The sequence below is a fragment of the Sarcophilus harrisii genome, chromosome 3 (genome assembly GCF_902635505.1).
Source record: "Sarcophilus harrisii chromosome 3, mSarHar1.11, whole genome shotgun sequence".
In the NCBI taxonomy this organism is placed as follows: domain Eukaryota; kingdom Metazoa; phylum Chordata; class Mammalia; order Dasyuromorphia; family Dasyuridae; genus Sarcophilus; species Sarcophilus harrisii.
In genome coordinates, this window is record NC_045428.1 from 70,051,473 (window position 1) to 70,123,561 (window position 72,089).

At 34.6% G+C, this 72,089-nt stretch overlaps 1 pseudogene; it reads left to right on the forward strand.

Moving 5' to 3' along the window:
* Window positions 1-19,826: 19,826 nt before the first annotated feature.
* LOC100931137 lies at window positions 19,827-45,344 on the forward strand (annotated as a pseudogene).
* The last annotated feature ends 26,745 nt before the right edge of the window (window positions 45,345-72,089 follow it).

A 72,089-nucleotide genomic window follows, 5' to 3' on the forward strand; every position in this document is an offset into this window, starting at 1 on the left:
TAGTACATATGTACATAGTACATTTAGTACATACAATATACATATGTTTTTAATTGTATAATATCTATATAAATAATATAAAATCTACATTATTTGTATCTAGGTATCTGTCCATTTATATGTATGTATGTATTATACTTCGAGTCAGTGTAGCTTAAGTGGAAATCATCCAAAAGGATCAAACTAAGTCAAATTGTTCTTGTAAGAAAAGTCAGTGATTGATTGGGTAAGAATCAAAAGTAGACTTCTAATATGTTTGAGTATTTAGGGGAAGATGAAATTGATTGTATATTCCATAAGTAAATTATAGACTCCCCAAACTGAAAGCAGGCTAGTACTTTGGTCATTTCTAGTATAACCCTTTTTCAAAAAAAGGAAACTGAGATCCATTGTGATAGAGTGATTTGCTCAAGGTCACATAGCTAACAATAGGCAGAACTGGGATTGGAATTTACGTCTCAAACTATAATCCCAGTACTCTCTTTATTATAGTTACTTGATTTTTGAAATCAGTCTTCAAGGCTATCTTGCTGTTATTATCATTTAGTTGTTTTTAGTCCTGTCTCATTTTTTTTTTTCTTGGCAGACACCTGGAATGGTTGGAATTTCCTTTTCAAGCTCATTTTACAGATAAGGAAACTGAGGTAAACAGAGTTAAATGACTTGCCTAGCACCACACACATACCAAGTGTCTAAAGCCACTTTTGAATTCATGAAAATGAGTCTTCCTTACATCAGGCTTTGCTTTATTCTCTGTCCCAGCCTCCCCAAGGTTATTTTACTAAGGAGAGAATTGGAACCTATGTGTCTGAAGTGCCTAAGTGTAAATTACTCTGAGAACAAAGGTGCAATATAAATCTAAGATAATATTTCTATCATTAGCAGTTGAGAGAGAATAGCTCTTGTAATTTATTAATAAAAGCTATGTGTTAAAAAACCTTCAATATTATCCTAGTGTTGAATGGGAAGTGCAGTTTGTGAAATATTTCATGACTGCCAATTCATAGGTGCTAGAGCTGGAAAAAGAACCCATTAGACTTTTTAAGACCATACCTTACCCAGCATAGATGATGTGATTAAAATAAGACCTGTTCACCTGATTATGTAGTAAGTGAAGTATGAAATTCTACTCGAGCACATCATTTGCTGAAGTTGGCAGTTTTACAGTTTCCTTTTTTTTCCCCTTCTAATATTGGCATATGACCTATTTTAGACTTTACCAGAAAAAGAAAAGAGAACCAAAGATCTTAACAGGTCTGATGAACCGCTGATGTATCTTGTTTCTTGTAATACTCTGAAGTTTGAGTGTCAAGGAAAAAAAAAGGTTCCAGGGGAAAGATGGTCCAATCGTGAGGTCCATATCCTGTCATTGATTGCTATGCAACACTCTCATTGACTTCAATGGGAGTTCCGCCCTTGGATCAATGTCAGGATATGGGCCTTTACATTTAGACATGAAAGTGTTTTAATAGTGGTCGGCAAACTAGTGATGAGTTAGGAATAAAGAAAGAAATAACAGGCTATATACTTCAGAGCAATAAGCTGCCCTTGACCATTAGTGAAGTTAGGATTAATTCTATAGGTATTTCTCTATTCAGATCCTGGGCAGCAAGTGCTCTTATGGTCCAATGAATCATGGCCATCTATTCAGAAGCTAGTTTTAGCATCATGAAAAGTTAAAACTCCTGAAGGACTAATTCCCTTGAGTCAACTCACTTTTGGCCCAATTACAACTTTGGTACCTATTTCCACCTTGCAGATATCTTATTTGTGAAATTGTCAAGTAGTTATCTAAATCAGGGCTTCTTAACCTTTTTTGTGTCCTAGACCTTTTTGTTAACAGTCTAATAGAATCTACGACCCCCTTCTCAGAATAATGTCTTTAAATGTGTAAAATAAAATAGGATTGTAAAGGAAAGCAGTTATATTGAAATAGTTATTAAAATAATTTTTAAAAATAAAATAAATTCACAGAACCAGAGCTAAGAAATTCTGTAAAGGGTGACAAAATAATTCTTTGCTGAGTAGTATTGGGAAATGTCAACAAGAGAAAAAAATCAATTATTCCTATTTTTACTTTAATAATAATTTTTGTCAAGGTTTCTACTAGCTGACTAATAAGAACTTGTTCATCTCCAGTATACCTGCACTGTTATGTACTTACTAGAAATATAAGGACAAAAATGGAACTGTCTGCCCTCAAAAAGCTTATTATGTTCTATTGAGGAAAGATAACACATATTCAGAAGTGTATACAAATGATTTACAAAATACATGCAAGGAGATGCTAAGAGCTGAGAAGATTAGGAAAGACCTCATAAGAAGGTCCTTAAATTATACTTAGACTTATGCAATAGGTTTTGGTCATATTATATATATATATATATATACACATATATATGTATATCACACTAGTTACATGATCCTGGGCAAGTTACTTAACTCTATTTGCCTCAGCTTTCTTATCTGTAAAATGAGCTGGAGAAGAAAATGGCAAAGCACTCAGTATCTCTGCCAAGTAAACCCCAAAAGGGGTCACAGAGAGTCAGAAGCAACTGAAAAAACTGAACAACAATTACAATAACATACCTGAAGAAGACCACAAGAGGCCAGATAATCAACGTTTTCATTTATTGAACATTAAAATTATATAAGAGACATTATGATGTAGTAGATAAAGAATTGGCCTTAAAGTCAGAAAGAACTGGGTTTAGATTTGACCTCTAAAAGTACTATTAATACAGTACTGGCTATGTCCTGGAGAAATTACTTTGTCTCTCAGTCTTCCAGGCTACTCTCTAAGAATGCAACTTTCAAATAACAGAAGGATTTATTTTATTATAAAGGAAGTTCCATAAAGGGGGATCTCTATCCAGATAAAATTACAGGCTCAGTCTGAATAATGTTCTATTTTGATCCTAAATTTAAAGACCTTCAAAGAAAGTATCTCCTGTGATAGTTCATTCCAGTGTTATAAGGAAAGCTTCTCCAAAATTGTAACTCTTATCTGGAAGTTTGAGCCCATTTTACCTTCTCTCTTGAATGGGTGTAGAGAGTATGTGGTAAAATTTTAAAGACTATTTTCTTCTGTTAGACAGTGAACTCTATGAGGGCAGCAGCTGTTTTTAGCCTTTCTTTGAATCCCCATAGAAAGTACTTAAGAAATGCTTATTGACTGGATGCTAAAGAACATTGTTTTGCTTGTTGTCAGGCTAAGAATAAAAATTATTTCCTTTAGTGCTTTAAAAAAAAATCTGCCTAACTCATTTCAATAATCCTTGTTTCTGTGCGTCTACTGTTTATGCTTAATGGAGGATTTTACTGAACCTTGAACAAACAAGTTGACTATTTCTATGATCAACATTCACCAAGTATCCAGCCATAAGAAAAATCCAACCCTTAGTCCTGTATTAAAAATCCAACTTTCACCAAATCACTTGTTTGTCAGACTTCAATGTTTTCATGTGTAAAACATGAAGTTTACTGGATACACAGGGCTGACTGATTTATTGCATATGTTAAGGTGTAGTATGCAGACCCATTTCTCCTTTTTGACCTTGACCACAGGATTTTCCCAGTGCAAATCTGAGGGAGGAATGAAAGTTCAGGGATAGTCATTTCTGTTGAGTCCACATATTTTGCCTCTTAGTGCTCCCATTCACAGAGAATTCTACAAATTGGGTATTATCCCATCTCCATGAGTCTGCTTTGCAATCTCGCTTATATTTTAGTGTGTCAGCAGTAGAGTTATTTCTAGTGTGGATAACTACAGTTAATAATAAATTTAATGAATAAAAAAATCTTTTATAGGAAAAAGTGATATATATGTTTAATTAGCTGTTTTAGAGGGTGAAAGACTGGCACTTATCTTTCCACCTTTCTTTTTACCTTCACACTAAACATTTCAAAATCTTATTGTCAGTATTATTAGAGATTGGGTGCCAGGAATAGAAAAGAAATTCAGATAGGAAAGGAGGAGGAAGAGAGTAGGTGCTAAGAAAGAAGTCAAGAAGGGAATATCTCTTTATTGATGCAATATCTAATGAACTCATAAATATGACAACAATACCCAAATGTGGATCTCTAGAGGATAGAAAAAATATTAAATATCATTTGAGACATAAAATTTGTTTTTTTTTTTCCAAGTGTTTTCTCCCACATGTACTACTCAAAATATTTTACTTGCCTTAAGAAAACCCAAACAAACAATATAAGATTTTTTTTTTTCTTGCAAGGTTACCTTCATAATTCTTTGCTGAGAGATTAGAAAGGTGAATACTGATTTAAGCCCTATCTTTACACAGCCTCCTCTACCAGCTACCACCCACTGACCTCTAATCAAAATAAAAAAGTAGAAAGCAGTATTATATATAAAATGCATGGTGAATGCTGTAATTGTGATGGAATTGTTCCTCTGTACCCATACCTAGTGCCAGATTGCAACTAGAGGGAGGAATGAAGCAGAGTTGCAACAGAGCAAGGGAAGTCACACTATTGTCTTTCTTTTCCAATTCTATGAGTAATCCTTTATCTTAAAAAAAAAATGTGGAATGAATTAAATTTACTAACTTTCCTCACAAGTCCTTATGCTTGTCTATCATTTTGTTGTTGTTGTTGTTGGTGTTATTTGGTCATTTCAGTCATGTTTGACTGTGACTTATTTTGGGGTTTTCTTGGCAAAGATACTGGAGTGGTTTGTATTTCCTTCTTCAGTCCATTTTACAGATCAGGAAATGGAGTCAAACAAAGTTAAATGAATCACACAGCTAATAAATGTCTGACTCTGGATCTGAACTCATGAAGATGATGAACTTCTTGATTCCAATCCCAGGGCTCTATACATTGTACCATCCAATTAATTAATTAAACAGATCAATTCAATCAACAGGCATTTAAGGGCTTGCCACATATAGATAAGGAGCTTGGTGGTAGGGATACAAAGACAAAAGTACAGCAACATGCTTTGGGATTCTGTTCAGAAGGAATTACTAAACAAAAGTAGAATGATGATTAAAAAAAAAATTCTTTGAAAGGCTTAAAAAAAACACATTCAAATTGAATAGCACTTTTAAACACATCTTTCCTTCCAACATCTTACATTGCCAGGGCTACCATTTTAAAGTCATTCGCTATAGCTACATCATAGCTGTGAACTGAAAGCTTGTCAACTTAAAATCTGAAGAATTCTTGATCAAAGTATATGGAAAAAAAGCATATGGAGAAATTTCTTTTATCAAAAATATGCAGAATGAATTTTTTTAATAATCAGTGAGTATATACACATAAATATATGTGTGTGTATATTTAACGACCTTATTTCCAAGCCTACTTTTTTTTTTTACTTCAGTAGTAAAATATATGAAGTCAGTTTCTAGTGCCTTAGATGTTTCAACAGAGGATCTTAATGTGGGGGCCCATGAGTTTTAAAAAATATATAGATAGATAACTGAATTTCAATATAATAGGTTTTCTATATAATTCTATATATTTTTCTTTATGCATTTAAAAATATTTTCAGAAGATAATTGTAAATTTCATTACATTACCAAAGGAGTCCATGATGCCCAAAATGGTTAAGATCCTAGTAGGAGCTTAAAAGATACCTGAAATTGTTGGGCCTAAGTAAATATTTGGATTGGGTCCAAATAATCATTACCTGAAATTCCTGATCTGAGACTTTGACTACTAAAGTATAAAGGGGTATTTTTCTTTATTCTCTGTTATCTCCTGCTGGCCCATCATCCTTCCCCTTCTCCAGCTGGTTGGAGTGCCAAACTCTTTAGACTTGATATAAATTCTGACAAATGGCATATCATCCAGGAAAAGAGCCACTAAACTAGTGGCTCAAACCTAGCCACTAAATAAACCTAGCAAAGTGTCATAAATCAAGGAAAAGCAATATTGAAAAAAATATGTGCAAAAAAAAAAGAAGAAGAAGAATTTAATTGCTCATTTTGTGGCCAGAGGATTATCCATTTGGAAGGTTGCCCTCTTTGGATTTATATTTCCCAGTGCCCCTCTTGGAGATACCAAAGCTGAACACAAAAGGGCCTGCATAGGATTGTTTGGGTGTGGGGCCTGGGATGAGATGGGGTGGAGATTACTGTACCTAGGCACAAATGTTCTTCCTGTCCCAAGGCATAAATGTTCTTTTTGTCCCACAGCTGTGGCACCCTTGAGCCCTCCAACAGTTGATGAAGCAGCTGTGAGAGCTGCTCAGAGCCCTGGGAGTCAACAGCTGGAAAGATTGTAGGCTTCAGCTGTATACTTACACTTGACCTCAAGGGTGATTCCATGATGAATACTGGGAGAAAATTGTTTGTCTCCCTCCTTCTCTTGCTTTATTCTGAAACACACATTTTTGTAGGCTCTGGAATTTGAAGGGGAAAATCAGTGGGAAATATCTTGTTTTGTTTGAGCCACTTTCTATTGTGTCTCTAACTTGAATCTAAAGAAAGTATGTGGAACAAGAGCCAAATTGTAGTTATTCCTTAATGATAGTTCATTACATTATAACATTAAACATTAAAAAACATTCATTCATAATATTAAAAAATTAAATTTGAATTTCAAGTAATTTATCACTTCAGTGAAATATGTCAAATGGCATTCCAAATCAGAGATTTTTTATATATTCATGCTTATTAAAGAAATATAGTATGTTTATACATACACACACACATATTTCCTTTTAGATGTCTTCCCAAAAAACTTATTTTTACCCACATCAATAAAAAATAATATTTATATCATAACATGGGGCTTCTTAAACTTTTTTCATTTATGACCCCTTTTCACTGAGAAATTTTTACATGACCCCAAGTATATAGGTATATAAAATAGGCATTCAAATCAAACATTCACTGATAACAAATCATAATTTTGCAATCCCTACACTCTGTTATGAGACCCTTATGGGGTCACAAACCACAGTTTAAGAAGCTGGGCTTTAGGACATGATCTAGATTTTCTTTCTCTTTTCCCATCCCCTCATTTGATGGCTCTCTCAAAGGGAACCAGCATGAAATAGTGGAAAGAGCCCTGACTAAGAGTCCCAAGAGCTAATGTCAAATTCTGTAGGTAACACCTACAACCTTTGTAGTCTTTGAGAAGTTATTTAGCATTATTAGGCCTGAGTTTCCTTGTCTATTTAATGAAGGAGTTGGATTCTGAAGTCCCTTTTAACTTTAGATCTATAGACAATATTACCTAAACTAATCTATTTATTTAGCGCTATACCAATCAGACTCCCAAAAAACTATTTTAATGACCTAGAAAAAATAACAACAAAATTCATATGGAAAAACAAAAGGTCAAGAATTTCAAGGGAATTAATGAAATAAAAAATCAAATGAAGGTGGTTAGGGTACAGATCTAAAATTATATTATAGAGCAGCAGTTACCAAAACCATTTGGTACTGACTAAGGAATAGATTAGTTGATCAGTGGAATAGGTTAGGTCAAGGGACAAAACAGTCAACAACTATAGCAACCAGTCTTTGAAAACCCAAAGACCCCAGCTTTTTGGATAAGAACTTACTGTTTGACAAAATTTGGGAAAATTGGAAACTAATATAGAAACTAGGCATTGATCCACATTAAACCGACACCAAGATAAGGTCAAAATGGGTTAGACCCGGGTATAAAGAATGAAATTAAAAATTAGAGGAACACAGGATATTTACCTCAGACCTGTAAGAGGAAGGACTTTATGACCAAAGAAGAACAAGATCATTATGATTAAAAAATAGAAAAATTTCGATATACCAAACTGAAAGTTTTTGTACAAAACAAACTAATGCAGACAAGATTAGAAGGGAAGCAATAAATGGGAAAATTTTTTTACAGTCAAAGGTTCTGATAAAGGCCTATTTAAAATATATAGAGAATTAATCAATTTATAAAAATCAAGCCATTCTCCAATTGAAAATGGTCGGAATGAACAGACAATTTCGATGAAAAAAATTGAAACTATTTCTAGTCATAGAAAAGATGCTCCAAGTCATTATTAATCAGAGAAATGCAAATTAAGACAATCTAAGATACACTACACACCGTGATTGGCTAAGATGACAGGAAAAAATAATATGATTGTTGAGGGGATGCGGAAAAACGGGAACTGATACATTGTTGGTGGAGTTGTGAATGAACCAACCATTCTGAGAGCAGTTTGAACATGTCAAAAAAGTTATAAACTTGATACCTTTGATCCAAGTGTTTTACTGGCTTATATCCCAAAGAGACAAAAGAAGGGTAAGGGACCTGTATGTGCACGAATGTTTGTGGCAGCCCTTTTTTGGGTTAGAAACTGAAACTGAATAGATGTCCATCAGTTGAGAATGGCTGAATAAATTGTGGTAAATGAATATTTGGAATGTTATTGTTCTGTAAGAAATGACCAACAGGATGATTTCAGAAAGGCCTGGAGACTAAAAAACTGATGCTGAGTGAAACGAGCTGGACCAGGAGATCATTATATACTTCAACAATAAATTTATATGATGACCAGTTCTGATGGACCTGGCCATCCTCAGCAATGAGATCAACCAAATCATTTCCAATGGAGCAGTAATGAACTGAACAGCTATGCCCAGAGAAAGAATTTGGGAGATGACTAAAAACCATTACATTGAATTCTAATCCCTATATTTTTGCCATGATTTTTTTGATTTCCTTTATAAGCTAATTACAATATTTCGAGTCTGATTTTTTGTAAAAAATAATTTTTATGTTTATACATTATCTAATTTATATTTTAATATATTTAATATCATGGTCATCCTCCATCTGGGGGGGTGGGGGGTAAGAGGTGAAAAATTGGAACAAGAGGTTTGGCAATTGTTAATGCTGTAAAGTTATCCATACATATAACCTGTAAATAAAAGGCTATTAAATAAAAAAATAAAAAATAATTTTAGATCTATAATCCTATTATTTTAATTCAACCTGTGATTGCATAGGATTTCTTGAATACCTACTATATGCTCAGCATAGCTGAAGAACATAGGATTTGTCCCCAAAGAGAGACAAGCTGTACGTGCAGATATACAAAGGATAATGATACAAGATGGGATCTGATAAGTTCAAAAATCTGATAAGTTCAAGTAAAAGAACAGTAGATATTATTTGAAATGAGAGGATGATGACCCCAATAAGCCTGAACCATTTGTATATATCTCTCTTTTTTCTATCTCTGCAAACTCTTCTACTTTAATTCTCCTCCTTAATTTGCTTTACTGTTACTTAACCTTCCCCTACTCAAGAATACCTCCCTTATCTTTTCCCCCATCCTTCCCTTTCCTCTTTATCCCATTCCCATTGAAGTACATTCCTTATCACACTCCAATTAATCTAAACAGCCTTTTGTTCTCCCCTTGTCCTATACCATCCTCTACCCACATCCCTTTCCTATTAATCTACACATCTTATCCCACTGCCATAAATCTATACATCCTTCTGTACCCCACTTTATCCTATTTCTTTATAGATTTTGGAGGGTGCTATACCCTTCATGGTATATATGTAGTGTTCCCTATTTAACCCATTCCCTGAGTGAGAATATTTTCAGAACTATGAGCCTTCCTCCCTCCTCTAATGCCTATCAATTCTTTTGCACCTCATTTGTACAACACAATTACTCTTTTTACCTTTTTCTAGACAGTTTAGCTTTTAAGAATCAGAACATACTCAACTCTCCCCCAATCTTTCTTTTGAGATTCTCAATTACTGATGTCAATCTTGACCATATAATATAAGGAGCTTACATTCTAATGGGAGAAAACAACATATAAATGAATATTGAAAGAGGAGGTGGCGGGGGGAGGGGGGAATAAGGATGCCAAGATCAGGGCGTGGTAGAGAGATTGTTATGGAATTAAATCAAGATGAATGAAAATATGATTGACATGACCTCCTCTTAAAATGGAGGTTCTGGGAGGAACCAGCCAATTATCAGAGGGAGAGGTCACAAGAGTAATGTGAGAAGTAATCCAAGTCTATATGTAGAAAAATATTTAAAGCATCTCTTTTTGTGGTGGTGAAGAATTGGAAACTGCAGGGATGCCTATTAATTTGGGAATGACTGAACACATTTGGTAGTGTATGATTGTGATAGAATACTGTTTTTCTTATATTGATAACAATATGTATATAATATGTAAATATGATAAGCAGGATAGTTTCAGAAAAACATGGGAAGACATAAATTGATACAAAGTGAAGTGAGAAGAACCAGACCATTGTATATAGTCTGCAATATTATAAGATGATCAACCATGAATGACTTAATTATTCTGGTCGGTACAATGATCCAAGACAATTCTGATGGAATTATGATAAAAAATGCTATCTACTTCTAGAGAAGAACTGAGGAAGTCTGAATGCATATTGGAACACATTATTTTCACTTTGTTTTGTTGTTATTTGCAACATGAATAATGTGGAAATATATTCTTGAATTAGTTCCCTTTTTTAAAAAAATGAAAGATGTTGAAATCCAAGGGGAGAGTAAGCTTCAAAAGTAAAGAGGTTTCTATGATATGGTAAAGAATATCTATGGAGATGAATCAGTATCATAGCCTGGTGAGTAGGAGGACCAACCATAAGAAAGAGAGGGCCATCATTCCTTTCCCTCGCCTATCAAAATTTAGATGGCAAGAATAGCAATCCCTCCTTCAACATTATACAAACAATGGAGTTTATCTAGTACCAAGTAAGCAAAAAAAGATTTACTTAAAATGGGAAACTACTATATGGCATGAATTTCTTTCCTAAAGCAGGATCCTAGACAGCTTTACCCCAGTTACCCTTCACCTCATTTTAAGATGGAGTTACCTCTCTGCATTCCAGTGACCCCACCATGGGAAGTGGAATTCTTGGGTCTTGGGTATCCTTTCCCCACCCGAATTTGTCTTTAAAGGTTAATTGAGTTTACTTTTTCAATTGTTCCTCCCAGGCATGTTTTGTGAAGCTTGTGTTATTAGTGGGATAAAACAGAACAGCTTAAGGGAAGAATATAGATTGTGGAAAGCAGTATTTTACACTTTGTAGGTACTTCTTTAATATTTGTTTATTGCACTGATTTGAAATGAATTTGAATGGAATGACGCTTTGGGCTTGATCATATAAGCAAAAGGAATCACTGAAGGATTTTTTTTTTAAAAGATAAACACTAAACTTAATGTAATGGTGATAAATAGGATATTATCTTGTGCCTAGCATGATGCATTAAATATAGAAACCCAGTAAATATTTTTTTATGATACAAGTGACCAGAGAATATTATAGAATCTCATACTCTGCTGTTGATTCCAACCTATCACCTGAATAATAATCCCCTGCAACATTGCCCAGTAAGTGGCTTTTGATGGCAGATCTTTAGTTAAGGAGAATCCTTGTAACACCAGAGGTAGATTATTTCACTTCTAAATAGCTCCAAATGTTAAGAAGTATTTCCTTATATTTAGACTAAATATGTATCTTTGCAACTTAGAATTCTAATATATTAGAATTCTATAATTTAGTTTATAAAGTTGGGAAAACTCTTCCTTGACACCCTGAAACCAAAAGAAATCCCTGTTTCTATGAGTAGCACTTTATAGTTTTCTCATTGAACTTTGTTATTCTACATTATATTTATAGAACCTTATGGTATACATATATTATCCAACAAAATTATAAAGGCTTAATAAATGCTATTCATTCATTCGTTTAACCTGCACTAGATTGTAAATTCTAGGCTCAATGCAAAGAGCACTATATTTAGTCTTTCCTTTGCCACTTACTAGATTTTGGGCTTGAGCAAGTTAATTTATGTCTTGCCTCTTTCCTCCTGTCTCCATGCCTTTGCATGTCTGGAATGTACCCTCTTTTCACCTCTGTCTCCCAGAATCTTTATCTCTTTCCAGGTTCAGCTCAGGTACTACCTCTTACAAGATGTCTTTCTTGAGCCTTTCCAGTTGTGGGATCTCTCAATTTAAAATTATTTTACACATAGTTTATTTATACTTATCTGGGTACATATTGTATTGTTTCATTGGAACTATAATCCCCTTAGGGCAGAAAGTGTTGTGATTTTATTCTTTTCCAGAATCTAGCACAGTTCCTGGCACACCGTAGACACTGAAGAAATGTTTTTTTGAATTGGATTCAGTTGAATTTTTCTTTTCAGATCTAAAGTTTCTTCATCTATAAAGTTGGAAGTAGTTGAGATTTCTAAGTTCCATTCCATAGTTCTGAGATTATATGAGGACCCATTACCCACTCTATATAGTGCCATGACCATTCAAGTCCTCAATAAATAATTAATAAAATAAATATAATATATGTATAAGTGTATATGTATATACAAATAAATAAATAAATATAATAAACAGTAAAATAAATGAAAAAAGTGAAATGTAACTTTATAGAAAGCAAAATGAGTTGTAGTGTGTATTGTATTGTTTCAGATACTTCCTGAGTGTCTAATCATGATGAATGTTAGAATAATGTAAAATTATAGATTTATACTTTAGACACAGACATTTATTAGCTGTGTAACTTTGGGCAGGTTACTTCACTTTGTTTGGCTCAGTTTCCTCATCTGTAAAATGAGCTGGAGAAGAAAATAGCAAACTACTCCAGTATCTTTGGCAAAAAAATTCCAAATAGGATTGCAGAAAGTTAAATATGACTGAAAAATAATTGAACAGCAACAATGGATAGATTTAGAGCTAGAATTGTGACCTATTCTCTTCCCCCTTCTCATTTTGCAGAAAAGGTACCTGAGACTTATAAAGATTGAGTGACTTTTCTGAAGTCACACAACTAGTAGATATCTTAGGTAGAATTTGAACTCAGATATTATTCATTCCCATTCAATGTCATATTCACTGTACTCAGGTACATCTTGGCCTTTTAAAAAAATATACATTTATTTAATATTTTATTTTGCCCAATACATGTAAAAGTAATTTTGATTTTTTTTAACATATTAAATTCAAAATTCTCTCACTCCTAGAAAGCAACTAATTTATAATAGATTACACATGTATAGTCATGCAAAGCATATTTCCATGTTGGTCACATTAATAGACCCAAAAAAATAAAGAAAAAAGAAGAAATTTTTTTTTTTAAATTGTGCTTCAATTTGCATCCAGATTCCATCAATTCTTTCTCTGGAGATGCAAAGCATTTTTTAAGCCATAAGTCTTTTGGAATTGTTTTGGATCATTTTGTATTTCTGAAAAAGTTTTTAGGAGATACATGTGTCATCTTTCCATATAAGAATGTAAACAGTTTGATGTTATTGAATCCCTTATGATTTCTCTTTCGTGTTTACAAAGTAATATTTTCTATTCATGAAAAGACCAAAGCTGAATAGAAAATATTAAAGTCCTCTATTTCATTGACTATCCATTTTTTCCCTAAAGGATTCTTCTTCGTTTTAATGGGTAGATGATTCTTGATTGTAACCCTAGCTTCTTTGTCCTCTGGAATATTATGTTACAATCCCACTGATCCTTCAATGTAGAAGCTATTTAATCTTGCCTTATCCTGACTATGGCTCCATGATATTTGAATTGTTTCTTTCTGGCTGCTTGCAATATTTTCTCCTTAACTGGAGAGTTCTGGAATTTAACTATAATATTCCTAGAAGTTTTTATTTTGAGATGTCTCTTATAGGAAGTGATCAGTAGATTCTTTGCATTTCTATTTTGCCCGCTGGTTCTACACAATCAGGGCAATTTTCCTTGACAATTTCTTGAAAGATATCTATGCTCTTTTTTTGATCAAGGTTTTCAAATAGTCAAAAAATTCTTAAATTATCTCTAGACCTATTTTCCAGGTCAGTTGTTTTTCCAATGAGATATTTCCCATTGTCTTCCATTTTTCTTTTTTGTTTAGTTTTGTTTTATTTGTTTCTTGATATCTTGATATCTTCCACTTGCCCTGTTCCAATTTTTAAGGAATTATTTTCCTCACTGAACTTTTGTGTCTTCTTTTCCATTTGGATAATTGGATTTTTTGAGTCTTTATTATTTTATTTTATTTTTTAAAAACATTTTATTTTCAAAACATATGCATAGATAGTTTTCAATATTCATCCTTCCAAAATCTTGTGTTCTAATTTTTTCCCTGTCTTTCCCCCACTCCCTCTCATAGAAGGCAAGTAATCCAATATGTATTAAAACATGTGCAATACTTCTATACACATTTCCACAATTATCATGCTACACATACACACACAAAAAAAAATCAGATCAAAAAGGGAAAAAAAATGAGAAAGAAAGCAAAAATGTAAGCAAACAATAACAAAAAAGTGAAAATACTATGTTGTGATCCATATTCAGTCCCCACAGCCCTCTCTCTGGGTACAGATAACTTTCTTCATCACAAGATCATTAGAACTGGCTTGAATCATCTCACTGTTGAAAAGAACCATGTTCATTGAATTGATCATCATATAATCTTGTTGTTACTACTGTGTACAATGTTCTCTTCATTTCACTTACTTCACTTAGCATCAGTTCATATAAGTCTCTCCAGGCCTCTCATTATTTCTTACAGAACAATAATATTCCATAACATTCATATACCATAACTTATTCAACCATTTTCCAACTGAAAGGCATTTACTCAGTTTCCAGTTCCTTGCCACTACACAAAGGGGCTGCTACAATTTTTTTTTTTTTTTTTTTTATCTCTTTGTGGTACAGGCCCAATAGAGACACTGCTGGATCAAAGGGTATGCAGAGTTTGATAACCCTTTGGGCATAGATCTATATTGCTTTCCAGAATGGTTTGCATTCCATAATGTAATCTATCTTTGTTTACATATTCCTTCCTTCTCCACAGATCTAAGGGGTAGCTTATCCTTTGTTCTTCTAATTTGTTTATTGTATCACTCTTTAGTCTCAATCATAAAACCATTTTGACTTTATCTTGGTATAGGGTATTAGGCGTGGGTCAATGCCTAGTTTTTGCCACACTATTTTCCAATTTTCTCAATAATTTTTGTCAAATAATGAATTCTTCTACCAGAAGCTTTGGTCTTTGAGTTTATCAAACACTAGATTACTATAGTCAGTCAATTGTTCTTTTTAAGGAGTTCTTCTCTTCAGTAAATTCTTGTACATCTTTCTGGCAGGTGCTCTCAAACTTCCCCATAGTGCTAGTTATGTTTTTAAAGGAGTTTTCTTTAGTGGATTTTTGTGCATCTTTTTATCAATTGATCTATTCTGTTTTTAAAGTTATTCTTTTCATTATTTTTTGGTGCCTCCTTTACTAAGTACTGTTTATTCTTTTTTTCTTAATTTTACTTGCATTATTCTCATTTCTTTCTCCAATTTTTCCCTGATTTCTCTTATTTTACTTTTAAAATCTTTTGGAGCTTTTCTAGAAATCATTTTGGAGCCAGAAATCAATTTACATTTTTCTTTGTGGCTTTGGATATAGCAATCTTACTTTGTTGTGATTTGATTTTGTGTTTTGCTCTTTCTTGTTACCATAATAATGTTCATATTATTTGCTTATTTTTCCCCCAACTTAATTTTTTTTTACTTTTAACTCTATATTAAAGTCGGGGTTCTTACTTCTCAGATAAAGGGGACACTGTCCCAAACTTCAGGCCTTTCTTGCTGTTGCTCTCAGAGCTTTTTCTGTAAGTTTTCAGTTCTTTTAAGGTGGAGTGATTTAAGGAGACATGGTCACTATTCTCCTGGCCTGTGTGAGTTTGTGAGTAATCACAAGTACTCTTTTCAACCTGGAACAATGACCAGGATCCCTGCTTCTCTGTAGCTACAAACTCTGGTGTGTTAGTGCCTTTCTTCAGCCTAGGACTGTGACTCAAGACTGAGATGAGGATCCATGTATAACCAATTTGTCAGAGTTTGTGCTCCCATTGTCAGCAAAGGGACCTCTGTAATCTGCTTTTGACCCAGTTGTCTGATCCCTTTGCTATCTGTGGACTAAATGGTCCAGAAGTCACTATTGCCACTGCTGATTCAGTTGCCCCAAGATCTGCTGTTGGTTCATTGGAAATGGCCTGAATTGATATAACTTGCCTTGAACTAAACTATACTCTCACTCTGATGGAACAATCTTTCCTACCAATACTTCTAAGTTGTCTTGAACTGGAAAATTCTTTTACCCCTTGTTTTGGTGGGTCTTGCTTTTCCAGAATTCATTTTGAAGTGTTATTTAAAGTTATTTGGAAGAGAATTTGAAAGAGCTCGGGCAAGTCCCTGTCTTATCTCTGCCATCTTGGCTCTTTGCCTCTCAGTCTTAAAAATAAATAAATATATATATATATATATATATATATATATATATATATTTTTTTTTTCCCTAGATAGTTAACTCAGAACCATGTAGTGGCTATGACCCTGGGAGGAGATGGGCTCTGGAGATTTAGTATAGTCTCAATCATTCTATGATTGTTGTTTAGACTATTTTGCTATTATTGGGACAAATCCATATATGCTATAGATTGGAAAATAGGTCATGTGTATGTGCACGAATGTTTGTGGCAGCCCTTTTTGTAGTGGCTAGAAACTGGAAACTGAATGGATGTCCATCAGTTGGAGAATGGCTGAATAAATTGTGGTATATGAAAATTATGGAATATTACTGTTCTGTAAGAAATGACCAACAGGATGATTTCAGAAAGGCCTGAGAGACTTACACGAACTGATGCTGAGTGAAATGAGCAGGACCAGGAGATCATTATACTCTACAACAATACTAGATGATGACCAGTTCTGATGGATCAGGCCATCCTCAGCAACGAGATCAACCAAATCATTTCTAATGGAGCAGTAATGAACTGAACTAGCTATACCCAGAAAAAGAACTCTGGGAGATGACTAAAAACCATTACATTGAATTCCCAATCCCTACAGTTATGCACACCTGCATTTTTGATTTCCTTCACAAGCTAATTGTACAATAATTCAGAGTCTGATTCTTTTTGTACAGCAAAATAATGTTTTGGTCATGTATACTTATTGTGTATCTAAGTTATATTTTAATATATTTTAACATCTACTGGTCATCCTGACATTTAGGGAGGGGTGGGGGTAAGAGGTGAAAAAATTGGAACAAGAGGTTTGGCAATTGTTAATGCTGTAAAGTTACCTATGTATATATCCTGTAAATATAAGGCTATTAAATAAAAAAAAATTAAAAAAATAAATAAATAAATAAATAAAAATAAAAAAAAAAAAAAAAAAAAAAAAAAAAAGGAAAATAGGTCATGGTGTAGATGTTTCATGTGACTTCTTGAGCAGATTCATTAGGAGAATCCATGAGAGAGCCTCCACATTATCTGGCAAAAGAGGATTATCAGCAATGAGATCCAAGAGTCCATTTAACTTTTCTGAATTGCTAATTCTGGGTATAAGCAGACCATAGCAGACAATGAGATATTCTAACAGCTATATGGTGATATAAATGAATGTCAATCAGCCAACAAGTGTTACTGGGTGTGTACAATATAGAGAGGATTACATTGGGAATGTGGCTGGTTGGAAAGAGTGAATACAAAAGGATAACCCTCTCTCCTTATTGTGATTGTTGGCCCTTTGTGACCCCATTTGGGATTTTCTTGGCAAAGATGCTGGAGTGGCTTGCCATTTCCTTTCCTAGATCATTTTACAGATAAGAAAATTGAGTCAAATGGGTGTCTTGTCCAGGATTACATCTAGAAAGTTTCTGAGGCTGGATTTCTGTTTTCAGGCCTAGCACCCAATCCATTGTGCTGCCCCTTCCCCCTAGAGGGATTCTAATTGAGCAACTTCAAGTGTGGTCAGTGGAAGAAGTACTTTAAGAACCATGTTGTCTATAAGCAAAGTAACATGGATGTGGAATATCAGCACAAGATTCACTTCATCTCGATAGTGAATAGGTAGATTCTGGCTTCAAATCTATGGTAACCAGTGTAGTACAGTGGGAAACTCTTGAAATCTGAAAACATGGCTTTACACCCCATTTCTGATACCACTTTTGAGACTTTTACCTCCCTAGACCTCAGTTTACTCCTTTGAAGGATGTATCAGGTCCTTGTCAGTTCTATGGTCCTGTGAGCTCATACATCAGAAATATGGTGGTTCAATCTGGACAAGGGCATGCCAAATAGCATCCAAGAATCCAAATGAAACCAAGAGGTACAAAGGAAAGGGCTTTGGATTAGTTAACAGATCTTCACAAAGGACAGCTGTGGACAAAAATACCAAAAAAGGTTTGTCTTTGAAGCACTCTCCATATATTTGCTTCAACTGGGCACTCAGTGTTTCATTTTGAATGTTGGGTGGATCTAGAGATGAGAAGGGTTGAAAATAATTTTCTGTTCAAGGGGAAATTATCTGATAAAGGAGTGATAATGAAGGACAGGATGTAAAGAATACCTATCTTTGAATGATGAATATTTGAGTTTGGGTGCTGACTCTGCCACTTACTAAGTAACTTAGAAGAAGTCACAATCTGTCAGAGCCCAATTTTATCTGCACAATGGGTACTATATTTCTTCCGCTAAGGGTAGCTCTAATGATCAAAAACATAATATATTTGAAAGTATATTGTTATCACAAAGACATATGTGAATGCAAGTTAATGTTAAGGACTTGATGTATTACTTTGTGCAAGAGTATTTGCATTTTAAAAGAGAATCTAAGTGGCAATGATAATGTGTAAAGTCAAAAGGTAGAATTCAGGCTCTTTTTAATGTGCTATTCTTGGTGATGTGATATGGCACAAAAACCTCTGAAGAACTAGAGTTGAATTTTATAGGTAGGACAGCTGAGAGGCAGAGGCAGCAACAATGACTTAGTCAAGAGAAGTAGCATGAAGCATGTCATCAGAAAAGGAAGACTGGAAAAGGAGATAAGCAATGTACATGTCCAACCAGTATTCACACTGTTAGATCCAGAGGGAAGAACCCCAGAACTTGGAGCAAAGACAAGGACAAGAAACACATGGGATAAGAAAGCCTGGATGGTTTTATTCTATCTTATTCACAAGAATGAAATTACAATGCTATTGAAATAAAAGAAAGAAGAAGGCTTAAAGTTGCCTTCAAATTCTCTCACCAGTAAGAGACTGCCCATTCTACCCAACCAAGAACAGGGTAAACTTGATTTCCACTTAAAACCAACAGCTTCTCCGACCATCTGAGGATAAAAACAGGGTATACAATTTAAAGGTGAAAGGGACCTCATCAAATTCAAAGGTCCTCAGATCCATGAAACTGTTTTTTACAAATATTTTAACACTATTTCACTATAATTGGTTTCATTTGGAATTCCACGCAGTTTATTTATGCATTTTGAAAGAATATTCTGAGAAGGGTCTCTCACCAAGGAGGTTCACAACCCAGTACATAAGGAACCCTTAAATGAATCCAACCCCTAATTTTCTCAGCCGAGGAAGGTAAATCTCATGGTCACATAGCAGTGCCAGAATTTTACACATAGGTGTTCTGGATCTAAAATCAATGCTTATTACAATCGAACTTAACAAATGCATACGCCGTTGCAAAAGTGAAAAGGATTTAAATAACAACAAAAAAGTTAAAAGCAGAAAATGCTCAGACCTGGCCTCCCGGGGGATTTTCGGAGAGTCTGGGATAATAAAGGCAACACTTTAAATATGTCACCTCCCAGTGGTTATTGAATAGGTTGGTAATTCTGTTTGCTTAGAATTTTCCTGGTTCCTTTTGTCCCTTTGTCTGCGAGGAGCATAGGCTGTGTACTAACAAGCTCTACCTAAGACAAGAGACTATTCTTTGAGGTGTGAAATCTTCCTGGCAGCAAGTACTGTAACCACATAGCGAAGAAGATTAAATGATAATGTCTGTTAGGAGCGGCTGCACGGGAGGCGGATGGTGCGCTCCTGCCACCTTGTGGCCTTTCTCGGACTTGCGCCTGCAACTTCTCTTCAGGGTTCACCTTAAATCTCAACATCTGCCAGGTTCTGCCTTGGAGCAGCCTCTTATTTTGAGAATGAGGCGAAGGGATTTACCTTCCAGGAATGGCAGTTTCATTTTCAAATAAATTCTTAAGCTCAACTTTCACAGCAAATGGCACCGGAGTAACGAATGGATTAGAGACGCAGGGGGGAAGGATACAAACTTCTCAGGTTAGTAGATCGACCCCTGCTCTTTGGGAGATAATTCGACAAGCAAATCACTTAGCTTCTCTGAGCCTCAGTTTCCTTATCTGCGAAAAGCAGGGGGGAGCCGTTAACCTCTAAGTTTCCGTCTAATTCTGAATCAATGGTCTTCTATCTCTTGATGACAGTGGAAAAATAGCATTTTCCCCATTGATCTCATTAATTTCTTGTAGTTTCTTGAGTTGAGCAGTTGCAAAAATGACAACAGTAGTGACATTGTTTTCTCTTACTTTTTCCTAAACAATGATGTTTGTGAGGAGTGAATCTTTGGGTTGTAGGATTTTTTTTTTTTTTTGATGATTTGAACTACAATAGTTCATTCAGTATTCTTCCGTTTTATTAGAATATCCCATCCCCTGCCATCCCATGCCATCCCATCCCATGCCAAGTCATGCCATGCCATCCCATCCCATCCTCCCATCCCTTAACATATCATCACGGCATAACATACATAGCATTATATTATATAACCTTTCATTGTATTTTGATTTGTATTTATTATATTACATTATATCATATATTCATTTATTCTTCATATAATTTATATTTATTACATATTTATTTATCCTGCATCAGGAGATCCAGACTTTTTCATCAATGCTCCATAAGCCATAAATTTAGGTGGGAAAAAATGCAGCCCTTAAACCTCCCTACTCTTACTCAACTCATAACTAAGTGGTCAAATTGAGAATTGACCAAAGTTGAGAATTGTTAAATGAAGAAAAGCTCAAATTATAGATACTCCAGTTATCAGAAGTAATCTGCCTACATTTGAGATGCTTAGACCAACTTGTCTAATACTTATTTTATCTAGAACAATTCCACCGAATCAGTTTGTTTATAACCTAGTTCCAAGTAAATGTATATGTTAAGATGAATAAAATTCTTGATAAATTTAACCACAAAAAATGTCTTTTCAATGACTGTCTGATTGAGTAATAAGAAATCCAAAAAACAAGGATATAAACATTATCTAAAAGAACTCATCACTCACATGGAGTATGCTTTGTACAAGGTCCTAATGGAAATTTACTATAATTTCCTGTAGATGATGAGATCCTCCAAATGTACCAGTTTGTACATCATGTGGTACTGATTACATCAATCCCAAGAACATTATAGAATCAATTTAATGAACTCTATTGTAGCTGAAAAAAGTTTGTTCTCACAGTCTATACAGGAAAAACGAAATGGATAAATGATGCTAGGCTCTAGAATATAATTGGAGAGTCAACCCATTAAGTTACTATATCATATAGCTGGGACAGCCATAGCAGGTAAAGCATGATTTGGGCACAGAATTATATAGGAGGAAAAGAGATGGATTATGTCGAGGAAATAGCTTGTTTTTATTGATCTCAAGCTATTCCCCGGTGCAAAGATACAATTTTTAACACAAATATTAAGCAGAGCAGTGAGGCTTATGGTTGCAAATCTGGGGACACTGTAATCTCTGAAAATTTGAAGTTGTGCTTGATCCCAAAGACAAAACCACAGTCTATGATAGAAGCAAGCAGACTGCAGCATATTTCAGATAATAATGGCTTACAGGCAGGCTAATGTCTTAAAGGATAATCATTGAAGAAATACTAAAAGTAATTGTAATTGAAAGTTGGTTGATCACATGGTGAGAGATAACAGATGTATGGACTGTGTGTTTCAGTAGTTTCTACAAAATGTACAAAGGCCTAGATGAAGGTTTATAGCCTATTGTATGTGCCATCTGTGGAAGATCTATAGAAGAATATAAACAAAAATTCCAAAGAATTAGAAAGAGTTGTGCTGAAGTATTTGTGGCAATATTTAGACAGTGCTTAATACAATATAAGTACTCAATAAATGTTTGTGGAAAAAATGGATAAGTGAGTGGATAAGAATGAAAACATCACCTCTCTTCATACTGAAAAGGGCTCTGTATAATGGTGGGCAATATGGTAGCAAATAAGGAGCCAGCTTTGCATTCAAGAAGACCAACTTTCAAGGTCTGCCTTTGAAACATGCTGACTTTTGTCATGGTGGGCTATTAAATTATAGGCTAGTTCTTAATAAGGAATCAGCCTTGAATAGTGAAGAGAGCTGACTTCAAAATCAGTCAGTCAAAAAGCTTTGCTAAATGCCAGGAACTATGCTAAGTCAAGAAATTTGTTCACTTGTTTTTAGCTGTGTCCAATTCTTCATGACCCCATTTTGCAGTTTTGTTGGCAAGGACACTAGAACGATTTGCCATTTCTTTCTTCAGCTCATTTTACAAATGAGCAGCAGAGATAAACAGGGTTACATGACTTGCCCAGAGTCAAACAGCTAAAAAGTATCTGAGGGCAGGTTTGAATTCAGGAAGACACATTTCCCGATTCCAAGCCCAGGGTTTCCATCAACGAACTTGACCTAGCTGCCCTCAGGAAGACCTGGATTCAAATCCCATTTCTAATGCAAACTGGTAGAGAAAATTATTGGGAAAGTTAAATAACTTCTCAGGACACCTCCCCACCCCCTCCACCCCACCCCCCGCACCAACTCTCTGAGTTTCATTGCATTATCATATTGATCTGTGTTTTTTGAAGTTACTCATTAGGAGTTCTCTACTAATGAAATGGCATGTACAACCAGGGAGAAAAATTAAAATCTATCTATCTATCATCTATCTCACTATTATCTATTTAAACAAATATTTATAATCTATATATACAAAGATAACACAAATATATTGTAAATATACATATATGCATATGCAAACTCCATTATGAAGAACATTCTGTCTCCTGTAATTTGATCATTTATGAAATAATTGTCATATCATGATTTAATTATCATGTGAATTATTTGTTTCAAATTATTCATTCAGTCTTATTTCCATTTTCTAGCATGTTCCTGGATATTTCTTTCTACTTCTAAGGCAGCATCTCTTCCAGAAACGAATAATGTTTTTCAGTTTAGACTAGAAGTCTTCCACTTTCTGCCTAGAAACTTTCAGTATTGGGGCAGGGGTGTAAGTGTGATGAGGACATAACTACTACATCCTGAGACTGTCTGTGACATTTTTGGATAGCTCTCATTGTTCCATTAACAAATAATTATCAAGAGCGTGTTATGGGCCAGGCACTGTTTGCAAGAGAAACAGACACAAATAAATTGCTCCTTGGTTTCAAAAGCTTTCTTTCTATTAGGAAAAACAGCATACACAGGCATGTGTATATATAAGATATACATAGATGTACATATTTAAATACACCCATATATACATGTTATTTATTATACATACACACACAACAAAAGCTACTAAGAGAGAGGGGACAAGGTGCTCCTTTCTCCCAAGTAAATATTTCCAGTTCCTTCACCAGTCTTAAAATGACATGAATTCAAAATTATCCTCTGGATACTCCCTACCCTAATATGTCTCATAAACTTGTGAATTACATAATTGAACTAGATAATTTAAAATGTGGTCTGAGTTGCTGTCATTCTTTTATCCCTGGAAATTATGCTTCTCAATGCAGCACAAAATGTCATTAGATTTCTTGGATACCATATCACACTATTGACTTGTATTGGAGGAGGGAGAGGTAAGAAAAGAAATAAACATTTATATAATGCCTACTATGTGCTAGTCACTGTGCTAAATACTTTAAATATATCTCATTTGATCCTGGTGACAATACTATGAAATAGGTTCTATTAATATCCTCGTGTTGTAGTTGAGGAAACAGGTAGATATAATTCAAGTGACTTGCCCAGGATCCTGCTACTTAGTGTCTGAGATCGCAATTGAACTCAGGTCCATATTTGATTCACTGTGCCACCTAGCTGTAATTTACTTATAGAATTTAGTAGCCCACTGAAAACCTCAGATTTTTTTCAGATAAATTGTTGTATAATCATTCTGTCCCTCTCATGCATTTGTGAATTTGATTGTTTGATCCTATGTAAAACTTTAATATAATTTACAATTATTACAAAATTACATTTTGTCCTATTAGTTTCAGACAAATGTCAAAATTTTAGTATGCTGATTATTATCTGTGACAATTATCACGCCTACTTTTATACCATCTATAATTCAATAAGCATAACATTGTTTCCTTCATCCAAGTCATTTATAAAAATGTTAAACAGTTTGGATTACAAGTATATCCCTGGGACATTGTACTGGAGACCTCCTACCTAAATAACATTGAACCATAAACAGCTACATTTGATTCTGGCCATTCAATCAGTTTTGGATCTATATATCTAATTATACTAATGTTCTAGACCAAATAACTTTATCTTTTCCACAAGAATAGCACGAGGTAATGTATCAAAGCAGTCTTCTAAAATCTAGACAAATTATAAAACCTATCTCTCCTGATTTACCAATTTAACAATTCCATCTTAAAAAAAAAAAAAAAAACTCAATCTAACATGATCTGGTCTTGATGTCTTGCTGTCTCACTGAAATCCCTACTTCCTTTTCTAGACACTTATTAACCATTATCCTGGATTTGAACCTCCTATCATCCATTTTTGCTCTTTTCTTTCCTGTCTAAACATAATTCTCCTTGGCAGAGAAAAAACAGAAGTAAGATAAGAATTGAGTGGTTCTACGTGCACTCTACTTTTGGCTATTTTAAGCTCCTTCACTTGAGCAGCAGTTCTCTTTCTTCTTTGATCTTCCTTATTTCCTCAAAAGAGCTTTTTAAAAAAATCCCTTTTGTTTTCCTTAGCTTTGCTCACCAGACTCAGCTTATTCTTAATTTTGGCAATCCTGACAATATTCTTTTAGGATCATGTCATATTTTTGTATTCACCTTATTACCTGACTTTATTTTCCATGCATTTTCATGAAATCTAAAATGACTGGAAAAGTCTTTATGCATCCACATAAATATCTTCAGACAACTTCCTTTTCCCTCCTTGAAGTTTTTTTCCTTCTCTTCAGGGTTACTTACTATATAGAATTTTAGTTCATTTTTAGTTCAAAATATCCTTTTGCTGAACCATTTATAATTGACTCTTCCAAAATGCAGAACATGTTCAAGACTGTGCTTTTTTCTCTTCTCTCTAATAAGGGCTTTAAAGAATGGTCATGAAGAGTTTTCTCATTTCTATTTGTATCAGATCCAGAATAGAATTTCTCTTTGTTGGGCCTTCTATATTTTGAAGGACTTACCGTTGACTTAGAAGTTATTAGATGCTTTGTTGTGGCAGAGAAAGCTCAAGCCCATTTCCTTCATTTATTTATTTATTTTTGCAATGCAAGTTAAATGGCTTGCCTAGTCACACAGCTACTAAGTGTTTGAACTCAGGTCCTCCTGACTCCAAGGCCAATGCTCTATTCATTTTGCTATCTAGTTCCTTTCTAAACAAATGAAGGACCCATCACTGCCATATTGAACTATCTGTACTCTGTTTTTTTTTTAATAACTTTTTATTGACAGAACCCATGCCGGGGTAATTTTTTACAACATTATCCCTTGCACTCACTTCTGTTCAGATTTTTCCCCTCCCTCCCTCCACCCCCTCCCCCAGATGGCAAGCAGTCCTACACATGTTAAATAGGTTACAGTAGATCTTGGATACAATCTATGTGTGCAGAACTGAACAGTTCTCTTGTTGCTCAGGGAGAATTGGATTTAGAAGGTATAAATAACCCGGGAAGAAGAACAAAAATGCAAGCAGTTTACATTCATTTCCTAGTGTTCTTTCTTTGGGTGTAGCTGCTTCTGTCCAGCACTGATCAATTGAAACTATGTACTCTGTTTTTCAAACTCCTTATTTGTTTTGTTTCTTTCCAAGTGATCTCTGTGTAAAAAATTGTGTGTATTTCTTCCTGGTTTTATCTTTACTCAAACATTTTCCCATATGTTTCTCCCTTCTTGTTTTTCTCCTTTCACCTACTTTGTTTCTTTCAAATAAAGTAGACTCAATTGGAGCCATATACTGATTATATTTCCTTTTCCTGATCTCAATGAGGTCAAACTCACTTTGTATTAAAACTTCTGAATGTCAGCAATTGATGTATTATCTATTAACATAAAATCAAATTAGCTTTCTTTAGCTCCTCTGTTTCAATGTTGTCTTATGTAGCTACATTCAAAGGAGCTAATTTTTTTATTATAACTTTTTATTTACAAGATATATGCATAGGTAATTTTTCAGCATTGACAGTTACAAATCCCTTTGTTCCAACTTTTTCCTTCCTTCCCCCAACCCCTTCCCCCAGATGGCAGGTTGACCAATACATGTTAAATATGTTAAAGTATAAGTTAAATACAATATATGTATACATGTCCAAACAGTTATTTTGCTGTACAAAAAAAGTCAGATTTTGAAATAGTGTACAATTAGCCTGTGAAGGAAATCAAAAATGCAGGCAGACAAAAATAGAGGGATTGGGAATTATATGTAGTAGTTCATAGGCATCTCCCAGAGTTCTTTCCCTGGGTATAGCTGGTTTAATTCATTACTGCTCTATTGGAACTGATTTGGTTCATCTCATTGTTGAAGAGGGCCATGTCCATCAGAATTGATCATCATATAGTATTGTTGTTGAAGTATATAATGATCTTCTGGTCCTACTCATTTCACTCAGCATCAATTCATGTAAGTCTCTCCAGGCCTTTCTGAAATCATCCTGCTGGTTATTTCTTACAGAACAATAATATTCCATAATATTCATATACCAGAATTTATTCAGCCATTCTCCAACTGATGGGCATCCACTCAATTTCCAGTTTCTGGCCACTACAAAGAGGGCTGCCACAAACATTCTGGCACATACAGGTCCCTTTCCCTTCTTTAAAATCCAAATGAGCTAATTTTTAAAGTGTTTTGAAAACCTTAAAATTAGTGTATAAATGCTTGGAATTTATATTAGTATTTTATTTTATTGTCTTTTACTGGTAAAGATACTAGAAGGTGATCTGCTTACCACATAATCATAGAATTCAGAATTAGAAGGGCTAATGATGATCTAGTTCAATCCCATTTTGGTAGAGGGTGATATTAAGCAGGGTTATATTCAGATGACATAAATTTTTAATACCCCAACCTTACTAGGTGAATTATTCTTATTCAGTCATTTCAGTAATAGTTTACTCTTTGTGATCTCATTTGGGGTTTTCTTGGCAAAGGTACTGGAGTAGATTGCCATTTCCTTCTCCAGCTCATTTTACAGATGAGGAAACTGAGACAAACATAGTTAAATGACCAGGATCACCCAATGTTGGAAATTGGATTTGAACTCAAGAAGATAAGTCATCCTGATTCCAAGCCTATCATCTACTGCATCATCTAGCTCCTCCCTCCCTGGGGGAAATGTCTTTGGTTTATTTATTGGTTTTCCCCACTAATAAAGATAAACTAGTGGCATTGCATATTGCTAAGAAAGTGTCTGAAGCATTCAGCTTTAATTTCTTGCAGGGGATGAAGAATAAGAATTTGAAAAAGAACAGGAATCCGGTAGGCAAGATTTTGGCACCCTGAACGTGGGGCTGACAGGCCCCTCAGTGGATTTCATTGGAAAAGCTCCGATCCTGATTTCAGTAGAAAAGCCTCTAATCCTGATTTCAGTGGAAAAGCCTGTGACCCTGATCAAGTGGAAAAGTCTCCTCAACTCAGAAATTAGAGTGAGTACAACAAAGAAATTTTGTTAAAAGAGTTAAAGTAGAATTTCAGCTAAGATGAGACAGATGTTTAGAAAACAGCCTTCTGTTTCTGTACAAGGAAAATGTTTAGAAAGCATTGTCCAAGTTATAGAAAGCCAAGGTTTGATTATAATTATGGAGCAGATCACCGAACTTTTACAAACTGTTAAGAACATATGTCCTTGTTTCTCTCTGGAGAAAGAATTGGATCTAGATGAATGAAACTTAGTAGGAGAGGATCTTTGTCAATTCTGTAATAAAAATGGCCCTAACTCAATTTCTAAAGACATACTTAATACATATAATTTAATACAACTGGATATAAGAAGTTATTTAAGTGTTAAAATGAAAAAGAAGAAAGTGCCAACTAAACTAGGTGATAAGAAGGAAAATTCAGGAGTTAAGTACAATTCTGAGTGTGATACTTCACAGCAGGAGGAATTAGATCATTCTTCATCTCATGACCCGCCCCCCTCATGGGTGGAGGAAGAAGGGGAAGGGAGAGAGGCAGAAACACAGTCAGCTTCTCCTGTGAAGCAGAATATGACAAGATTAGAAGAGGCATTAATTAAAGCAAAAAATGAAGGAGAAGATATATTTGATTTTATAAATGCATATCCTATGATTAAAAAGCTTGACCCTTCAGGTCAGAAGGAGAGAAAATACACTCCTTTTAATCTGGAAAAAATTAAATATTTGAAAAAGGGTTGCACTCTTTATGGGGCTACATCATCTTATGTGAAGATGTTAGATAATTTGTCTTATGAAATCTTAACCCCAAATGATTGGAAATCCATAGCGAGAACATGCTTAGAACCGGGACAAAATTTGTTGTGGCTTTTGGAGTTTCATGAATTATGTAGGATTCAAGTCCAACACAATAGGCAAACAGGAGCTATTGGACAAATCACTTTTGACCAGCTAGCTGGTGAAGGTCAGTATGCAGAAAATTCAGAACAGATTTATTATTCCATAACAGTGTATGAGCAGATTTCTTTTTTTTTAATAACTTTTTATTGACAAAACCCATGCCAGGGTAATTTTTTTACGACATTATCCCTTGCACTCACTTCTGTTCCGATTTTTCCCTCTCACCTTCCACCTCCTCCCCTAAATGGCAAGCAGTCCTATATATGTTGAATATGTCATAGTAAATCCTAGATACAATGTATGTGTGCAGAACCAAACAGTTTTCTTGTTGCACAGGGAGAATTGGATTCAGAAGGTAAAAATAACCCGGGAAGAAAAACAAAAATGCAAACAGTTTACATTTATTTCCCAGTGTTTTTTTCTTTGGGTGTAGCTGCTTCTGTCCATCATTGATCAATTGAAACTGAATTAGGTCTCTTTGTCAAAGAAATCCACTTCCATTAGATTACATCTTTATACAGTATCATTGTTGACGTATATAATGATCTCCTGGTTCTGCTCATTTCACTTAGCATCAGTTCATATAAGTCTTTCTAAGCCTCTCTGTATTCATCCTGCTGGTCATTTCTTACAGAATAATAATATTCCATAACATTCATATACCACAATTTACCCAACCATTCTCCAATTGATGGGCATCCATTCATTTTCCAGTTTCTAGCCACTACAAACAGGGCTACCACAAACATTTTGGCACATACAGGTCCCTTTCCCTTCTTTAGTATCTCCTTGGAATATAAGCCCAGTAGTAGTACTGCTGGGTCAAAGGGTATGCACAGTTTGATAACTTTTGGGGCATAATTCCAGATTGCTCTCCAGAATGTTTGGATTCGTTCACAACTCCACCAACAATGTATCAGTGTCCCAGTTTTCCCGCATCCCCTCCAACAATCATCATTATTTTTTCCTGTCATCTTAGCCAATCTGACAGGTGTGTAGTGGTATCTCAGAGTTGTCTTAATTTGCATTTCTCTGATTAATAATGATTTGGAACACTCATATGAGTGGTAATAGTTTCAATTTCATCATCTGAAAATTGTCTGTTCATATCCTTTGACCATTTATCAATTGGAGAATGGCTTGGTTTCTTATAAATTAGAGTCAATTCTCTATATATTTTGGAAATGAGGCCTTTATCAGAACCTTTAACTGTGAAGATGTTTTCCCAGTTTGTTGCTTCCCTTCTAATCTTGTTTGCATTAGTTTTGTTTGTACAGAAGCTTTTTAATTTGATGTAATCAAAATTTTCTATTTTGTGATCAATAATGGTCTCTAGTTCGTCTTTGGTCACAAATTTCTTCCTCCTCCACAAGTCTGAGAGATAAACTATCCTATGTGCCTCCAATTTATTTATAATCTCGTTCTTTATATCTAAATCATGGACCCATTTTGATCTTATCTTGGTATACAGTGTTAAGTGTGGGTCCATGCCTAATTTCTGCCATACTAATTTCCAGTTATCCCAGCAGTTTTTGTCAAATAATGAATTCTTATCCCAAAAGTTAGGATCTTTGGGTTTGTCAAACACTAGATTGCTATAGTTGACTATTCTGTCTTGTGAACCTAACCTGTTCCACTGATCAACTAATCTATTTCTTAGCCAATACCAAATGGTTTTGGTGACTGCTGCTTTATAATATAGTTTTAGATCAGGTACAGCTAGGCCACCTTCATTTGATTTTTTTTTTCATTAATTCCCTTGAGATTCTCGACCTTTTATTATTCCATATGAATTTTGTTGTTATTTTTTCTAGATCATTAAAATATTTTCTTGGAAGTCTGATTGGTATAGCACTAAATAAATAGATTAGTTTAGGGAGTATTGTCATCTTTATTATATTCGCTCGGCCTATCCAAGAGCACTTAATATTTTTCCAATTATTTAAGTCTGACTTTATTTGTGTGGAAAGTTTTTTGTAATTTTGCTCATATAATTCCTGACTTTCCTTTGGTAGATAGATTCCCAAATATTTTATGCTGTCGACAGTTATTTTGAATGGAATTTCTCTTTGTATCTCTTGCTGTTGGATTTTGTTGGTGATGTATAAAAATGCTGAGGATTTATGGGGATTTATTTTGTATCCTGCAACTTTGCTAAAGTTATGAATTATTTCTAATAGCTTTTTAGTAGAATCTCTGGGGTTCTCTAAGTATACCATCATATCATCTGCAAAGAGTGATAGTTTGGTTTCCTCATTGCCTACTCTAATTCCTTTAATCTCTTTCTCGACTCTTATTGCCGAGGCTAGTGTTTCTAATACAATATTGAATAATAATGGTGATAGTGGGCAACCTTGCTTCACTCCAGATCTTACTGGGAAAGGTTCCAGTTTTTCCCCATTGCATATGATGCTTACTGATGGTTTTAAATATATGCTCCTGACTATTTTAAGGAAAAGTCCATTTATTCCTATACTCTCAAGTGTTTTTATTAGGAATGGATGTTGGATTTTATCAAATGCTTTTTCTGCATCTATTGAGATGATCATATGGTTTTTGTTAGTTTGGTTATTGATATAGTCAATTATGCTAATAGTTTTCCTAATATTGAACCAGCCCTGCATTCCTGGTATAAATCCTACTTGGTCATAGTGTATTATCCTGGGGATGATTTTCTGTAATCTTTTTGCTAATATTTTATTTAAGATTTTAGCATCAATATTCATTAGGGAGATTGGTCTATAATTTTCTTTCTCTGTTTTCAGCCTACCTGGTTTAGGTATCAGTACCATGTCTGTGTCGTAAAAGGAGTTTGGTAGGACTCCTTCAATCCCTATTTTTTCAAATAGTTTATATAGCATTGGAGTTAATTGTTCTTTAAATGTTTGGTAGAATTCACATGTAAATCCATCTGGTCCTGGGGATTTTTTCTTAGGGAGTTGGTTAATAGCTTGTTCTATTTCTTTTTCTAAGATGGGACTGTTTAGGATATTTACTTCTTCCTCTGTTAATCTGGGCAAGCTATATTTTTGAAGGTATTCTTCCATTTCATTTAAGTTGTCGAATTTATTGCCATAAAGTTGGGCAAAGTAATTCCTAATTATTGCTCTAATTTCCTATGAGCAGATTTCTAAGGCTGCAATAAAAGCTTGGAATTCTCTCCCTGGACAAAAAGATGGAAGTAAAGCTTTCACAAAAATAGAGCAAAGTCCGAATGAACCTTTTGCAGATTTTGTGGGACGTTTGCAAACAGCTGTAATCAGAACCATTGGAGACAATACCCTTACAGAAATAATGACGAGACATCTGGCTAAGGAAAATGCCAATGAGATTTGCAAAAGAATTATATGGGGACTAGACAAAGATGCTCCTTTAGAGGAGATCATAAGATGCTGTGCCACAGTGGGCACAAATGCTTATTATACCCAAACTATGATGAACATGGAAAGGTAGGGTCCCTCTTGGCAAGGGACTTCTAGAGAAATTTGTTGATGTTTTCAGCGTGGAAAAGTTGGACATTCGAGAGCTCAGTGCAGATATGGAGATAGAATGAGAAATCAGGGTGAGAGAAAACCCAAAACTCCATGTCCAAAATGCAATCAAGGCTTTCACTGGGCCTCTGAATGTAGATTGACGCAGAGAATTGAGACGCAGGGCCCAGCTCCTAAGTATCAATCAAAGGACACGTGGGGCATGATGGCAGCTGAGTTTACCCGAAGAGAGTCTTTAGAAATTCAGGACTCTGATGTCATTAATCAATAGAAAAACAATCAGGATTACAGTTGGAGAGAATACAGATTTTTCAACCCAACAGGGCAGTGTACAGTGCAAACAGCTCCAATGTAATTACCAGGTGATGAAGAGAAATCCCAAAAGTGGTAAACAGAAGGGAATTAGATAGATTAACTGCTTGGGGAAGAGGATTTGCTTGTATCTCCACAGGAGGAAAAGGAATCAGATGGGTGCCAACGAGCCGTATTTGCCTTGTCCATCAGAGAGAAACAGAAAAAGAGAAAAACCTCAAAACAAAGGAGAAGATTTAAGAAACATCTGACACTGAAGGAGCATGGCTGACAATGAGACTGTTAAAATAACTTTAAAATCGTCAGAATTCATTGGATTTCTAACATAAGATGAGACTGTTTCAAGTTCTTCAAAACAAAGGAGAAGATTTAAGAAACATCTGACAGAGCATGGCTGACAATGAGACTGTTAAAATAACTTTAAAATCATTGGATTTTCTAACACAAGATGAGATTGTTTCAAGTTCTTGAAAAACCAGCAAGAATCATTGGATTCCTTGAGATGAAAAATTGTTGATGAGACTCTTGCAGTACTTCAGAGCTTACAGGAATTATTGGATTCTTGGCACATTAACTAATGGACAATGGATTTCTTTGGGACTATTTTTAGGACTTTCGGAGATGTATAATTCTGTATGTTGATTCATGTTATGAAAAATTGTTTATTTCAAAACTTACAGGAATCATTGGATTCCTGGCACATGAACTAATGGACAATGTGTAAATGTGTAAATTCTCATGTTAATTCATGTTGCTTGTTACATCACTACTAGCCTGTGTCATATTGCTATGTGCTTATGTAACTATGTGTAATGCCTCCCATATTGGTGGATTTATGTACACCTTGTTTCATCCCTGTTTCAAGTGAGCCCCTTCAGAAACCCCCTAATCTGATTTGATTTTCTATTTCCTTTGGTATTTTCATCTCCCTTCCTGAGATGTTAGGAAAGGCGTGATCACCTTTTTGGAGTTCTCACCTCCTTAAGAAGTCAAGGAGGCTATGATCGCCTGCCTATGTTTTAAATCAAAAGAAAAGGGGAGATGTTGGAATCTTTACAAAGTATTAAGCCATTAGAATTGATAGAGACAATAATTATCTAATTTAGCATGGTTCAATATGATTGATTTGATCTTAGAAGGAGATATTTTGGGCCAGAACTTGAAACAAGGGACTAAGTACAATTGATAGAAACGATGTTTGTGTTCACACCTTTAGAGAGCTCATAAGTATCTAAATACTCAATGGAGTTCACACGTTTGGGAGATTTCAGGGCTTAGTATGGCTTAGTATGAGATATCCGAATTCACACCTCCCTTAGGTCCAGAGAGCACTCTGGGAGATAACCCAGAATCCCTCTCTCTCCAGAAGGAGGAGTTAACCTTTGAGAGATCATATATATATATATATATATATATATATATATATATATATATATATATACAGGAAGCTCTTAGAGCTTGAGAGAGTTACTTGGGAACATTCCCAGGAGTCAGAGAGGAGCACTCTGGGAGGAAGCCTACAAGCCCTATCTCCAAGGCAAGAGAAATTTCATTGCATCTTCTACCTTGGCTGGAGTTGGAAGGACAAACCTTTGGATTTGGAGACATTCGGAGGGAGCTCTTGGAACCAAGCAGAGAGATAAGCCTGAGCTAATTGGGCTATATTGAAGGACACAATAAAAGATCTGAACTTTTATCACCTGACTGTGTTTTGGAAAAAGAACACCAACAATTGTCATTCTCTTGGATGAAATTATTCATTGTGTCTATGATTTGCTGTTTCACCCATTCATTCTTTAGGATGAGATTATTTAGTTTCCAATTTCTTTTTGGTCTATTTTCCCCTGACCTTTTATTGAATGTAATATTTATTGCATCATGATCTTTAAAAAATTGCATTTACTATTTATGCCTTTCTGCATGTGAAGGGGGAAGTGGATTTATTTTCTCCCTCCTCACCAGAGTTTTGCTCTACCACCATCTCCCTCAGTTGGCCCTCTCTTTTTCAGACCTTCCCCTCTTTCTACTTTTGTCTTCTATTAGCCTTTCTCTTTTCTTTCTCATTTCCTTTCTTTTCCCTCTTACTTCCTATAGGGTGAGACAACATTCTGTACCAAATAAGTATGTTTGATATTACTTCTCTGAGCCAAATCTGATGAGATTAAGGCTCAAAGAGTGCTCCAGGATCACCCTTCTTTCCCTCAATGGTAATAGGTCTTTTTTGTCTTTTCACGTGATATAATTTACCCCATTTTACCTTCCTTTTTCTCTTCTTTCAGTACAATTCCTTTTCCACCCTTAGTTTATTTTTTGTACCATAACATTAAAGTCAACTTACACCCATACACTCTAAATATACCCTTGGCAAAGATATAGTTCTTATATGTTACATGTATCATCTTCCCATATAGGAATGTAAACATTAAGAAACATAGTTTTTCCCTTTCCTTTTTTACCTTCTCTTGCTTCTCTTGAGTTCTGTGTTTGAAGATCTAAGTTTCTGTTCAGGTCTGGTCTTTTCATCAAAAATAATTGAAAATCCATCAAAAATAATTGAAAATCCCCTATTTTGTTGAATGTTCATCTTTTCCCATGAAAGATAATGCTTAGTTTTGCTGGATAGTTGATTCTTGGCTGCAATTTAAGTTCTTTTGTTCTCCAGAATTTCATATCCCAGGCCCTGCGAGCCTTTTAAATGGAAGCTACTAAGCCCTTGGTAATCCTGATTATGGCTCTTCAATATTTGAATTATGTTTTCTGGATGTTTGCAGTATGTTCTTCTTGATCTGATAATTCTGGAATTTAGCTACAATATTCCTTGGGATTTGCATTTTGGGGTCTCTTTCAGGGGGCGATCAATAGATTCTTTCAATGGTTATTTTATCCTCTAGTTCTAGGATATCAGGGCAGTTTTTCTTGATGATTTCTTGAAAGATGTTGTCCAGAGTCTTTTTTTCATTGTGTTTTTAAGGTAATTCAATAATTCTTAGATTGTCTCTTCTGGATGTATTTTCCTGGTTAGTTGTTTTTCCAATGAGGTATTTTACATTTTCTTTTCTTTTTTCATTTATTTGGTTTTTGTTTGACTAAGTCTTGATGTCTCATTAAGTCATTCACACTTCCCATTTGCCCAACTCTAAATTTTCCACTCTATTGATTAGCTCCACGTGTGTGTGTGTTTCCAGTGCTCATCCCAGTACCTTGAATATAGTAGTCATTTAATAAATGCTTACTGAATATTGACTCTTATGAAAATAGATAGGAAGAAATATGCTCAGTGTTTTTCTCCAGCAAAGAAAGTTTCTACTGGAAAAAACAAGTTAGCAGTTTTGTCATCTCAGACTATGCGTGCTTTAGTAGAAAAAAGTGTTTTATTTGAATTTAAGAGGACCTGGATTCAAAAGCTAGTTCTGCTACCAATTAAACACTTAACTTTGCTAGATCTCAATTCCTTCAAATGAAAATTAGATTCAGTGAAAGCTTCCTAAACTGTGGATCATGACCCCATATGGGGTAGGATAACTGAATATTGGGGTCACAAAATTATGGTTTTTTTTAAACAATAAATGTTTGATTTGCATACTTATTTTAAGTACACATATCCTCAGGGTCACATTTAAGAAGCCCTAATTTGTTGACCATCCATCTAGACATTCATGAACTTATTCTCTTCTCTGTCCAAAGTCCTCAGAGTACTGCTTTGAAAGATTTTGTTGATGTTCATTCAGGATTGGCATTTAAGGATATTTTAAAAGAACTCAGTACTTAGCCCAATATATTATTAATAGAAATGTAATCTGACTCCCCCATGGCAAATTTATGTTTTATTTTTTAAAAATCATTATTATAATTATTGTTTTTCCTAGTTACATATAAAAACACATGTACATTCATTTCTATGTGTTTCCCTTTATGTCATGTTGGGAAAGAAAAAAATCAGAACAAAAGGGAAAAACCACCAGGAAAAAAAGTGAAAATAGTATATGTTGATCTACATTCAGTCTCTTCAGTTCTTTCTGGATTCAATGGTATTTTCCATACAAATTTTATTGGGATTGCCTTGGGTCATTGAATTGCTGAGAAGAAACAAGTCTATCAAAATTGATCATCACATAATCCTGCTGTTGTTGTGTACAATGTCTTCCTGATTCTGCTTGCCAAATTTATATATTTTAAATTCCAATTATTAGGTATATACATAGGTACTAAAGGACAGACCTTGTACCCTATAGCCTTATTAAAAATGTTTATAAATAAAGCTGAAGTTTTTTTCAGCATAGGGGATAATCTTTTTTATTAGCTTTTAGGAAAGCTGTTACTTTTACCATCTTTCCCACATTAAATCTCAGATTTTAAATCAATTTTTAGCTTTTATTTTCAAATATCATTCAAGTACATATTTTTATGTGCCCAAAGAATTTCTAAAATAATATTTTTTTCTTATCTACTTCATTATTACTGACCCCTAGATTCCTAAGTTTACTTTTCTTTCCATAGTTCCTGTTGATTTGATTATCCTATTTGGATATGATAAAAAATATTTAAAAAAAAAGAAAATGTATTCTAATTTTAGAAATATGCTGCAGCTGCCATGTTTATGATGCTAAATGACTTAAATTTTGCATAAATCTGCTAGTTACCTGTTCTGGAAGCTAACTGATCATTCTGTGTCAGGAGTATGCATTGTAAAATCAAAATGCTTCCATCATAAACCTTCAAAAAATGCAAATTCAAATTACTTTGGGGATCAGAAATACATCAAAGTATAGAGAGATTCAAATAAAAAAACAGCCAAGAAAGCCAATGAATTCAACTAAGAATAAGCAGGAGCACTTTAAATGCTCCACTTTAAATGACAAGTTTTCAAAAATTCCAACAAACTTTGAGTTTCCATGATCTACTGAATACATGGGGACTGCTAGATCTATAAGGAAGTATGACAATCATTTATGTTCCCATTGGTGCCAAAACCTATATTGAAATAATTTGTGAAAGTGAAATGTTAGTTACCTCCCAGAATTGTTGCTACATGCTATTGCAGAATCCTTCTATTGAAAGTTACTTATTTAGCACAGTAGTATACCTTGACAACCACAATTAAAATAAAACAAATAGGACAATGACTGATTTTTTTCCACTTCAATTAAATAACAATCATTTATATTCTAAGTTTTCTTGATTCTCTTTTTATACCTATGTCTAAGACATCATTGAGATGATGTCAAGCATTTTCTTTTGTAATATGTGTTTTTTCATTTTCTTAACTCATAAATAGAGTTCTGCGTGCATAGTTTTCCCCCTTTAATTAGAGTCTACCCTTAAATGAATTCCTGTCTGATTAAAATGTAGTGATTTTACTCCTTTGAGGATCTTAGTATTTTGGCCCCTTTGAGTTCTCTATAATTGCACATTGTCATGATTCTCAGAGTTGTTTCTGCAGTATAGAATCATGTTGAAAGACTTTCATTCCTTGCTTGTTTATTTACTAAAAACCAACATCTCAAGTCATAAAATTCAAAAGAACTCCCAGTTGGGATCTGAAATGGTTCAAACCATTTTGTGAGGTCACAGATATCTGGATATGTTATATTCTGACCCAATTAATTTGATTCACCAAATATCTAGCAGGCTCCTCCTAGAGGATATGTACTAACAATACAGAGAAAAACCAAATAGGTTTTTGCCCTTGAGGAACCTACATTCTACTTAAGGGAACAGAAAATATATAGATAATTAAATATAAAATTAACAAAAATGTTTTCAAATTGCAGAGTAAATTCAAGAGGGAAAGAATATAATAACTGAAAGGCTCAGAAAAGTCTTCCTAAACTTTAATCTATACCAGATTGATAATTCTATCTTTCTCGATCAGAAATTTTTGGGGGGGATTTAGAATTTCTAAAATTGCATTTATTTGGAGCAGGGTAATGTCCAAATCCTCTTTAACCTTTGAGTGACAGATGTGTGTGTGTGTGTGTGTGTGTGTGTGTGTGCATGCACGTGTGTGTGTGTGTGTGTGTGTGTGCCTTTGAAAGAGAGAGAACACCTCCATTACTCTTTTTTAGGACCCAGTAATGGTATTGACAGGGCAAATAGTTTACACAATTTAACAGTTTTTTGGTCTTAGTTCTATACTGTTTTTTAAAATGGTTGGTCTAATTTACAGTTCTACCAACAATAATTCAAGCATTTATTTTACTCAGTTCTCTCTAGCATGTGTCAAATTCATTTTTAGTCATGCTAGTCAATTTAATGGATATGAAATTATACTTCAGCATTGTTTAGTGGGGGTTTTTTATTTAATTTATTTTTTCTCAATTATATGTGGAATGTTTTTAAATTTTATTTTAAAAATTTTAAATTCCAAATTCTCTTCTTCCCTTTCTCCACTCTTTTGTCCTAGAGAAGACAAATAATTTAATGTAGATACCTCTGCAGTCATGTAAAATATTATAATATTAGCCATGTTTAAAAATAAAACACAGACTTCCCCCTCAAAAAAAAAAAAAACAAGAAAAATGAAGTTTAAAAATATGTTTCAATCTCGACTTAAATTTCATAGGTACCATTTTTTTCATTATGAGCTGTTTGGAATTGTCTTGCATCATTGATCAAAGCAGCAGTCATTTGCAGTTGATTATTTATAATATTGCTCTTAGTAGGTAAAATGTTCTCTTGGTTCTGCTCACTTCACTTTTCATCAGTTCGTATAAATTTTTCCCAGGTTTTTCTGAAAGTCTTGCTCATTATTTCATATAGCTCAACAGTATTCAGTATTCTATGTCCTACAGGTAACAACATGTACCACATTCATTCCCCATTGATGGGTATCCTCTCAATTCCTAATTATTTATCAACACAAAAAATCTGATAAATATCTTTGTTCATATAGATTTCTTTTCCTTTTTCTTTGATCTCTTTGGAATAGAAACCTAGTAGTAGAACTGCTAGGTCAAAATGTATGCACAGTTATAGAGCTCTTTGGATATAGCTCCAAACTGATCATCATAAGGGAATGGATATTTTTTTTTTTTTTGTATGTGGTAACTAAGAATTGTAAATTAAAGGGATGTCCATCAATTGCAGGATGACTAAAAAAAAAGTGTAGTATATCATTATAATAGAATATTATTGTGCTATAAGAAATGACAAGATAATTTCAGAAAAACCTGCAAGATTTACATGAACTGGTATATAGTGAAGTGAGCAGAACCAGGAGAAACTTATATATAGCAAGAGTAATGTTCAATGAAGAACTAGGAGTGACTTAGCTATTCTCAGCAATACAATTCTAAAGGACTAATAATGAAATATACTATTTGTCTTTCAGAGAAAGAACTGATATTTATTGCATACAGATTGAAACTTGCTATTTTTCACTGTTTTTTCCTTTTTATTCAAGTATTCTTGAATAAACTGATTAATATAGAAATGTTTTATATAATTACACATATAAAACCTATCCTCTCAGAGGCAGAGTAGGGAAAGGATGCAATTCTGAAATACAATGAATTCAACTCTTGTAATTTTCAAATCTCTCCCCCACAGCCCCATTTCTGCTTGAGAAAGAGATAAAATTATAAATTTAGCATAAATTTTAGTCTAGGAAGACTTGTTTGAGGCCCTTCAGTTATTGATATTCTCTTCCTCTTGAATTTACTTTGCAATTTAAAATTATTTTTATGAATTTTACATGAACTCATCAAAAGCTTTTTTTGTATTTATTGAGATAATCATATTTGTTTTTTAAATGGATATGGTCAATTAATATAGTTTCCCTAATTTTAGACCTTTCTTATATTCCTAGTATAATCCCTGCACCTATTTCCCCCTGGTCACAGCATATGATCATTTTGACTTATTTCTGTAATCTCCTTGCTAGTATTTTATTTAATATTTTTGCATCAATCTTCAGGCAAATTGATTTATAGCTTTCCCCCCTCTTTTTGTTCTTTCTGGGTTGGGTATCATCATAATATTTGTGTTATAAAAGGATTCCTTTTTAGTTTATTTTTCCAAATACCTGGCATAGTCTTGAAATTGTTTGATAGAATTCACTTGTAAATCCATAAGGTCCTGGAGATTTTTTTCTTAAGAAGCTCATTCATGGATTGCTTAATTTCTTTCTTTAAGATAAGATTATTTGAGTATTCTTTTTCTTCTTCTGTTAATCTCAGAAATTTATATTTTAAATATTTATCCATTTCACTTAAATTGCTAGATTAATTGGTAGATAATTAGGCAAAATTCTTCCTAATAATCGATTTAATTTCTTGTTCATTAAGGGTGAATTCATCCTTTTCATTTTTGATACTGGTTATTTGGTTTTCTTTTTTTTTGTTTGTTTGTTTGTTTTCTTTTTTTTAATTCAAATTAACCAATAGTTTATTTTATTTAAAAAAAATCCAGCTCCTAACATCATTTATTAGTTTAATGAATTTCTCACTTTCAATTTTATTAACCTCTCCTTTGATTTTTGGGATTTCTAATTTGGTATTTAATTGGGGATTTTTAATTGGTGGGTTTTTTTGTAAGTTTCATGCCCAACTCATTGATCTGTTCTTTCGCATTTTATTGATGTATTTGCAGATATAAATTTTCTCTGAAGTACTTCTTTGCTGTATCCCATAAATTTTGGCATGTTGTCTATTGTTATCTTTTTAATGAAGTTATTGTTTATATTTATATTTGTGTTTTTTTTATATCATGTATATATATTAATTTTTTTATTTATTCTCTGACCCACTCATCCTTTTGGATTAAATTATTTAGTTTCCAATTAATTTTTTAGTTCACGTATCCATAAACTATGGAACTATTATGTTTTGAATGTAATTTTATTGCATTATGGTCCCAAAAGGATGAATTTAATATTTCTGCTTTTTTGGAATTTGGTTGTGTGACTTTTGTGTTCTTGTACATGGTCAATTTTTGTGAAGGTGCCACATGCAGTTGGGAAAAAGGTATATTCATTTCTATTCCCATTCAATTTTACCCAGAGGTTTATCATACCTAACTTTTCTAAAATTCTTTTTATCTACTTAACTTATTTCTTGTTTATTTTATAGTTAGATTTACCTAGTTCTAAGAGGGGAAAGTTGATGTCCTCCACTATAATAATAGTTTTTTACTATTGTCTTCCATAACTCATTTGACTTTTTTTTTTTAGCAAAATATACTTTTCTTGCTTAACTATTTTAATCAGATCTATTTTTGCTTTTACTTTGTCCAAAAATCATGTCTGCTATTCCTGCTTTTTTTTAACCTCAGATGAAGCATAATAGATTCTGTATGAGGCCCTTGTTTTTATTCTGTGTACATCCCTCCAAGTGTGTTTCTTCCAAACAATATAGCGTTGAATTTTAGCTTTTAATCCATTCTGCTGCCCACTTCTGTTTTATGGGAAAGTATATCTTATTCACATTCACAATTATAATTTTTATTTATTTCTCCCCATTGTTTTTTCCCTGTTTATCTTTCTCTCTATCTCTTTTTACCCAATTCCTCCTCAAAAATGGGTTTTACTTCTGACAATTGTCTCACCTAATCTGCCCTCACATCTGCCAGCCCTTCTCTTATCCCATTACCCCTCTACTTTTCTATAAGGTAAGATACTTTTCTCTACCTAGTTGAGTGTATATGTTTCCTCTTTATAATGAGAATAAAGTCCAAAACACTGTTCACCATCCCTCCCATCTTTCTCTCCACTATAAAAATTCTTTTTTTTTTTGCACCTCTTTGATATGAGATAATTTTCATCAGTCTTCTTCCTTGTTCCATCTCCTATTTCATCCCCTTTTCTCAACTCAATTTATTTTTTAAAAAAATAATCATAGTTAACTCACATCTGTGCCATATGTCTATGTATACTCCTTTTAACTTCCTATTTAATGATAAAGTTTCTAGGAATTACAATTATTATATTCTCATAAATACAAACAATTGTGAGAATAATTTTGATATCCCTACTCAATTCAACCAGCATTTATTCATTTCAGTGATTTAGTATGTATCAGTCATTGTTTGTGAATCAAGCAGAATAGGATTAAGTTTGACTTACTTCTGATAATTAATACTGTTAGGATTAGAGTTATGATTAATCAGTCTGCTGTTTAATCATAACTCTAATCCACAGTATTAACCCATGTATTGATGATTATATTGTTTTTCATTGATATATACCATATATATGTAATATAGATTTATAATTTTATCATTGAGACCTGAGTTAGGACTAGAAATAGACAAGTGCTGCACTAACCCCTTCCTCACTCCCATGAATGCCCCCTTGTTCCTGAACTTCCGAAAACCAGAGTTCTCCCATTTTCTATCTTCTTTTGTGCTTGACATTTGTAACAAAAAATGAAAAGTCTCAAACTGATATTGCTTAGTCACTAACTAAACACTGGTGTTTGGAGAACATTTTCCTTGACCAAATATAGGGAGTTCCTTCTTCTAGTCAAATATAGAAATTCCTTCTTTTAGCAAAAACATGGAATTCTACCTAGTTCCCTTTACTAATCTATAACTTCCTGCATTTGGGTTTTCTTGTCTCTAAACTATCATGTTTGGAGACATGGGGAGGGGAGAGTAGCTATCAATTGGGAAACTCAAAGAAGGCTCAAGAAGATCAAAACTATCATAGACAAAAGAAATATTTGTGTGTAATTTTTTAAAAATTGCAAATGAAACTTTTCAAGATGTCTTAACATGACTAGCTTTGGTGGGAAGGATTTCATTTTTTAGTTTGGAATTCCCAGTAAATCAAGCAGTGAACAAGCATTTATTAATGGATAATTAAGAGTACATTTTTGGCAGGCTATGGACCAGCCTGTACACACTCTCTCCAGCCTTCTCCCTCTCCCTCTTCTGCACCTACTATCTCTGTGGTGTGCAGGAAGCTGTGACTGGGTGCTGTCATGTTAGTCAGTGGCCACAGGAACACATTTTGAGACCTATAGCCTGAGTCCCCATTCTCTGAGTCACTGCTGGGGGCAGATTTTCCTTCAGAAAATGTGGGTTTCTGCTTCTCTTGCTTACAAAGTCATCTTTCTGGCTATATTGTAAGTCTACACTGACAAATATAATAGACAAATTAACAAGAACTTCTAGGGTCAATCAAAATAACTGTAAGCCAAAGAAATGCTGAAAGGAATACAAAAATAGTTGTCTAGTAGAGCGAATGGGAAAACTATGCATAGAAGTCATACCACAGAGCAAAATAGCATGGATTTCTGAAATACCTTGCTTTGGTTATGGTATTTGTAATAAGAAATGCCCTATTGGCACTTTATCAATTGTCATTTTACTCAGTAACCCAAAATAGGAAACAACATATTCATATTGTGCCTTCAAACTTTACAAGGTATCCCTTGTCCAGAAGAAATTTTAGGATTATTTGTAACCAATATTATTGGAAAATCATCTGTCTTGAAACTTTTAGCAGGAAAGTAAATAGCAAATCTTAGAAAATATGATGACCCACTAGTTTGGCAAGAAATCTTGAGTTACTTTGGAGGATCCTAATTGCAAAACTATTTCACTAAGATTCTAGAAGATAACTAAAAGCAACTGTCAAACCTCAATATGTAGACCAGATTCCCAAATCTACAAAGACCACTGTGAGTTCTATTTTGAACCAGAAGGTAAAACAAAGACCCAAGATATTGTGTGTCAGCAGGTTAACTTAACTCATTTCAAAGAATGAAATGTTGATTGAATACCTTTCAAAAAGAGAGTTGCAAAGGTTGTCTCTGCTTTTGTTTGCATACAAAAAGCACATATTTTCATGTTTAATGAATCTTCTAGCTACCTAGATATCAAGCAGCAGCTAAAAAACTGCCATGACTATACTGTCACTCATAAATCCTAAAAGATATATTATTGTTGTGTAGCATAATCTAAGTGTTTTAAATTACCTCTCTGAATTCATCTGTTGTTTGCATGAAGAGCCAAGTGCTTATAATATTGTCACCATGCCTTTTAGCATAAGAGAAGGTATAAATATTTTCTTAGATGATTATGTTCCTACAGAAATTCAGAGATGCATCACTGGTTTTTAAAGTGGCTGAGATTGCAATTAAGGAAGAAGTGGAAAATATGTGTATGTATAAATATCCAGGAAAGAAGAAAAAGTTGGGTAAATTTGAGTTTGCAATCATTGATGGAGAATTTATGCATTCAGAAATCACATGGAAGCTAGTAGAAAATGATACTGGCAAAACTAGGTTCATCAGAATATTTGCTGACCACCTTAAACCTGATGAAGGAAGGGAGGTATCAATTCTAAAATATCAGCTACAAGCCACAGAAGACCAGTTCCAAAACAACAGGAATAGAATGCCAATTACTACATGAGAAGTTATGAGATGCTTATACTTAGCCCAAATTTGTCACTAATATAATGAAGCCTTTGAAGATTGAAAACATCATAGATCAAGAGTTGTAGACATTATCTGGTGGTGAATTACAAGATGTTGCTTTAGATCTTTGTCTGGGCAAACCTGCTGATGTCTATTTAATTGATGAACCATCTGCATATTTGGATTCTGAACATATTTAATGGTAGCCAGAATTGTCAGATGTTTCATTTTCTGTGCAAAAAAGACAGCTTTTGTTGTAGAACCCAACATTATCATGGCCACCTATCTAATAGATCAGGTCATCATTTTGTTTATGGCATTCCATCTAAGAATATACTTGCAAATGGTGCCCAAATCCTTTTGGTTGTTATGAATACATTTTTTAAAAATCTCAGCTTGAAATTACTTTCAGAAAAGATCCAAACAACTACAAGCCAAATGAACTTACTTCAATCAAAAATGTTGAACAAAAGAGTGGAAACAACTTTTTTTCCTGTATGATTAAGCTAAGAATATTGATAATACATTTATACAATTAAATATAATCATAATTTGTAATGTATATAACTTTAATCAAGCTTAAGAATGCCCACATCATCTGGAGTTTGAAATATGATCTACTTTATTTGACCTCAGAAACTTAATAGTGTTTTTTTATACTCATCCGACAAACCCATGTGATATTCTAAGATGAAAACATTTCAAGTTATTTGAATTTCCTCCGGATTTTCAAAACTTATGGGGAGATTTTCAACAGAAGTGTAATTTATTAATATACTAAATGCTGAACAGTGTTCTTTATATTTTAAAAATCTTTTAAGATCTTCTGTACTATATGGTTTACCCACATATGTCAAGATGTAGTCTGCTCTTATTTTCAAAAGCTAGTCAACAACTTTAGATGAGGATATGATAAATGAAACTCCATCAGAAGTTTATATATATTTGAGCATGTGTGGGTACACACACATACATGTGCATATGTATATATGTATATGTAAATACATTTCATGTATAGTAATTTTTTTGTTAATTAGGTATGATGTTCCTGACCAATCATTAAGGTTAAGTGGTTTAATGAGTTAAGAATCTTGATTTGAGGTGGGGTGGGATGGAGTGAGGAAAGAAACCTTCTCTACCAAGACAGGTTTTGAGCAGTCTGGAATTTATATAGTCTTGGAGAGTTACCTGAAACTCACATAGAAGATTAACTGGCCCATGATCACACAGTATTGGAGTCAAGATATGAACTTTGGTCTTCTCTCATCTGGTAACTCAGGGAAATTTTGGATTGCTCTTTCCCCTTTCATTTTCTTCCTTATCCTAAATCTTTCAAGTTGTATCTGTAAGATGTTAAATAATCTACACATAATCTACACTCTAAGCTCCTTCCTTCCACTTTTCAATTATTATAGAATCATATGTTTTTAGATAGAACTATTTGCTGACCATCAGAAGGTTCACTGGATAGTTGCTGGCTATTCATTATGCTTTTCTGACATTCACTTGCATTGCAATGCTAAATTTTGTAATGCTAGAGGAAGAATCCCATTATACAGAAAGGGCCAACTGAGCAGAGTTTGGTTTTGTTGATATTTTTTCTTCAAACTGGACACTCTGATGCACAAACAGGAAACTCCTATTCAAAATGAAAATATTCTGCACACTTCAATATGACATTCCACATCTGAACAGTAGGACATTTGGAATGAAATTGAAAAGGCAGTTTATATTGTTCATAGTGTTGTGTATGTGTCTGTACCCACTCAGAGCATAAATCAGAATGCCTCAGGGAGGATGGACTGTTTTGGTGCTGAAGTGCTCATAAAGGTTTACTCAGCTACTAGATCCAGGGAGAAAAGAAAGGTTTCAAGGGAAGTTCTCTTCCTTACAGGTGCAGCATAAAAATGACTTTGGAGCTCAAGGCCACAGGAATCTTGGAGGAAGTAAAGGAAATAAGATGCTCAGAATTTATAATGCACTCCCAAACGAAAAGAACATTAGCATCCCTAATTTTCTTGTCCTGGAAATATTTCTTATGATTGTTGTATAAATCTCATCTAAGTAATTCAACTGTGAAAAAAACTTGAAATGATTTTAGTCTGTCCCTTTAGGCACTGAATTAATTTTTCCTGCTTTCACAAAAAAATTCAAAAGTAATTCTTTCTTTAGTGAACCCTCATCTTTCTTTAATATTCTTTGACAAAGATACACTAGAAATAACCCAAATTAAGTATTTCACTGTTGGGGTTTTCTTATTTAGAGACCTGGTTGCATTTAGCTCTAAATTCTTCAAAGTAACATCACAACCTTAATTAGATTTAGATAGTACCTTAAGGACTACAAAGTTTTTATTTATTCTCATTCCCGTATTTTTACAACAACTCTATGAAGTAGGTGCTATTATTAAACCCATTTTACTAGATGAGGGAACTGAAGCAGACAGAGATTAAATGACTTATATGGGGTCATATATCTACTAAACATTCAAGACAGAATTTGAACTGTCTTCCTACTCTAATCCTGTACTCTCTTCACCACCACTTCTAGTTACCTTATCAAATCCCTTATTAGCCTGAATATTTTCCTTTGCTCCCTGAAGCTAGAAAGTTTTTCTAAAACTTCTTATAATAGAATTATTGTGAAGTAATGGGTAAAGACTGCTCAGGAAAAGCTGTATTTACACCTTGCTTCTGCAATATACCGACTGTGTATGACCTCTCAAAGCTCCAAAAACATCAATGTTGAACAATTTAAGGCTATAATTTATAGAGAATGTCCTGAGTGATATTGATAGAGCAAGATTTTTTCACTTGGAAGTTCCCTATACCAAAGAAATTATAGCTCTTGTTGTTCAGTCATTTTTAGACTTATTTGATGCTTCAAGACCCTCTTTGGAGTTTTCCTGGTAAAGATTTTGGAATGATTTTCAATTTCCTTCTCCAGCTCATTTTACAGATAAGGAAACTGAGGCATGACTTGCCCCATGTCACACAGCTATTCAGTGCCTGAGGACAGATTTGAATTTGGGAAGATGCTCCTTTTTGACTTAAGACCCTAAACACCTTTATTCCTTAAATTTGAATATGGTTTTACTATTAGAAAGAAGTACTTAACATGGACCACATAGAAAATTTCATACCTTATGCATTTTTAATCATAGAAGATATAAAATTAATCTATCTCAATATTTCTGAAAATGAGCCAAAGAATGACTGCTCTTGGAAAATAGGCAACATATTTCAGACATCCAGATAATATGCTAGAAATTTTGATTGAGCTGTGGTTTGTACAATCTTCCCAGTTTTTCTTATCAGTGATATACAAATTAATTAGTTAATAAAATGGTGAAAATTGGGAACTAAGCAAGAGACATTTAGTTAGCTTATTTGAAAAGTTACCTGAAAGAAACATGTCAAATTCAGCTTTTGAAAAATCCTTAAGTATGATTGTTTGTTTGTTTTGAGCCAAATTTGCAGTCTTAGTTATTTTTTCCTATACTTTTAAATGAATGTATCTGTTTCTCAAGGTGTAACTAAAGTCATCTATCTTTACCTTCAGGTGAAGGACCCCTGGAAGCTTCACTGGGCTGCCTTTTAATATACAGGTACACAGTCCTTTGTTGGACCCTTTGCAACAAAGTATGGTTTTGGTCTACCAGAGTTTGCCTCTATTGGTACAGCCTTTGCACTAGAGAATGTGGGAATATTGTGATGTGCGTTGGTGGAGGGGAGTACCCATGAAGATGAGATCATGGTTCTTTCAAAGTATCCAAGTAAATAAGTACTTATTAAGTACTCAGAAGTCTGTACAGTTCAAGACCAATAGGAAGGTACAGATCCCTGTTAAGAGCTCAGGATTTAAGCATAAGCAAAAACTTGAATTTAAAAATTTGATAAATCGGGGTTTTGAGAGTCGGTGACAGCAATTCTTTAGTATTTTTCTAAAAAATATATTTATGACTTTGTGGAAGAGCATCAGGATGGTTTCCTGAAAGAAGAAAAGTATTAAGACTTGAAAGGGAAAAACAGAGGGTAAGGAATCTTATATGACTTATATGATAAGAGTTTAAATATTTTTCTCAAGCTGGAAAATGAAGTCAGAAAATCAGAATAAACAGAAACCATTATGAAAATAAAAGTCAAGGTGATATACATCTGTTGAAATAAGAGGTTTAAAAATTAAAGTTTGAATACTAAATAAGAACATTTAAAGAATAACCTATTCATATCCTTTACACACACATACATACTTTTGTGTCTACAAACAATGCACATTTATACAAATACACACACACACATACATATACACACACAAATAGACTCATTATTTTCTGGGTAAATAATAACTATGTTACTCCATGTATGTATACTAACAACTATTACAATTAGTCATTCAGATTCCATTCTATATATAAAGGTGGTCATTTTCAGCTTTTTCTTTTATTGGTACTTTAACAATTCAGTCTACAGTGAGTATTTTCATTTTTTTTTCTTTCTCGTGGTTGTTTCCTTTTGTTCTTTCCTCTCCCAATCCAACTCATATGGAAATATGTAAAAAATGAATGTTCATAAAAAATTAAAAACAATTTAGTCTAAATACTATTTAAGCACTGATTATGCCCAATTCACAAGGGCTACAAAGACAAAAACAATATGATTTCTGCCTTCAAGGAGCATATTTTGTGCTGGAGTGATATGATTGTTGTGGTTCAATTATTCAGTTATGTCCTATACTTTGTGGCCCTATGGACCATAGCATGCCTTCTATTCGCCACTATCTCCCAAAGTCTGGCCAAGCCTTCATGACACTATCTATCCATCTCATCCTATGCTGCCCCCTTCTTTTTTGTTTTCACTCTTTTTCAACATCAGCAACTTTTCTTTTTTTTTTTTAATAGTATTTTATTTTTTAAAAACATGAAAAGATAGTTTTCAACATTCATCTTTTTTTTTTTTAATCAGGATCTTTTCTAACGATCCTTGTATTCTCATTATGCTGCCAAAGTATATTAAGCTGAAACTTCAGTATTTGTCCTTCTAATGAATAGTCTGAATTAATTTCTCTTAATATCAACTGTATAAATGTAAATAAACACAAAGTATATGAAAAGCATTACCTCATTTCAAAGAGGAAAGAGTGCTAGTAATGGGGGGTGGGAGTGGTAGATTCTGAAAGACATCTTGTAAAAGGTAGTGTCTGTCCTGTGCTCAGAAGGGAAGTAGAATATTGTATAAGGCAGAGCAGAGATAAAAATGAATTCTAGGCATAGGATGAAACTTATGCAAATACATAGAGATGAGAGATGGAATATTATATTTAGAGAACAATTAATAAGTTGTTTGACAAGAACAGAGTTCAAAAAAGAAAACAGTATAGTATGTGATTAAAAAAATAAGTGAGAGCCAAATCATATAGAGCTTCAAAAACCAGGCTGAAGATTTTGTACTTTATCCTAGAGATAATATGAGAACATTTAAAATTTTTCAGTATGAATTGACAGTCAAATTTGTTTTCAGAATAATAGTTTGGTTGTTATATGAAGGACAAAAGAAGCGAAAGGGGAAATTGAAGAAGAATCCAATTAGGAACCTTTACTGTAGTCCAGTCAATTGATGGAAGTGATCTTATTTGTTTCTCTCTCTGTATGGCTGATACTTTTGCTTAATATAACACACCATGTATTTTATAATTATAGTCATTTTGCCCTAACTGCTACATAGCTGTAATTGTATGTAGTTGAATTCCAATAATTTGGCATTTAATCAGAAGTGTATTATATAAATTTTTACAAGCATGCCCTATCTCTTCAGCTAGATTACAAGCTTCTCAAAAGCATAGTGTGTATTTGCTTCTCTGCCCCAAGTACAGTATCTTTCATGTAGTGAGTGTTCATTAAATTTCATCCATAAATTGATGATGAGTAGATGAATACCAATTTTAGAATGATTAAGGGAGATAATAAAGTTCCAACTGCTACAAATATTTGTCACCCTCTTGGCCTACTAGGGTACCTGAAATTCATATCAGCAGTCACAGTTATATCACAGTTATTTTTGAAATATCCAACTTGGATCAATGGGTAAATGAAGTTCATATCTTAGAATGGAATTTTTTCCTATACTATTCTACCTCAGTCAGATTGACTCTCAGATAATCACTTATGGTAGAGGAAGAATTAGAAAAAAATTGGGGTACCCTGTGTGGAAAGGGACATCTAATAATTTTGTCCAAACCCAGTTAGATAGCCCTATGTCCTACAAGAATCGCAGAGGAATTTAAATATAGAACAATTTGGTTTTTCATCTGAAGTGGGAGAGATAATACATAACAGTCCCCAGGTCCTTGATCACTTCAGTGAGTGTTTTACAAAGTCTGGGAAACATAGGCCTTTCTCCTGAGAGGATAAACTTAATTTTCTTTTCCTTTGCTTATTTAAAAAAATTGCTTTTTGTTGGAAGAAGGCTATCTTACACACTAAAACAGGATGTTTTTGTGTACTTAGAAAGAGGTAACCTCTATAACCATTGTGAAAAATCTGAATAACTCTGTATTTGGGTGGAAGTAGGAGGTTGATAAGTGTGATTCATACTTGCATATTTGAGACATTTTAAAATCTGTACCACTTGGATCTTTCTTCTGAGATTCTTTAGTACAAAGAAACTGACGGAAGCATTCCACAAGGACTATATGGGAGCCTCCCCAGGACGCTGGAAAACTATTTTGGATTGGGGGTATAGAAAACGAGTTTAAAATGCAAACCAATTAATTTGCTTTCAATAGTATTTTTTAAAATAATTTTATTTTTAAATTTAAATTTAAAATAATATTTTTTTTAAATAAAGAAGGAGGAATGGGAGGAGGGGTCAATGAGGGACTAGTTCTTAGAATGTCTTGATTTGTCCTTCCCCATGAGTTTAAACTAAGCATGTTAAATATGAGACTGTGATTTCAGAAAAGCATGAAAAGACATGAACTGATGCTGAGTGAAGTGAGCAAAACCAGGAGAACATTGTTCACAGCAACAGCAAGATTATGATGACCAATTATAATAGACTTACAGTGATCTAAGACAAATCTTATAGATTTGAAGTGGAAAATGCCATTTGCATCTAGAGAAAGAACTATGAAGACTGAATGCAGATAGAAGCCTACTATTTTCATCTTTCTTTTCTTGTTTGGTTTTTCTTTCTAGTGGTTTTCCCCTTTTGTTCTGATTTTCTTTTCATAATACGACTAGTATGGAAATCTGTTTAAAATGATTGTACATGTATGAGCTATATCAGATTGCTGTCTTGGGGAGGGAGTAGAAAAATTTGGAACTCAAAATCTTAGAAAAAACGAATATTGAAAACTATTTTTACATGTCACTGGAAAAATAAAACAGTAAGGAAAAAAAGAAAGAAATGTACCAAGCCTGATTCCAGCCCAACATTAAGAGGGGTGGTGAGCTTACTTCTCAGCATGAGTGACAGGAGCTGGTATTTGGTGGTCATGGAGAGTATTATAGTTTTCTGAGGATCTCAAAGACTGGGGACTGAGCAGAAGCTGAGCCAGTTCTGTATTATTCAAAGGGTGCAAGGAACATTACTTTTCTTTCTTCTTTCATACTCAAAAGTACATTTTCAGGGTAGTGGCTATAGAAAGCTGGCTATTTCCTCTCCACTGGTTTTTGGTGCTCCTTTTTTGATTTATCCTTGGGTTAAAGTGAAACTGGGATATCCTTAAAGACATCAGTATTTTTAGTAGCAACTACAGGAAGTAGGAGCAGCAAGCAGATGAGTCCAATGAGGAACCAGTGCAATCATCCTTCTTTTTTTCAGCCCAAAGTTAGAGTGACTTCCTAGTTGAAATAGAACACCAAACAAAGAACCAACTCAGCTCATCAGGAGTGCAACTCATCAATTTTTAATACAATACCCTAAAGCAAATATAGTGGAAACTCCATAAAGAGGGAAAAGGACTCTGTGGGCCAGGAGCTGCAAGGTACCTCTTGACCTCACATATTCCCCATGTGTATACTTAACTAATATTAATTTTTAAATGTGAGCTCACTATTCCCCACAAAACTTGTATGTTGTACAAGGGGAGAATATACCCTTTTCATGTTTAGGGTAATTTTTTTGTAACTAATGTTCTTGCTATACCATCTTGGTATAGTCTTTTGCATAAGCTAATTTATTTTAATTGGTTAATTGCTGCTTAAGAACAACTGGATGGGGGCTTGTGAGAAACAGTAAATAGAAATTGTAAGTCCTCAGAAACCTGAGAGGATGAGCCTGGAGAGAATACTACAAATGTAAGCTATTATTGTTGATTTTAAAAACCAAAAAGACTAATCATGGAAGATTTATTTGGGTGTTTGGTTGTATTAAAATTGTTTTTTGTTTTGGTCCCCCTAACCAACTCTTCCTTCTAGTAAGTATGATCAATAAATTTATAAGTACTTAGTATAAAATGGTTATAACAGGAAATAAAGTTGCAAAGGGTAACCTAGAAGTCACATACAAATTTCCCCAAAGATCAGAGGGGTATAATTTACAAGTTGTATTACATATTAATCAAAAATCATATGTTGGTAATATGTACTGATTTGGGGAAGTCATCTAATCTTTCTGTAAGGGCTTTTGGTTCTATAATATGTAAATCTCAAAAAAAAAAAATTCCAGACATCAGAAGGTGTTTTTTTTTTTTTTTTTTTTTGTCCTTTATACTTGATGAAGACCAATGATATCATGATTTTGAGGGTCAAAGTATAGTGTATTTGACTGTGACTCACCAGTCCAATATGAGCTTGGAAGCTCTACCATAGGTTAGGCATAAATAGTCCATTTGATTGCTGTCTTTATACCCAAAGCCATTATGACCTTTCCTGGCAAATACCCAAAGAATCAGGGGTAATCTTAGTTTCATAAATTAATTATCAATTCACTAGTTGCATTTCAAGATTTGTCATTGCCCTCTTACCATTAATGTTAAAAAATATTTTCTAATTAATGCTGATGAATTAATGCTCAATATTAGTGGATATAATATCCATAACATGTCCAAGTTTTGCCATCATTTAGGATAGATAGAATTGCATGATGGTTAGATTAACCTTAGAAATAAAGACATTAAAGACATTGAAGTATCTAAGTCATTTTTATCACCAAAGTCTAGCAAATCAGAACAGTTATACCAAATTGTTCATATGATGAAGTCCTCTCTATGCTATCTACTTTCTTTATCTACTTTGGAACTTTAAGGAGCAGGAGCTAAAATTTTCATAAGAACTTGACAAAGTCATAGGATCCTTGAACCAGTTTCATTCAAATACTACTGAGTCAGTAGTTAGAATGCAGACTTTAAAAGTTTCTCTTCGATTTTCATTCTAACATGCTGCATTGTCTTTCTAGGTAGGGAGATAAGACACTTAGAGATGTCTGTAATTCCCTCTACTCTGAATCCTTATGTTTTGCCTAAAACTTGATTTCACAGGTTGTTCTGCAGGGGGAAAAAATGGTGTCTTTTTTTTTTTTTTCACTTTGTTGTTCCATTTCAGATCTGAGTGGGAAGATCTAAAGAGCATAAATTAGTGGCAGCATTTAGCTTGAATTGCTGATGGAAATCTTTGGCTGCATGTAGGCTTTTTTCCTGGAATGGATTTCAGTCTTGTTCAGGGTTGTTGTTAGTCTAAAAATGCATGCTATAAACTCTGCCAAAGGACCCATAATTCTTTATATATTTTATCCTTAAACACATATGGGAAATCTTCAACATATATCAGCTCCTAGATTTAGGTCAGCTTACTTTAGCAAGCATTTATTAATTGATTGGTTAATTAAGACATTAGGGATATAGAGACAAAACAGTTACTACCCTCAAGGAATGTACATTCTACTGGGGGAGATGTGGATATACATATATATATATATATATATATATATATATACACACGTTTTACACATACATATCTATTATATATATATATATACATATCTATCTATCTATATATGTACATACATACCATAATACACACACACACACACACACACACACACACGTGTGTATGTCCCACGTATAGATAAGTACAAAATAGATATAAGGTGATTTTGAAGGTATGACGAATGCTAACTGGATTTTTTGGAGAAGGGTGTGGAAGAGCTAGTATTTGAAGTAAATTAAGGAAGCTAGGAATTTCAATGGATAGGAAACTATTTGAAGATATTGATGATCTTGATAGGTACTTAATGGACTGAAAAAATTTCCTAGGAGACTGGAAATGACTTCTGAACCCAACCTTCCTTGTGTTAGCATCCAACACAGCTGCATGAAATAGATTTAATGACTTTACTATGTAGGCATACTTCAGTCCAAGGTAATGGAGAAAGATCCATCAACCCTAATTTGGTAAAGGCAGCAGTGAACTTGCCAGGATGGTTAAACTTGGTAAATTTGGCTTAGAACAAAAAGTTACTGACAATCATAAAATCACAATATATCAGGGTCAGAAAAGACCTTGGCAATCATTTAATCTAAACCCCTCTTTTTTATAGATGAGGAAGTCAGACCCATGTAAAGAAAGTGATTATCCAAAGTAACAAATCATGAGGAGCAGAATTCTTTACCCTCTTCCCAACTGCAGTCTTTGTCCATCAGTCTATCTACTGTGACACCAGAATTAATTCCTTGAGGACATTGAGGGCTTGCAAGGAAAGTATGACTATTACTCTCTACTGGGAGAGAGCTTGACTTGAAGTAAAGAATCTTGACCTTGAAATCAAGGATCCAAATTCAAAACCTATCTTAGACATTTATTATCTAGTGACTTTGGTCAAGTCATAGTACTTCACTGAGCCTCATCTTGAGGAGGCTTAACTAGATGTCTTCTGAGATCCATTTCAGCTCTTTTAGAAATGATTGATCCTATAATCATCTATTACTATACTATAGAAGTCTCAATGTGGTACTCAGAACTTCTCTTTTGAGAAACAAAGATCTTATTTTCTATAATCTCATTATAAGCTAATGCTCTAGAATTGGGATTCCAATAGCCCCTGCTGGAGTAAAATGTTAAACTGATAACTCACAAAGGTTTTTCAATCAAAGGTTTCCAGGACAATAGTGAGAGAAAGTAAACTAATTCAAGTGCTTGATTTAGTATTGGATTTGGATTTAGCAACAGGAGGGAGGAGTCAAAAGTTCTGCCAGAGGAGTGTTTGTGGAATACTGTGGAATTCAAGATGATAAAGAACAGAGGGAGTGTTTAGTAGGAATAATAACAAGCTTCTTCTTTGCCACCTCATCAGATTTGCAGATCTGGAAGTAGATCCTAGAGATGCAAAATTGGGGGAGGGGAGAGGGAAAGAAAGACACACAGCTGGACAGAGAGACAGAGAAAGAGGGGAGAGGGGCAGGAAAGAGGGGAGGGAGAGGAAGAGAGAGAAAGAGGGAGAGGGTAAAAGGAGAGAGGGAGAAGATGAAGGAGAGGGAGAGAAATAGAAGGAAAGGGAAAGGGAGAAATAGTGAAGATGGAGAGGGAAAGAGGGAGAAGGACAGGGAGAGAGATTAGTATATTGTCAAAGATGGTCCTTTAGCCTTCATGATCAATGAAATCATCCATTAAAACCTGTTAGAGGTGTAATTAGCATAGTACTAATAAAAAAAATCTGTCCTTTTCAAAGCCAAGAAAAGACTAACTTTTGTTTAACATCCATTGTTAATTGTGTATTTCAGTGTGAAGGTTCATTGCCTTTGTGTAAGGAAGGCAACACCACGTGCTTAGTACTTACCTATTGATTCCACTTTAAGGGTCCACAATGCACATTATTGTACCTAAAATCACAAATTCTAACCAGGTGCAGACACATTACACATATACACAATCTACAACTCTTCCAAAGTAGTAGATAAAGAGATTAGAGTCTTAAATAGCCATCTTTTAGTAATCTATTAAATTCCAAGGCCATTATCTCTACCCTATGACCTTTATCTATTTCTTCACAAAGATGGTAAACATCCAAATTCCGATACAAATTCAGTCACCTAATGTTTAGCAGCTTGAAATGAATTGGAAGTGTACAACTTCTTTTTCAGGTTCTGGACTAAAGAAATATAGATTTTAAATATTTAAATGACAACAGGAGAGGTAAAGCAAGGAGTCTTAGAGGTTGTCATGACAACACAAAGCAGTGTTCTTTTGCAAAGGATTTGGGCTTGATCACATCAGCAGTTGTCCTGGCAACATGACAACCTGACTCAAGGAAGAAGGTGTCACTTTGCCAGTTCAACTGGTTTGAAGATACCCAAACTGGATAGTTTTTAGACTTAGAAAGTCATTTAGTTGATGGAAAGGTAGACCGAGAAAACAGGATTTAGAAAGAGAGAAGTGGAGACAAAAATATGTCAAAGAAGCAGAGAAAGTGTGATAATAAAAGAAGGAAAGAAGAGAAAAAATGAATCAGAAAAAAAAATGAAAAAAAGTATAATGGAGCTAATAAATCAGAGTTATCTTCTGCTACTAATAAGGAGGGAAAAGTGAGAAACAAGAGTGCAAATGAAATGAACAAACAAGGATGCCTTCTGTTGTGTATTTTTGCATTTAAATAACAATACTATATAGGGTGAAAACAGTCCAGAACAGAAGCAAAACATTTTTCTAGATTCCTGACAACTCAATTTAAACTAAGCAGATCAGATCTCAGAAATCCATATCAAAACACAAATTGAATTAACACAATATTTACTTCAACTGATAAGAGGCAGGCAAATAATAACATAGAATCATGCAACTTGATGAGGAAGAAACCTTATTTAAATATAAGAAAACTGAGGCACAAAAGTGATTTTTCTAAGTTCACAGTAATAATAAGATACAGAACTGAGATTTGAACTCAGGACTGCTGATTTTCAAAGAATTGCACTTTCTACTATACCATACTCCTAATTTTGCTATGTGAATATAATATAATTTAATATTCTCTTTGTCTCATCTATAAATTGTTCTCTTCACAGGGACATGCAGTTCAGAACCTCTTTAGATTACCTATTTATTTATCCCACAAACAATGACTAGCCCAAGATTGCAGAGCACATAGAAGACATCATTTCCTATCTTATTTTGGCTGAGTCAAAGTCTTGTTAAGATGGCAATTCCCAGAGTTATTGTGAAGAATGTGTTTTTAATGCCTTAAAAAAACGAACTACTATTGCTGCTGCAAGGGACAGAAGTCATATCAAGTGGGCACCTGCTACTTTACACTACTCCTTAATCTCTTCCATACAATGGCACTCTGGAACACCACTGATGAAAATTGGTGACAAAAAATGTAGAGAGATTGAAGAGAGGAACAGCAAAGTTTTTCAGTTAGGTACTAGAAGTATAGACAGATATTTAGCTTGTAATTAGAGGAATATATAGCTATGGAAGACGTGATAGTCTTTCAATCTGCTAATATCTTCTCCAAAGACTCTGCTCCTCCTTCACAAAGACACATGGGGATGATCTGGCCATAGAAATTATTTAAATAATCCATGATAATACTTTAAATTGTTCTTCTAAAGTTCACACTCAACAACTTTAATTCAAGTTGCTTTAATTTAGCCAATAATTATTGAATACATTCTAAGTATAAAGTCCTGTTCTAGGTCCTAAAGGAAGTACAAAGATAAATAAAGCATAGTTCCTAAACTTTATTTCTATTATTTATTTGTTTATATTATAGTAGGGAAGATAACAGCAACTCAGATAACTATAGTTTAACTAGAATCTAATATGACATAAGAGAGTACCGACCAATTACTATGAGAGGTGGGGACAGGGGAGTGGAGAAGGGGAGAGAGAGAAATCACAATAATGATTTGCCAAAATAATAAAGAGTCACATTTGGAATTTTCTGTAATGAAAAATGACTATAATAATGGGATTCTGAGGTTTCTGACACCTCAATTTGGATTTATTCTTAAACTTAAGTAGATAATGTTGAAATCTAAAGTTTCTTCCATAGAAAAAATGTTTATTGTTCAAATTAATATGATACATTACAAGTCTTCCTCATCTCTGAAAATGTAGTAGGTAAATAATTTTACCAGATAATTGCATCTGACTTTTATCTTCAAGGCTTCTTCTATTTCAAATATGACATAGTTTGGGATTGAAGGACTTTTTTTTTTTTTAAACAGGATTTTTCAACTGACAGATTAATTTCAATGGGAAATTATTTGGTAATCCAATGTAGATATTACAGTGACTATAAAGCATTGTATTGATCACAGACAGGTGGACTGGGTTCAATCTGGGAAGCCAACGGATAATAAAATATATTCTGTAGCTCATAGCCCACCCTCTCAGCCCCAGGGGTTCTCCTAAGAATTTGAGATTCATTTCTAGCTTTCATCTAAATATTTTCAATTTTCTTACCAGAATCAAGATAAAGGAACATGATATATAGAACAAAGTCATTATAGATAAGAAAGAATGCCAAAAGACTCATCCATAACCCCATGAAATGAAAAAGAACTTTCCTGGCTGGTGAACCCCAAAACCCTAAAGTCTGATACAGTAGTTTTAGTCTTGTGATACCATGCATGGGGTTGATACAAGGAAGTTAAGCAATTTCCCTTTTGGGGAAGTTCCATCTTCTCCAGGGAATTAGAAAGTTGTTCAAGACCGTGAGTGAGACTCTCCCAAGAAAGGAACAACTCGGTATTGTAAGACTGATAAATAATTCTCTCCTTTGCTTGGCCATGCATCCTGCATCCATCAGACCATGCAGAGTGAATAGGACTTACAATATGAATGAAAGGTAAGGTCCAGATTTGCTCCTTCATATTGTGTCTCTGGCCCTTGCTTATTCTCAATTTATCAGCTCCTTGACATAATCCAGGAACTCTCTAGCACTCTATCCTAGCTATTATACATGGAATCTCATGTCAAAGTTTGAAAGCTCCTCTCTTAAATCACTTAGACTTTGAAGAAAGATTCCAAAGAGGACAATGTATTTCAGGAGTGGGCAACACATTTTTAGTTTCTGTTGTTTATCAGCCCTGTAGTTCCATTTGAAGCATAAAAAAAAAAAAAGAGTCCCTCAGGCAAATATAGAAACCTCCAGACTCAATTTCTCAAAGAAAGGTTTCAATCTCTTACTCCTAATTGTTAGGGTAATAAAAGTGCACTCAGACCCTCCATGCCTCAGGGTTCACACAGTGTATCATCCTTCCCCCAACCATAACTAGGCTCTAAAATAACCTTTAGACTCAATTATACCTCACAAAGGGATTAAAAACATAAAAAGGGGGTTGCGGCTGACCTTTCTGTTACTTATAGAAAGATCCATCCTAGCTTCCCATGACATAGGGACATTTGATAAGAAATTTGAGTGATGATTTTCATAAATGAAGCTACTTGCTATTTGAAGGATATCATGATCCATTTATTTTAATAGGAATGCACAGAATAGTCAGAAGTTGTTATGTTAATTTAGTTCCTAAAAGGCAAGGACCATTGCAATTTCATAATTTTGTAAGAGACCTGGTGCCATGCATAGCAAAATATGAAAGAAATTAATTCATTCTGCATTAACAGATATTTTCATTATGATTATGATGTTAATAACTTCCCTAAAATTTGTGGGAAATTATTCCTGTGGTGATATGAAGCACAGAAAAATACAAAGCAAAGTTTTTATGTTTTCTGAACTCATAAGAATCAATAGCAAACAAAAATAGGGGGAGAGTTTCCAAGATTATTTGGTGATTTGTACGATATACATAAGAATATTTAATTGTGAAATTCTACTGTACTTACTTCTTCAGGGCCTAAAATAAAATGATGAAAGTGTTTCTTTTCTTCCACTAACTGGGAATATTCTTTAATCTTATTGAAGTGGAAAAGTGAGCCAAATTTAGTATGCAGACATATTTACTTTAAAACAGAACATTTTCTAAAGGAGCTTGAATTATGACATAATCAGGTAAAATTCAATACTTGCTTCATTTGAGGGGTCAGGTGGGAAAAACTGATTTGCTAGATGGGATTGTTTGATCATGAGCATCTTATAACAGAAGCTATCTATTATTAAAGTGAGCAAATTCAAAATCTGAAGCATTGCATGGAGCCAATATCTATTAAAATGAGAGCTTAGGATCCCACAGAAAATCTAACCATTTATAGGTTAGAGGGACCATCAAATCAGGATGCATGACTGCCATTCCTTTGTGTATTATATTAAAGTTGAAATATATGTATTTTACTTTGTAATTTGACTTACTAATGTTCAAAAGTAATATTGCCTCTTTATTGATGAATGTTTCATCCTATCTTCTTATGACATGGATCCTTACATTTAAATTAAAAAGAGGTTTATTTTAATCTCATCTCTACTCAATCATATTTATATGTACACACATATAGATATAGTATATTATATATATAACATAATAAAAGGAATATATAATAGTGAAACCAGATGACAGAATGTAAAGAATGCTGGGCCCTGAGTCAAAAACATTTGAGTCTAAATCTCACTTTAATCTAGATCAAGTCACTTGTCCTATCAGCTTCAGGTTCTTCCTTTGCAAAAAATTTCATATTGTTGTAAGATCAAATGAGATAATACTTGTGAAGCACTTTGGCAACCTAATGTGCAATAAATATCTATCTCTCTAACATCTCTTTATCTCTATTTTCTCTCTCACTCTTGTCCTCCTCTTCCTCCTCCTCCTCTTTCTTCTCCTTTTTCTCCTCCTCTTTCTCCTTATCTTCTTCTTCTTTTCTTCTTCCTCCTCTTCCTTTTTTCTTCCTCCTCTTCCTCTTCCTCCTCCTCTTCTCCTTTTTTCTCCTCCTTCTCCTTTTTCTTCTTCCTCCTTCTCATACTTCTCTTTCTCTTCCTCTTCCTCCACCTTTTCCTTTTTCTCCTCTTCTTGAGCTATTGATGTTGTTGTTGTTTGTCCCTTGTTCTCAAAGAGGATCATGACATTAAGAAAGAAGCCATGATCTGTAAGTGGATTGAAGTGAGAGAGAGTTATGCAAAGTCACCAACCTCACTCTCTCCTCCAAAGCCATCAGGATCCCAGGTAATATATGGCAATATATGGATCAGGACTACTGGAGTTGGAGAACTTGACCTTTATAAGCTAAGGTTTTTTCCAGCATTCCTACTACACATATAAAGTAAAACTCCACTCTGAGATGATAGATATTTTAAAATAGTTTTTATTATTAAAAATATTCATAATTTCCTATCCTACTTGTTAATGGGCTTCCCTAGACTTTGCTAAACTGATTTTGAAAGGAATGAGAAATAGTTTGCTCTTTTTGCTGCTGTTGTCAGTGGGGTTTTCTTGGAAAAGATACTAAAATAATTTCTGAATGAAACTTTCTCATATTGCTAGTTTAGGAGGCCCTTTTGAGTGAACACCATGGTCATCTGATATCCATTAAGCTTTTTCTTGTGAGATCACATTGAAATTGTTGTATATGAATAAAAGCTCAATCTTTGGTCCATCTTAAAGCTAGTATTACAAATACAAAAATTTCAGTCACTAAGTAGGAGCTGATGAAAGTAATTAATCTTTAAATATTTTTAAGACATTATATATATATATATATATGGCTGTATGTGTGTGTGTGTATGTGTATATGTGTGTGTATATATATATGTATATATGTATATATACATACATATATATGTACATGTATATATACATATATACATACATATATGTATATGTATATATACATATACGTATATATGTGTATATATATATATACACACACATACACACACACTTTTCTTTTCTTTTAAATGGCAAAATGAACTTTGAAAGTTGATTTAACTGAAGGTGTTATATACAACCACTTTCTCATTTTTATGAAATCATTATGAGACCAGTCTAAGTTTTATCTGTAATATCCTTGATGTAACTATAAGAAAAAATCCCATATGTACACCAAATCATGTTCTTCTAGTGCTAAAAACAAAACAAATAACAAAACATTAGCAAAACTCAAAATAATCAACAAGAAAAAATAACTTCACATGTGGTTTCTTAATGGGAACTAGGAGTTGGGGATAAGGGAGAGAATCTCAAAAGTTTTAAAAACAAATGTAAAAAATAGTTTTAAATGTAACTGGGGAAAATATTAAATAAATAATTTTTAAAAAAATAAAAAGTAATCAGGAAAGTAAAAAAAGTCTATCTCTAACACGTTAAGCTTTTAAAATTTAAGTTACTTAAATAAGAGAGGTTTTTTTTAAACCCTTTTCCCCATATCATTAAAAATATTTTCATCTTGATTGCAATTCTAAGTGTTTAGGAAGTAAATCATATATATTTAGAAACTATTTTATTGTTACCTCTATTTATTCAAAATAAGTTATTCCACTTAGTTGTTTCTATGATATTCAGAAGATATTGTATATTGATGCACAATTCAGTTGGTTAAAATAAAACCTCAAAGTAATATAGCTCTAAATTAGGAAGGAGGAAACATAATTTAAAGCACTTAAGACAGAGAGTGGAAAATTTCTGAAGAAAAGGGCATAGGATTTGAATTTAGATGCCCTGATTTTGAATTTTGCCTCAGAAACTTATTAGGTATCTATAGGCAAATTATTTGATCTATTTAACTGTCAGTTTCTTCATCTAGAAAGTGGGATAATAAAATCTATAGTATCTACCTCAAGGACTTGCTGTCAAAATCAATTAAAATTGATGGGAGTGAACCCCAAAATATGATTCGGGGTCTCAGACTCTCCCATAGGAAAAAGCATACTTTCCCAGACAACGCCCTCCCCAAGTTAAGCAGTCTCATTCGGTTGGAGATCTTGGTCAAATCACCCTTCATTGAGCTTTTGGGGGTGCCCCAGATCCCCTTCAGGAAATTCCTAGATTCTGGGGAAATGCCTTCAAAATGATTTTAATTCAATTGGAGATCTCTGTCTGATGGTCTTTTATTGATTAGCCCAGACAGCTCCCAGCCCCAGGCCATCATTTTGCCCATATAACCAAGGGTCTGTTAAACACATCTTTGCCAAACTCTAACGAGGAGTTTTGCCAGCTAAGACAGCTCCTTCTTAGTGAACAATAAACTTTTCTTTTCTTCCATTCAGACTTTTTGGGTTCGCGAATTCTTTCATGTTAGACTTGTATGCTGACCAGAGGTGATTCCCACTTCAACTCTCACAACTCTCTGCACTGCCATTAACCACATCATTTTTGGTTCCCTAATTGAGAATCCGCAAGAACCTGGACAAGGTAAAGCCTTTTTTTGTTGTTTTATTCTATGGTCAGAACAATCCAAATTCCCAGGAAAATTTGGATTGTTGAAGCTCAACAGTGGAGCAGAATTCTCTCAGGGATGCTTGAAATGGGAATTACTGCTTTCTCTGACAAAAAGTCCCCTTAATCAGGAAGCATTTTGTCATCTCTCCATCTCTAGAGATGTCTAGAGATGGACGATGAACTATAGAATCAGGGAAATGGAGGCTTTTGGCAAATGGGAACACCTCTGTTCCTAAGGATCCTTCCTTAGGCAGAGACAAATTCGGCTTGAAAGAGCTCAAAACTAAACAGCAAAACAGCATTGCAGGATACTGCTTAAATTTACTGGAAGGAAATCAGACTCTCTCCTTCCAGCCCCTCTAGGGACAAGGGAGCCCTCCTCTGCACCCCATGCAGTCCCCATCAGGAGGTTTCTGGATCCCTTCCAGAACAGGACTTTATGTCGGGCAGTATCTCTTTTACGTCCCTCACCTGAACCACATCCTGAGACTCCCAGTATTTTTTCTCCTCCTCAGGATACTGATTTTAACTTCTGCCCCCTGGGAGAAACAACAGACTTTCAGGGAGACACATTCAGAGCAGAGGTACCTGTTTCAATGTCAACTCTCTCCCAGACTGAGGAGAAACTTTACCATTGCTCCTTATCCTTCTACCTTATTAGGGTGTGATTGATGGTGAAAATGGGGACCCAATTTTCTCTTCTCAGACCTCCAGAGAAATTTTTTAAGCACGAACTTTTAGTTAGAGAGTTAAGAGACCTTGAGAAGCTTAATGACAGTCTTATCTTGGTCTTCAGTCCTGACAGGCAGGGCCACGCCCTGGGAGATCCCAGACTGATTGTCTATTCTCTAGCCTGAAGGGGCTACAGGGTCTCCTTGCCCAAAGCCCACATTGCCTGCCAGTCTGGCAAATATTGGGCCACAACCTCACCCCCACTTCTCTCTCTCTCTCTCTCTGAGAAGAGAAAACAGACCATTTTAGGCTTCCAGACCCTGCCTCACAGAAGCAGCTGTGTATTTTCCTGGGCATGGTTGGTGTCTGCAGGATCTGGGTTAAATCCCTGAAGGCCAAACTGTCCTCCACCCCTGCCCTAGCCCTACCTAATTTAGAGAAGTCTTTCACTCTGTATGTGAATGAAAGGTGAGGTCAGGCTTTGGGGGGGGTCTTACTCGGACTCTGGGACCCAACCCCAGACTCATCGCTTCTCAAAGAAACTGGACTCGGTTTCCCTAGGATGCCCCTTCTACCTTAGAGTAGTGGTTGCCACAGCCCTTTTAAATTGAATGGGCTTCCAAACTAGCTTTGGGATAGCTGGGGTTCAGATAATTTTAGAAGCCAAAGAGCATCCATGGCTTGGTGGGAGGCTTAATAGATATCAGGGTCTCCTAGCTGACCTGACTCTCACCCTTAACCCTGCCACCCTGCTCCCTGACTCCATCCAGGGGGAAAACATCATTCATGCCTTTCTTGAAAATGGGGAAAGAAAGGCAGTTATTCTGTGGTGACTCTCAATGGCACCCTGGAAGCTAAACCACTGCCGCCTGGAACCTCTGCCCAAAAGGCTGAACTCATTGCCCTGACCAGAGCTTTGGAACTGGGGAAGGGAAGGAGAGTCAACATCTATACTGACTTCAAATATGCTTTTCACATTTTGCATGCTCACGGGGTTACATGGGAAGAAAGGGATCGTTTGATGACAAAAAATTCTCCCATTAAATACTCAGGAGAAATTCTACAGCTATTTCAAGCTGTCCACAAACCCAGGGAGATCTCAGTCATGTTTTGTAAAGGACATCAGAAGGGAGATTCACTTAGGGCCAAGGCAAATAGGTTTGCAGCTTCAGCTGCTAAAGCTGCTGCCCGTTTACCCCTGACCATGGCACCTTTAATTCCCCAGCTCCCTCATTCTTATACCTCTTCCTATAGTTCACAGGAAAAAACCCTTACGGAAGAAAGGGGATACATCCTTTCTCCTTCTGGCTGGTTTCAAACACCCTCACACCAATTCTTTATCCCAGAGGCAAGTCAGTGGAAACTGATCTTTGGTCATCATCAGGCTACACACCTGGGGAGGAATGCGCTTCAATCCCTGGTGAAATACATTTTCACTGGTCACAAGCTGGGAGACACAATCAGGTAGGTCTGCCAGGCTGCCCAAATTGTGCCCAGGTGAATCCTGAGGGAGCTGTTAAACCTCCCCCTCTCCTGAAGCTGGTTCAGAGAAGGGGCACATATCCAGGGGAAGATTGGCAAGCAGACTTTATGCAAACACCCCCTTGCAGGGAGTTTCAAACTGCTTTCAGTTTTGTTAATACTTTTACTAATTGGGTAGAAGTTTTTCCCTTCAGGATTAATAAGGCTCTGAAGGTATCAAGGCATTTGTTAAGCTTGCCTAAGCTCCTTGCAGAGACAAACAGTCCAGCCTTTACATCTCAGATATTTCAGAGTACTCCTGTGAGCACTGTGGAGGAAGACAGATGAAATTGTCTTGGTCCTTCTTTCTCTCACTCTCACTCTTCTATCTAACTTTTTCTCATTCCAAGGATGAGAACCTTTGCTCCTAGCATTTTCTCTACTACTTTTCTTGGTTAGTATCCTATGACCTCTGCCAGCAACTAATTCCTTAGCATCCTATGGCCCTTGATAGTAGTTAACTCCTTCTCAGCCTTTTAGCTAGGGAGTTCCATGGGCAGCGGGGATGTTCAGTATTGTTGGGTAGGCCATCAGCATCCTTAAGGCCCACAGATGGGACCTGATGCATTTTTTTTTTTCAAAAGGCACCATTCCCAAACATCACCATCTTTACTCTGGATGGCACCCCACTTTTAATCTGCTCCTAAGATCTGTTTCCTCTAGGCATCAAGCTACAGGTTTTCAACTGCTCTTTTTCAGCCTGGAGATCATGGGACAACTGACTGGGACACACGACACTCCTTAGATGACCTGCTGCTGTTTTCAGATCCCACACCTTCCTTCCTGGTACGAACCCCCAAGTGAACTTAAGGACATCTCTACAACCCTTGCCAGCTCGAAGCGATTATAGAAGAACAAGACCTTTGCCCCTTTACCCCAAATTAATTTGGGGGTCTTGTTGAGGGGGAAATGATGGGGGTGAATCCTGAAACTAGATTTGAGGTCTCAGACTTTCCCATGGGAAAAAGCATAACTTCCCAAACAATGCCCTCCCCAAGTTAAGCAGTCTTATTCAGTTGGAGATCTTGGTCAAATCACCCTCCATTGAAACAGATCTTTTGGGGGTTGCCTGGATCCCCTTCAGGAAATTCCCAGACTCTGGGAAGAAGCCTTCAAACTCCCAGTTATTCAATTGGAGATCTGTCTGATGGTCCTTTATTGATTAGCCCAGACAGCTCCTAGCCCCAGGGCAACATTTTGCTCATAAAACAGGGGTATGTCAAACACACCTTGGCAAAAAATTCCTTGTTAGGAATTTGCCTGCTAAGAGAGCTCCTTCTTAGTGAACAATAAATTTTCCTTTTCTGCCATTCAGACTTTTCAGGTTCGAGAATTCTTTCACGTTGGACCTGGCTGACCAGAGGGGATTCTCCACCTCAATTCTCACATCTCTAGAGACCACTAGCACCACATCAAAATGATCTTTGTGAAATATTTAGCAAAAAAAAAAATATTATTCTGAATATAAACAATGGAATACACTTGATTTCCTGTTTTTGCTGTTGTTATATGGTTTTTTTGGCAAAAATATGAAGTGGATCCATTTCCTTCTCCAGCTCATTTTATAAATATGGTAGGTACTAAGCTAAACAGGGTTAAGTGATTTATCTGGTCACATAGCTAGCAAATGTATGAGGTTGGATTTGATCTCACAAAGTTAATTCTTTCTGACTTCAGACCTTTTTCTCTATTTATCGTGCTGCTGAGTTGTCCCATAACTTGTTTTCTACTATCATTGCTATCTTTATTGATATTATCATCATTATTTGAAAGGAAAGATACTTACAGAAATGTCAAACATAATTCCCCACCTATAGGGATCACCAAGAATCTGGAAGGCAAGTACACTGGACCTCAGAGATTTCCTCTATGATGTACTGCTGAAAGCAATTTTACTAGGGAGCTAGCCAATTGTCTCATCAAATGGATTGTTTTAGCCAGGATTGTTGCTTTGTAATTGTTTTTTATTACTGCCTGATTCTTCATGACACCATTCAGAATTTTCTTGGCATTGATATTGGAATAATTTGCCATTTCCTTTTCTGGCTCATTTTACAGATGAGGAAACTGAGGCAAACAGAGTTAAGTGCCTCTCCTAGAATCACACAACTTGTAAGAGTTTTTAGTCATATTTGAAAACACTAAAATGAGTCTTCTTGGTTCCAGGTTTAGTGCTCTAAGCATTGTACAATCCAGCTGCCTCCTGCTTAGGATCGTATATCTTGAGACCAGTCTTTTCATAAAGACCATCCTCCCCAGTCCTTTCCCACAATTTGAAGTCATCTTTCAGAGTTCTTTTGTCTATACCTTTTGAAGTGTTTGATCTAAACTTACTATACTTGCTGCCTTACCAGAGGTGCTAGCTGATATGATCTTAGAGTCCATCTGGTTTAATTCTGTTCATTTTTACAGATGAGAAAGCTGAGGCTCAGTGAGATTTGTGACCTTATTTAAGATTGCACAGGTAGTGAGCCCATGTTGAAAATGATGTGCTTTTGACACCTGATCCCAAGCTTTCCACTGTTATGGCCCTGCATAGCCTCATTTAATGAACTTTGGTAGGATCTGTCTGCAGCAGCATTTAGGGATTTGCCCTAAAAGCCAACTCTGAAATCAAAAATGGATATATCCTTGTTTTCTGCAGCTATTTTGCAGTCAAGACCTTAAATGATCTCATCAAATCCTTCTCACTGGATAACCTAGATCTGCATTGCAGTTGGGAAGGAATCCCTGTCCTTTGTTAAAATGAGACTTGAAGCAGCTGCTACATTTTTTTTTTTTTTTTTTTTTTGCTTGTTGAGTAATGAGAATTTTTGTATATATTTTTCTTTATCTAAGTCTAAGATATTAACTTACTAGCTGTGGTTTGATCCAAACAAAACAAATCGATAAGGGCAGAAATTAACCTCCTGCAGAGTGAAATTTGGAAAAGACTTCATCAAATAAAGACAGAGGAAAGAAATGGTCTGACAGATAAATCTAATTGCCTGCTGTTAAGGTCTAATAATCAGTGAGAAAGATCACTTACCTGATAAAACTGGAACAGGTTACAACCCACTGTCTAAGAAATTCAGGGTATCAAGGAGGGAAAATATCAATCATCTGTATCTAAGGCAAAAGGAGAAAAATATAATTATTTCTGTTTTGGGGAAGTGATGAAGAGAATACATTTCTTCACCAAGACAATAGACTAAATCCATGCATAGATACAGTCAGAATTCTAGCAGAATTCCTCAGGCAAGAGGTCTTGGATTTAGTGAAATTTGGGCTCTTTTGCAAGTCACCAAGCTACCCAAAGTCAGGAGTTCTTAAGTTATGATCCATGGACTTTTTACCCTTTAATATTTTGGCAACTATATTTCAATATAACTGTTAGCCTTTGTAATCTTTTATATTTTATATTATATTTGTATTATATACATATAATATATTTTTTATATATTTATTCACATCATAGAGATGTGAGGCTCCATTATGATAACATGAAGTGCTATATCATTGTTAGCTATTATCATCATAATTATAATTGTTATTATATGCATTTTATAACATTCTAAGAAGTGATCCAGAGGCTTTGCCAGACACCTTAGGTGATGAGTGGTGTTAAAAAAAAATAATAACTCTTGATTTATGGGCTTTTGAAAAATGAGGAAATGAATGAGTTTCTAAAAGCTACAGAAAAAAGTAATCTAATCAGGATTTGAACCCACGACCTCTAACTCTCAAACTAGTGTTCTTTCCAAAGAAGTCAAACCAATGGGTAGACTTTTCAATATTATCAGGTCTTTAATCAACTAAACTTTCTCCATGGACAAGTAATTCCTCAGGTCAGAGGGCAAGCCTGCTTACTGCCTGATGGATTTATCCAGATATGGTACTTAAGGATTTGAGATATAATGTGAAAATCAGGATAGTACCTTATATGTAAAATCTTGGAATTTTCCTGACTTTCTTCCTCAGAATTCTTCCCATTTTCTCTGTATAGTAAAACAATAGTGTCAAACTCAAACAGAGCTGCTTAAGTCATGCACAAGAATCCCTTTTGGCTACATATTAAATTAGATAACTACATATTAACATTATCTATGTTCTATTTTTATTTATTTTGCTATTTTAATTTGCTACTTTAATCTAGTTAGGACCATATTTTGGAGTATTGCTGCCCATGGGGAATGTGATTGATACTTCTGTAGTAAAGCAGCTCCTTGTGACTTTTACATAATCACTTTTCCCAATGGGGCATAATTTCATTATGGTTCAACAAGATAAAACAGTAGTCTCAAGTGTGATTTGTTATTGATTTATGGGTAACTACAATAGAAAACTAAGTTATTTAAATCTCTTGTTCATCTTATCATAGAAATGACTAAAAAACCTGTACCATTCTGTGGAATTGGATGAGGGACGAATGCACGGTCCTATCAATTATAACAATAGCTCTGTTGACAGTCATAGTTATGAGCCCAAGATAATGCTACTTTAAAATTTACAAGTCCTTCCTTCACAACAATCCTGTGAGGTATATACTGGAAGTATTATTATTTCTATTTTATGGATGAAGAAATTGAGAGTGGAGAGATTAGCATAGTTTGCAGGTGAAGGGAACAACCCTTGACCTTATGTCTCCTGGATCTCAGACCAATAATATTTTTCATTAATGTTCTTGGTTTAAAAATGTGTATTTTATATATGTATATATATTTATATATTTATCTAGATATATAGGTAGGTATATACCTTGTCATGCACATAATAGAATTTTCTTTTGGAAAAAGGAAGTAAAATTAAGCAAAAAAAAAAAATTTCCCACACCTTGGCCATGATGGCAATATATGCCTTATCACACACCTGCAGTCTGCCTGACAAAAGACAGGAAACATGTATTATTGCTAGTCATATAAAGCAGGAATGGTGTTCTTGTCACTGTTTAGCTCAAGTTTCTGCTAAAGGGAGGTGTTGAATATAAGGAAGGATGAAGACAAATGATAAAATGTGACCACATTCCCTAATTGTTATCACATCTACTTCTCTTTTTCTTATCCAAAACTGTGTACCTATAAAGAACCCAGAAATAATCACAAACAAGGATGCAAAACTCTGGTTACTTCGACATTATAGCATACAGGTTCTTGAAAAAACTATGTTTAGAAAAGGGAATTGTCATCAACCATTCAAGTAATAACTAAGCCCCTAAATGCATCAATTACTCAATGAATAAGCATTTATTAGGCTCATTCTATGTTTAAGGTTCTGTGTTAAGTGTTAGGAATAAAAGGACAAAAAAATAGCCTTTCCCCTCAAGGAACTTATTCCATTGGATCAGCAGAGATAAATATAACATATATAAGTATATGCAGATGATTTTAATGTATAATTGATATCACATTTCTTGTTTTTCCAATGGATGGGGGAGGGACAAGAGGGAAGAAGAGAATTTAAAGCTCAAATTTTTTTCAAAATGAATGTTAAAAAAACAATGATTTTATTTTTTAATTGAGAAATTGTTATTTAGTGTTGCAAAAAATATTTAGTTAGGTCAAAATCCATGTCATTCTTGTTCTCCATGAATTATTTCTTTTTTTTTTTCTTTTTTATCTCCTCAGCTGGGGCAGCTGTGCTAGCAGGGGCAGCTGTGCTAGCAGGAGCAGCACCACCAGCTGCTGGGGCAGATCCACCAGTTCCTACAAGGCAGATGAGACTTCCAATGTTTTACATTGTTCAGGGCATTTGCAAATAATCCAGGCCAGAATGGTTCAACATTTACACCTGCTGCTTTAATGAGGGCATTAATTTTATCCTCCATGACCATAACCTCATCATAGTGA